At 34.4% G+C, this 67850-nt stretch overlaps 11 protein-coding genes across 11 annotated transcripts; 5 read left to right on the forward strand and 6 right to left on the reverse strand.

Moving 5' to 3' along the window:
• Nucleotides 1–3837: 3837 nt before the first annotated feature.
• On the forward strand, nucleotides 3838–7998 carry LOC127285555 (protein PFC0760c-like). Its single transcript, XM_051311647.1, has 4 exons — nucleotides 3838–3909; nucleotides 5361–5471; nucleotides 5535–5945; nucleotides 7903–7998. The coding sequence occupies exons 1-4, from the start codon at nucleotides 3838–3840 to the stop codon at nucleotides 7996–7998; spliced, it is 690 nt and encodes a 229-aa protein (XP_051167604.1).
• Nucleotides 7324–8466, reverse strand: LOC127285549 (histone H2A). Its single transcript, XM_051311641.1, has one exon. It carries the CDS (start codon nucleotides 8375–8377, stop codon nucleotides 8003–8005), a length of 375 nt encoding a protein of 124 aa, XP_051167598.1. The 5' UTR covers nucleotides 8378–8466; the 3' UTR covers nucleotides 7324–8002.
• A 135-nt stretch (nucleotides 8467–8601) lies between these two features.
• Nucleotides 8602–9085, forward strand: LOC127285552 (histone H2B). Its single transcript, XM_051311643.1, has one exon. The coding sequence runs from the start codon at nucleotides 8665–8667 to the stop codon at nucleotides 9034–9036; it is 372 nt and encodes a 123-aa protein (XP_051167600.1). The 5' UTR covers nucleotides 8602–8664; the 3' UTR covers nucleotides 9037–9085.
• Nucleotides 9086–10057: 972 nt separating this feature from the next.
• LOC127285553 (histone H3-like) lies at nucleotides 10058–27124 on the reverse strand. The gene is made up of 2 exons (XM_051311644.1): nucleotides 26784–27124; nucleotides 10058–10446 (listed from the first exon to the last, which is right to left on the reverse strand). Exons 1-2 carry the CDS (start codon nucleotides 27110–27112, stop codon nucleotides 10119–10121), a joined length of 657 nt encoding a protein of 218 aa, XP_051167601.1. The 5' UTR covers nucleotides 27113–27124; the 3' UTR covers nucleotides 10058–10118.
• Nucleotides 10638–27696, forward strand: LOC127285554 (histone H3-like). Its single transcript, XM_051311645.1, has 2 exons — nucleotides 10638–11012; nucleotides 27350–27696. Exons 1-2 carry the CDS (start codon nucleotides 10684–10686, stop codon nucleotides 27675–27677), a joined length of 657 nt encoding a protein of 218 aa, XP_051167602.1. The 5' UTR covers nucleotides 10638–10683; the 3' UTR covers nucleotides 27678–27696.
• LOC127285547 (late histone H1-like) lies at nucleotides 11915–12655 on the reverse strand. The gene has a single exon (XM_051311639.1). The coding sequence runs from the start codon at nucleotides 12583–12585 to the stop codon at nucleotides 11971–11973; it is 615 nt and encodes a 204-aa protein (XP_051167596.1). The 5' UTR covers nucleotides 12586–12655; the 3' UTR covers nucleotides 11915–11970.
• Nucleotides 23557–24298, reverse strand: LOC127285546 (histone H1C-like). Its single transcript, XM_051311638.1, has one exon. The coding sequence runs from the start codon at nucleotides 24236–24238 to the stop codon at nucleotides 23621–23623; it is 618 nt and encodes a 205-aa protein (XP_051167595.1). The 5' UTR covers nucleotides 24239–24298; the 3' UTR covers nucleotides 23557–23620.
• Nucleotides 27697–29232: 1536 nt separating the features above from the next.
• LOC127285550 (histone H2B) lies at nucleotides 29233–29689 on the reverse strand. The gene has a single exon (XM_051311642.1). The coding sequence runs from the start codon at nucleotides 29652–29654 to the stop codon at nucleotides 29283–29285; it is 372 nt and encodes a 123-aa protein (XP_051167599.1). The 5' UTR covers nucleotides 29655–29689; the 3' UTR covers nucleotides 29233–29282.
• A 178-nt stretch (nucleotides 29690–29867) lies between these two features.
• On the forward strand, nucleotides 29868–30368 carry LOC127285548 (histone H2A). The gene has a single exon (XM_051311640.1). The coding sequence runs from the start codon at nucleotides 29942–29944 to the stop codon at nucleotides 30314–30316; it is 375 nt and encodes a 124-aa protein (XP_051167597.1). The 5' UTR covers nucleotides 29868–29941; the 3' UTR covers nucleotides 30317–30368.
• A 5142-nt stretch (nucleotides 30369–35510) lies between these two features.
• Nucleotides 35511–39809, reverse strand: LOC127285556 (prostatic spermine-binding protein-like). Its single transcript, XM_051311648.1, has 5 exons — nucleotides 39789–39809; nucleotides 39415–39744; nucleotides 39166–39274; nucleotides 36651–36931; nucleotides 35511–35567 (listed from the first exon to the last, which is right to left on the reverse strand). Exons 1-5 carry the CDS (start codon nucleotides 39807–39809, stop codon nucleotides 35511–35513), a joined length of 798 nt encoding a protein of 265 aa, XP_051167605.1.
• A 16422-nt stretch (nucleotides 39810–56231) lies between these two features.
• Nucleotides 56232–66134, forward strand: LOC127285557 (uncharacterized). Its single transcript, XM_051311649.1, has 3 exons — nucleotides 56232–57755; nucleotides 57891–58814; nucleotides 66054–66134. Exons 1-3 carry the CDS (start codon nucleotides 56232–56234, stop codon nucleotides 66132–66134), a joined length of 2529 nt encoding a protein of 842 aa, XP_051167606.1.
• Nucleotides 66135–67850: the final 1716 nt, after the last annotated feature.

Genomic DNA, 67850 nt, shown 5'->3' on the forward strand with positions numbered 1-67850 from the left:
AAGTACACAGAAAATTAAAAGGCATTAAAATAAGCTGCAACGGTTATTTTAATGCCTTTTAATTTTCTGTGTATTCAAATCAAATAAATGAAATATTCAAAGCTAATAAATAATTATTTGAATCAATTATGAAAATTATTTGTTTTTTGATTCAAATAAATATTTATTTCCGTTAATAAAATATTTTTCTTGAAACAATTAAAAATTTTCTTAAATCAAATATTCGATTATTTATCATAAGTAATGGTCTTACATAATTGAAACTAAAACCTCTTTAATTGTGGCTATTATTATTTTATTTGAACCTAATACATAATTCATTTGAAAAAAATGTAATAATTTTTTGATTCAAATAAATCAAAATTTGAATTTAATAAATAACATATTTATTAATTACACAGCCCCACAAACAAAAAAAGTGTCGTGCGCGGCAGACCAGACTAGTCATTTCCTATGTATTTTGACGCGCTGAACACGAATCCGAAGTCCGTTTTGCTCCATCACGTCAGGATTTTTTTCTAACCTCCAAAAACCTGTCGGATTTTGAGAAATAGGCTATTTTTTTAAAAAATTGATGGATTTACTTCAAACTTGGTATCTAGGGGTTTTTTGGGTCGCTGATGACGAATTTGAAGTTAGATTTTCAAAATTCAAAATGGCGGCTCCAATATGGCGGATGAATTTTGTAAAAATTGATGGATTTACTTCAAACTTGGTATCTAGGGGTTTTTTGGGTCGCTGATTACGAATCTAAAGTTAGATTTTCAAAATTTAAAATGGCGGCTCCAATATGGCGGACGATATCGACCCTTCAAAGGTGATAATTCCGCCCTTATACACGAAACTAGAAGCAATTAAACAGTTTGTCAAAGCCTTAGATAAAAAAGGAAACTGTTTCAAATACCTGGAACGAAAGTTTCCAGAAATCTCTGATGCGAAACTAAAAGAAGGGGTTTTCGACGGACCACGTATTCGCAAATTGTTAAAAAATGAGCAATTTATCACCAAGATGAATAAAAAGGAGAAAGACGCATGGCTTAGTTTTAAAGCAGTTGTCGAAAATTGTCTGGGTAATCACAAGAGTGAAAATTGGGAGCAAATAGTTAGTGATATGATTAAAAACTTTGGTAAGTTAGGATGCTTAATGAGCATAAAGTTGCATTACTTAGACTCGCATCGGGATCAATTCCCTGAAAATTTGGGAGATTACAGTGAAGAACAAGGAGAACGATTCCATCAAGATCTGAAAGAATTTGAGCGTCGTTATCAAGGAAGATGGGATGTAAATATGATGGCCGACTACTGTTGGATGCTGAAAAGGGATATTGTACCTGGAGGCACCAATTTGAAAAGAAAACCATTACACAGATCCTTTGAGGACAAAAGAGTGCGCTACCATAAAAAGACGTGAATACCTTACTTATGTATATAAGAATTTCCATTTCTAGTTTTGAAAATCTAACTTCAGATTCGTAATCAGCGACCCAAAAAACCCCTAGATACCAAGTTTGAAGTAAATCCATCAATTTTTACAAAATTCATCCGCCATATTGGAGCCGCCACTTTGAATTTTGAAAATCTAACTTCAAATTCGTCATCAGCGACCCAAAAAACCCCTAGATACCAAGTTTGAAGTAAATCCATCAATTTTTTAAAAAAATAGCCTATTTCTCAAAATCCGACAGGTTTTTGGAGGTTAGAAAAAAATCCTGACGTGATGGAGCAAAACGGACTTCGGATTCGTGTTCAGCGCGTCAAAATACATAGGATATGACTAGTCTGGTCTGCCGCGCACGACACTTTTTTTGTTTGTGGGGCTGTGTAAACTGGCGCATATAGATTAAAAGTAATAGTAAATAAATAAATTAACAAATTAAAAAATATGTAATTTTTTCCGATGATGTAGTCGCCCTTTTCACAGGATTTAACTGCTTGCTCGACACACACAAATTTATCAACGCCAAGGCTCTCGCGTCTTTCTTGACCCAATCAGCCGCATCCCCCTTCGGTCTCGCATCTGTGCCATCAACGTATGACCACAATTCATTATACACCAATACACTTTTCATTTCTATCTATATTTGTATCTATATATGACTTCCCAGAGGTAACGTTTATCCATATTGAAAGTTTAAAAATCTGAAAAGGTAACAAAAAATTAAGATATTGATAAGAAAGGAGACAAGGGCAAGCATGGAAATGTTGCATATGTTATAAATGATAATAAAATCAACATTGACAAAAATAATAATACTGACAATGGTCATGATGATGATGATGATGATCATGATATTGATGGTCATGATGATGATCATAATGATGATGATCATAACCTATCTGTTGCGAATGATAGATGATTATCTTAGCGATAGATGGGTTGTGTACGAAAGCGATGCATGTCATATCAAAGAAGAGATGACATGCGGAGCTCCCCAAGGATCGAAGGTAGGTCCAACCATATGGAACGTCATGTATGACGGTTTCCTGAGGTTGGACTTACTGGAAGATACGTTTCTAACCGGGTTCGCGGATGACGTGATTTGGTGTGCTGTGCGGACGAGATAAATCTTTTACAGATAAAACTCGATGATAGTCTGCGACGAATAGTGTTTTGGTTGGACCGACATGCCCTGAAAATGGCTGTCGAAAAAACCGAGGCTCTGCTCGTCACAGACCGGAGAGACTTCCGATTCCCGCGGTTGGAAATTGGAGGATGTGTAGTTTCATGGGGGACAAAACTGAAGTACCTGGGAGTGACGTTGGACAAACGTTTGAGTTTCGGCAAACATATTAACATCTCGTCACTCCAAGCCACCGAATGCATGGGAAACCTTTCGAGGATGATGCCCAATATCGCTGGCCCCAGGGAAAAGAAACGTAGACTAGTGGCGACTGTGGGTTAATCAAAGCAGCTTTATGCTGCCGCTGTTTGGGCTTCGGCCCTAAAGTTTCACAGCATCTCTAACCGGCTCCTGGCGGTCCAGAAGGACCCGGCACGGTGAATTGTGTCAGCCTTCAGAACGGTGTCTACTTGCGCTGTTCTGGTACTCGCTGGACTACCGCCAATGGATTTATTGGCGACGGAAAGGAAGGAGATCTTCCATCTTAACAAAGATCTGGCGGGTACTTTAGAGCATAACGATAGACTCAAAGCGATAATACGCAGAGAGTCCAGAAGTAGACTCGTTCAGAAATGACAGGGGAGATGGGATGGGGAGTCTAAAGGTGGGTGGACCGACCGCCTGATTCCCCTCCTCGCCACATGGTTAAATAGGAAACACGGTGAAGTTGGCTACTACCTTACACAAGCGTTGTCAGGTCATGGTTGTTTCGGACAGTATTTTTATCGATCTAAAATAGAAGCAGAAGCGAGATGAGTGTATTGCAACGGTTCGGGTGTCGACAAAGCAATAAATACTGACGACGCGGAGCACACGATCTTTTTCTGCGGGCACTGGCGTGAACTCAGGCAAGCCATGTTCTCGGCTATGGGCACTAAAGTCACACCCGAGAACATGATTTCTATTATGTTGCAGAGCGCGGACTCTTAAAGGAGCGTCGAGTCCTTCATTACAACTTTAATGAGGACGAAGGAGGACTACAGGAGGAGGTTAAAGTCTCAAAAATGGTGTGGTTTTTAGTGGGTCGAACAGAACAAGAGCGGTCATCCCCACATAACCTGAAAGTACAGGCTCCATGATCATCATCAACATCTTGATCCCAATCATGATCACCATCAAGATCATCATTATGATCATGATGATTATGATCGTAATGATAAAAATACTTCTAATGATGATCATGATAATGATAATGATCATGATGATGATTATACTAATGATGATCGTAATTCATCATAATGATGATGATGATGATGATGATGATGATGATGATGATGGTCATGACCAAGTTGATAATTATCATGATGATAATAATGATGATGATCATGCTGATGATGATTATGATGATGATGATGATCATGCTGATAATAATCATGCTGATGATGATCATGATGATGATCATAATGCTAATAATTATAATGATAACGATCATAAATACAATCATCATGAGGATGATAATTAGGTTGGTGATGATCGTAATGATGATGATCATAATAATGATTATGATAATAATTATAATAATGATCATCTTGATGATGATCATACTGATGATCAAGATGATGATGATCATACTGATGATCAAGATGATGATGATCATCATGACGATGATCATACTGTTGATAATCATACTGATGAACATGATGTTGATAATGATCGTAATTATGATAATCCTACTAATGATGATCATGATAATGATCATACTACAGATGATCATACTAAAGATGATTATACTAATGATGATGGTTATAATCATCATTCTGATCATCAGTATGATCATCATCATGATCATCATTAGTATGATTAACAACATTATGATCATCGTCATGTTCATCATCAAGATCATCATTATCATCAAGATCATTATCATGATCATCATCAGTATGATCATCATCATCTTAATCACCATCATGATCACCAATCATACACCAATATACAATAAGCATGATCAATGCGATAATTATCATTATAATTATTGTCATGATGATGATCAGAATGATGTTTATAATAATGATTGGCATATTGATTATACCAATAATCATCATTGATGATGGTGATCATAATAATGATGATCATGATGTTAAAGATTATAATAATAATGAGCATAAATATAATCATCATGAGGATGATGATTAGGTTGGTGATGATCGTAATGATAATCATGATGACGGTTATGATGATGATCATACTGATGATAATCATAATAATGATTATACTGATGATGATTATGATGATGATTATACTAATGATTATCGTGATGATGATGCTACTAATGATGATCATACTGATGATGATTATAATAATGATGATCATATTGATGATGATCATGATGATGATTATACTAAAGGTGATCATGATGATGATCATACTGATGATAATCATAATAATGATTATACTGATGATGATCATGATGATGATCATACTAATTATAATCATAATCGTGATGATTATAATGATTATAAATATGATGATGAGCATGATGATTATCATGATGATGATGATGATCATACTGATGATGATCATGATCATTATTATTATGATCATCAAGAAAATCTTGATCACCATCATGATAACCATCCTGATCAACATCATTATCATGAATATGATCATGATGATGATGATGATCGTAATGATGATGATCATGATAATGATCATGATGATGATTATACTAATGATTATCGTGATGATAATGCTACTAATGATGATCATACTGATGATGATTATACTAATGATGATCATATTGATGATGATCATACTAATGATAATGATCATACTAATGATAATGATCATACTAATGATAATGATCATGATGATGATAATCGTTCTCAAAGTGATAATTATCTAGACAATTATTGTCATGATGATGATCATAATGATAATGATCGGAATTATGATGATCATAATGATGGTAATCAGAAGGATGATCGTACTAATTGTGATTATAATGATGATGATCATAATGATGCTGATTATAAGGATGATCATACTAATTGTGATTATAATGCTGATGATCATAAATATGATGATTATGATGTGGATGATGATTATGTTTATGTTGATAATGATCATAATGAAAATGATCTTAATGATGATGATTATGTTCCGGGTGATAATTGTCATGATGATGCTCATAATGCTAATGGTTATAATGATTATGATCATAATGTTGATCATAATGATAATGATCATAATGATGATCATGATGATTATGGTCAAGGTTATGATTATCATGATGATGATCATGATGATGAAGATCATAATCAAGATGATGGTGAACATAATGATTATGATAATGATGATGATCATCAAAATGATAATGAACATGATGTTCGTGATCCCGATAATGATCATGATCAAGATGATGATTATCAATATGATGATTAACCTTACTTTTCACACAAAATACTTTCTACTACGCTAGTGTAATGAGCTCAATATGGAATGCGACAACTTCCGAACGTCACGCGCAGCGATATCACACGTTTCACAAGTAAATAAAATACAAAAAAGAAAAGAGACATTGTTTCAAAAATTGTGTTAAAGCTTGAAAAATAAGAAAAAATTTTATCTTTAAGCCAATTCAACATATCCAATCCCAAAAATCTATTTTATCTTCTTCATTTTATCATCTTTTCAGTTTCGCGGAACTACAGAAGGAATGATATTGTTATGTCACATTTTAAATAAATATTAATTTTAACTAATCTTAACTTATAATTGTTCCCTATTCTAATTTCCTCAATTTAACTTAGTTAAATTAACTAAGTTGGGAAGAGGTTTATTAAACGAATGAATACACGGAAAAAATTTTGGTGCAGCAGATGCGCAATCTACGGTAGAACTGTTGTACTATGGGTTGCGGGCAACTGTTATCCTGATTTGGCGCGTCAGAAGCGCTGTAAGGGACATCAGACGCACTGTACGGGACATAGGTTGCACCAAACCGGGATAACTGATGTCCGTTTTTAAAGTACAAAAATATTTTAACTAACCAGTACAACTGGTGCACCAAAATTTTTTCAGTGTAGAAATATAATATAAAAATTATTTATTTAAAAAAAATTTTAAATGTTCTATACAATCAAATAAATCTTTGTTTTAATATTTGGTATGGTTACCTTTAAATAATCTGTGAAGATTCTTCTATAAGTTTTTCCCTTTTTCGAACACCGGGTCTCCTAAGATTATATCTTCTAAGTTGTAAAATTTTTATTACCGCATTGACTCTGGTATATTTTAGGCAGGACCGTAACTAACGAAAACTTCTGAATATGTAATATTTTAACTTGTTAACTATGATGACACTTCGATGTATATATTTTGGAACTGTATTTGACACTCGATACGATGAATTTGTGCGTATAATTCACTGACATGAAAAGTGTTTAATGCTTTTCTTCTATGTGTTGGTGACTCCGTATGTTGATTTCCTTATTTTAATAACACAAAATGTCAAGAACACTACATCTTAAAGAAATATTATAATTTTTATATATTGATCATTTTTAATATATTTTAACATTAATTATGATTATTAACATTATTATTTTATTATACATTTAATATTTATAAATAATTGTTTATTTACAAATATTTGATTACAAATATTTGTTTATTTAAAAACAATAATTTATTTACAAATGTATTTAAAAAAAATTAATTTTACATAAATAAATATAAAAAAATGTTATGGTGACGAGACAATATTAAGAAAATTAGAGTGGGATTCATTTAATTATTGCCGATTCAGTTAACTCCTATCGAAACGCTTTGGTTTGCTTCAAAGTACAAAAAGAATTTTAATTCTCACAAAAGTATAAGTTTAATTTCATTTATTTATAATTCAGGCCTATTTCACAGCGTGTCACTTTTAAAAACTAACTTTATGTTTGTAATCAGCGACCAAAAAAATACATACCAAGTTTCAAAAAAAAAGAAACTGCAATATTAGCTTGTTCACCTTGTTTTTTGAAGCCTATACTGTGGGGCGGAAATTTGAGTCCACTATAAGATTGCTACAGGCTTATACGATGTAATCTTACAATCATACTAATAATACGATAATGCTAGCGAAATATTCCAAAAAATTATAAATCACAAATGAGCGAAGAGCTTAAAAGTACGGCATTCAAAAGTTCGTTAAAAATTTTACATAGCTTCAGTTAATTTTCATTTTTCTTATTTTAAGATAATCTAATTTGAGTGATATTGAGCTTGGAAAACAAAAACTTTCAACATATTCCAAATGTAATAAATCTTTTGCCACCGTCTAATACGTATGTATTATAATGAAAAAAATAATGCAAAGAACTCAAGATTCACACGTAAAAAAGATTTGATGGCCCTGAAAAGGGCCGATTGTTTTAGAGGATGTTGGTAGAAATTTAAGCTTTCTTTTCGGTCTTTTTGGGCAAAAGCACAGCCTGGATGTTGGGAAGAACACCACCCTGAGCGATGGTAACTCCGGAAAGAAGTTTGTTCAATTCCTCGTCATTCCTGATGGCAAGTTGGAGATGACGGGGGATGATTCTGGTCTTCTTGTTGTCGCGAGCGGCATTTCCTGCCAACTCCAAAACTTCAGCAGCCAAGTATTCCATTACTGCTGCGAGGTAGACTGGAGCTCCAGCACCAACTCGCTCAGCGTAGTTTCCCTTGCGCAAGAGACGATGGATACGACCAACTGGGAATTGAAGTCCAGCTCTGTTGGAACGAGTCTTTGACTTTCCCTTGACTTTGCCTCCTTTTCCACGTCCGGACATTTTTTCGATTTAGTTTAGTAGCAACGAAACGAACAACTCAAAGGTTGGATGACTAATACAAAAATTTCAGTAAAATCGACTATTTATGCACTTCCATTAGGGTCCCCCACCACTATTCTTCTACCACAATACTGTGACTGGTAGACGTTTACAGCGAGTGCACGAACCAATCACAATGTAGCATAGCCACTGCGACAGAACATAAAAGGAACCCGGTTTGTGGTCGGAGTATCAATTCACTCCGTATTCTCATTGAGTTTACACGTGTTTGTCTCTGAATATCCAAAATGCCTCCTAAAGCAAGTGGAAAAGCTGTGAAAAAAGCCGGCAAGGCTCAAAAAAATATCACCAAGACTGATAAGAAAAAGAAGCGCAAGAGGAAGGAAAGCTATGCCATCTACATCTACAAAGTGTTGAAACAAGTCCATCCCGACACTGGAGTCTCCAGCAAGGCCATGAGCATCATGAACAGCTTCGTCAACGACATCTTTGAACGTATCGCTGCCGAATCTTCCCGCTTGGCCCACTACAACAAGAGGTCCACCATCACCTCCCGGGAAATTCAAACTGCTGTCAGGCTTCTCCTTCCTGGTGAACTCGCCAAGCACGCCGTGTCTGAAGGCACCAAGGCTGTCACCAAGTACACCAGCTCCAAGTAAATCAATCTTGATCTCTCCGAAAACAATCGGCCCTTTTCAGGGCCAACAAATTTTTTTACGAAGGAATTAATATTTTCTTTAACATTTTTAAGCCAATATAAGCAGTTTATTTATTTTTTCCATCATTATGTTTTAAAATATAATACATTTTGTGCTAAATTGCTAACTATAAATTACTTTAATAATTATCTCGCGGTGTTAAGCTATTTTTTTGTAAAGAATTTCAGGTATTATGTAGGTATATTAATGTAATGTAATATATTATGCTCTTTTTCAGAGAGGTAAGTAAAAGTACTGAGAAAGAGAACCTTTTTTATATTGCAGGTTAAATAGTCTTTCGTGTTTTATGACAACCATATTGCGGTGTATGCTTCAGTATCCTTCTTTGGGAAAAACCAAAAACGGATTAAAAAAATGTAATGTAAACTTCTATAGCGTTTCAAGTGGTATTATTTTCTGTCCTTTGAATGATTTATATTTTAGAGGGACAGAAAATTTGGGATTAAATTTTCCTTCTGCTGTTTTACTTGATTTACGACAATTCTGACTAGTGTTTATATTAATGAGATACTCGAACGAGAATTTGAGATGTATTACAGCGTGAAGGAATTATTTTACATTACTCATGCTTTTTACGAGTATCTGGATATTTTCATTTAGAAGAAAAAAACAATAAAAGATATCTGCCTGCAGGCAGGCAGCCAAGCTGTGACCGTACCATAACATACCCGAAATGTGTGCTGCCTCTACATATTTAATGCTTTAGTAGCTTAGTAAAAGCATAAACATGATATGTAATTAAAAAGAGGAAAAACAAAAAACTTTTCAACGTAGACTCAAAAAAATCAATGTTTTCAGGTACAATAAAAACGAGCTAACTACATTTGCTTTCCAATTTTATTTACTTTCCTACCTTCAAAGATCAAATTCAGCCTTAGCTCACCTAACAAATTTCAAGTAATCAAACAATTATCAACAGAAAACTACCCTTTTGTCTTTAAAAAAAAGAATTCCAACGTAAAAAAATTTAGTGGCCCTGAAAAGGGCCGATTGTATGCAGATGATGATGATGACGTGTATATTTAACCGCCGAAACCATAAAGGGTGCGGCCTTGACGTTTCAAAGCATAGACGACGTCCATGGCAGTAACGGTCTTCCTCTTGGCGTGCTCGGTGTAAGTGACGGCGTCACGGATCACGTTCTCAAGGAACACTTTGAGAACACCACGAGTTTCCTCGTAGATCAATCCGGAGATACGTTTCACTCCACCACGACGAGCCAAACGACGGATGGCTGGCTTGGTGATACCTTGGATGTTATCACGCAAAACTTTGCGATGCCGCTTTGCTCCTCCTTTTCCCAAACCTTTACCTCCCTTTCCGCGACCAGTCATTTTTGCAGATAATAAAGTTCGTACGTCAAACTCGAACGAAGAACAAACTGAGAATGCTTTTCGAGGGAAGTGAGCATTATTTTATAACATCGTGTGGCACACTTCTCCCACCACAATTTCAATCTACCAATCGTGTTGCTAGTTTCCCCTCCCTTTAGCTGCTTATTGAACAGAAGGGTCGAAAGTCCATAAATACAGCATTTTTCCCGCAAAATTTCATTGTTTTGTTAGTCTCCGAACTTACAGCATCGTCATGGCACGTACCAAGCAAACCGCTCGTAAATCCACCGGTGGTAAGGCACCAAGGAAACAACTCGCCACCAAGGCCGCCAGAAAGAGCGCGCCTGCAACTGGTGGAGTGAAAAAACCCCATCGTTACAGGCCAGGAACCGTCGCTCTCCGTGAGATCCGTCGTTATCAAAAGAGCACTGAACTCCTCATCCGCAAGCTTCCTTTCCAACGTTTGGTCCGTGAGATCGCTCAAGATTTCAAGACCGACTTGCGTTTCCAGAGCTCTGCTGTGATGGCTCTCCAGGAGGCTAGCGAGGCTTACCTCGTCGGTCTCTTCGAAGACACCAACTTGTGTGCCATCCACGCCAAGAGAGTCACCATCATGCCAAAAGACATCCAATTGGCTCGTCGTATCCGAGGAGAACGTGCTTAATTTTTTTCCAACACCTTCCAAACACAATCGGCCCTTTTCAGGGCCAACACATTTTTTTACGTTGAAATTATTTTGGTTTAACATTATAAAAAATAATTTATTAAGATAAATTTGAAGCATTTTACTTCTAGTTTACAAATATTTTGATATGTTTATGAACTATTAGATAAATTATAACTAAATTATCATTTGTATTTTGTAGAAGTTGTTCACTGGTAAATGAAGTTTATTAAAATTTCTTTAAATTAATGGACGTGTTAGGAAAATATAAAATATGGAGGCGTAACCTTTTTTAAAATGTTGTAATTGGATATTTGATGTCTAAATATATTTTATGGAGTTAATGATTAGCTGATCAATTTACTAAAAATTGTAGTTGGATCAACTACAAAAATACTAAAACAACTGCAAAACATCATTCTATCAACTAAATTCTTATAGTGAATTCTACTTTTTAAATTGAGTTGAGGACCTATTGTACTAGGCAGAGTACTTAATTGTAGTCAAATCTATTATAATTTTTTGAGTGCAGTTACATTAATTTAATATGTACTTGTAAATTACAGCATTTATCTGATATATTGCCTCGAAAGAATAAATAAATTTACTACAAAAAATATTAACAAAAAAATGTTTCATCGAAGATAATTGGAGAAAAATTAATGCTGTCCCTAAAGTTCTGAAGAATTTTTTATTTTGATTTAATTGTATGATAAAATAATACTTAGTTTAATTTAGCAATTTATTTGTATTTTAATAAAATATTTGTTGAAGGAACAAAACAAACCATTACGTAAAAAATAATTTGTGGCCCTGAAAAGGGCCGTTTGTTATCGATGAGTTGTGAAAATGTTACTGTAATATAAAATTCCCTCCTTATTTTTTTGCAACCTTCTTTGCCATTGTCTTTTTGGGTTTTGGTGCAGCTTTCTTGGCGGCAACAGGTGCCTTTGCTTTCTTGGGAGAAGCCTTGGTCACCTTAGGCTTGGCAGTGGTAGACTTGGCCTTTGGTGGTTTGGCTGCAACCTTAGGAGTCTTTTTCTTCTCGGCAACAGCTTTCTTGGCCTTGACAGCTACAGCCTTCTTCGGAGATGCTACTTTCTTAGCCTTGGATGCAGCAGCTTTAGGTTTAGCTGTAGCAGTCTTGGTTTTTGCCTTGGCCTCAGCTTTGGCGACATTCAATTTGAAGGATCCTGCAGCACCTTTTCCCTTGGTTTGAATAAGCGTCTTGTTGGCAACAGCAGCTTTAAGATACTTCCTGATAAAAGTCGCTTGCTTCTCAACATCAACTGCATAAGTACCAGCAATATATTTCTTGATGGCTTGGAGAGAAGAACCGCCTTTTTCCTTCAAAGCTGTGATAGCTGCAACTACCATTTCGGATGCTGGTGGGTGAGCTGCTTTTGTGCGAGGTTGCTTCGCTTTAGGAGTTGCCGCCTTCTTAGGAGTTGTAACTGCGGGTGCAGCTGGAGATTCTACTTTATCTGCCATTTCGAATAAACAAAATATATTTGTTAAAAATTTCAAGAAAAGTTGAATAACTATTCCAATCCTCTCAGCTCAACTGGCAACAGAGAAATGAAAATTTCCACAGGCGATCGATAACTTAGTGAACTACACGGACGGTGAAGAAAGACAACTCCGCTTGTGCGTCACATACCGATCAGAATTTGGGTAACATGTGTACTGTTTTAAAATACTTCTTTTTAATTTAATTATTAACATTTTTAATTGTGATTATAAATCACTTTGATTTCAATTGAAGACTAATTGTAATTTTAAAGTAAAAGAATAAAAGTTTGATAAATACATTATGTGTCGGTAAAATTGTACATATACCAAGACTATATTTTCTATGCTGTCTCAAATTATTTTCCAAAAATGTTATAAAAAAATATTCTAATTACTTTTTTTTTAAATAGAGTTTTCTGATCTACACTCCATACTGTTAGCTATACTATCAATATATTGTTTGCAATTTTTAAAATTAATTTAGATGGTAAAAAAATACCCAAATAAAAAACCAGTTCAAACTCTATCAATAGAACACTCCCATTACTACTTTGAATTTTATGTACCAGTAATGCAAAAATTTTAAACAAAGTTTTTAAACATCTATAATTATAAAGCCACAAAAAAAACTTATGTCTCTGACCCGGAGTTCTCACTATGGTTACTATATATATATGTAACAAATAATATAATGATTAAACTAGAAAATAAAGCATACAGCAAAAAAATCAATGATACACAAGAAATTAATAAATAGATTACAATAAAAAAAATTAATCCAAATCAATAAAGGGAAAACACAAATGAAATCAAAATATATTCGGTCCACAGAACATAATTATCATATACTAAAATGCTTTTGCGATCACCGGGGTGAAGTACAGCTGAGAACGGTTAATAATTGGATGGGTGACCGCCTCGGTGCTCGCTATAGCCCTGGTGTTTTCAGTGTGTTCGAGATATATCAAGTGGGAAGTTTGACGTCGAGGAAGTGTTTGTACTTTTGTAATGATTATCCAAATATACATTCACAACTCGATTATCAATAAACCGGCTGTAGTCGAGAGACGTTTTCTGTAGTTTTCTTCCCCCCTGGCCAAAAGTCCAGAAAAATGCGACTGTTTCTAATAAAAGTCGGTCTACAGCCGCAATTTTAAAGAGTTTGTGAGTTCAAAGATTTAAATAGACTTGTGACGACTTGTGAGAAAATTGTAAAGACCCCTAAGGGGTATACAATTTTATAAATAGTTAATGTGTCACAATGTTTCCATTTCACTAATTTGTAGTATTCACAAAAACATCCGTTTCCTTTTGATATAAATGATTTTTTATCTCTCAGGCACAAACATGATGCTTTTAGATACCTGTCGTCCTGGTGTAAAGCCTATAATTTATTCTCCCGTCTGAAAATGGCGTCCATGTTTGTCCTAGGATAAAAAAAACAGAAATGCGCTTATCGTCGTGCTCGAGGCCGACTGGGATGCCTGGGTCCTTAAGGACTATAAAGGCCGATGTTAAAATAAGCATATCAACCCCTTTAACGAAAGAATTACGGACATGTTGAAAATGCAACGATTTGAAAAGCCGCCTCGCTACCGATCCACCTTGGGGAAAAAGGAGAGCAAAATTGCCGTTGTAAGGTCCTTAAGAACCAAAACGGCGAAGAAGACCGGGTGCCCTTCCAGGAGGAGATGGTTGGCATTGATTCCATTCGCCCGTACAAGAGAATCTTGAGCGGAAGACGAAATCAAAGTACTCATCGGGGACCTCGTGGAGGTTCCATCTCCGAGCTAAGCTCCACCCACCGATGGTCTGGTAGGTCACACACACTATAGGGTGCCCAATGAAATGGCGGCACGGTTAGAAACATTCATCTTGGACCAAAAAACACCCCAACAGGAGTGGGCGTGAGTTAGCGAGGACAAGAATCCTGCACTTACAACGGGGACCACGTGGAACATCCGCTCCCAGACCGAAGTGTCAGACCGCAGTCTGAAACCACAACGGTTTCACCCTGCCTGTGGACGATGAGGCGTAATGCGTTCAAATTCCCTCTAGTCGCCAAGTACGACTCTCGATGGGTTACGGGAAGACAAGTTCTCCGGCCGGACTTCCACGGACACAATGCACGGGGAAGGCCTTATTTCACATGGTGAACACCTGGCAAGCATAGTGCGTTTGTACATCATCGGTAATGTTCCATCTCAGCATCTACGTCGAAGCGGTACTTAGCTAGATGTGTACAACCCTCCGCACCCCTTTTAGTCGTCTTTTACAACATGCAGTTGGATACAGGCGCCCTAGTCTGAAGCCGAGACCGCCACGACGAGTTAAAAATGAACAGCTGGCCCATGTGTTATTTTTGCCCTAGGATAAAAATGGATGCCATTTCCAAACGGTAGAACAATTTAATGGCTTTTTCACCCGGTCGTCAGATAACAAAAGCGCGAAGTTTGTTCCTTTTTGGAATAAAAAGTATCGTAAGTAACATGGGTCTAAGGCAGTCAATTGCTTACATTGCCGTTTTCTAGGACTCGTTCACGTCTCGGGATGCTTGTTGCTTAATATATAATTAGTAAACTATTTATAACATAGATACTGCAAAAAGGGTCTTCTTCTTTACCAAGATGCCAAAATTGGTAAAAGAGAGGATAAGGACAAGTTTGGCATGAAAAATTTCAATAACAATGTTATTATCAAAAAAGATCTTGTTATTCACTAACGAGCCACAGTAAAGGATCCACAGTGTGGGATCTACATCTTGGATCCACAGTGTAGGATCCACATCTTGGATCCACAGTGTTTCATCCACATCTTGGTTCCCACATTTTGTATCCTACATCTTGGATCCCACATCTTGGATCCCAATTCTTGGATCCCACATCTTGGATCCCACATCTTGGATCCCACATCTTGGATCCCACATCTTGGATCCCACACCTTGGATCCCACATCTTTGATCCCACATCTTAAATCCCACATCTTGGTTCCCACATCTTCGATCCCACATTTTGTATCCCACATCTTGGTTCCCACATCTTCGATCCCACATCTTGGATCCCACATTTTGTATCCCACATCTTGGATCCCACATCTTGGATCCCACATCTTGGATCCCATATCTTGGATCCCACATTTTGGATCCCACATTTTGCATCCCACATCTTGTATCCCAAATTTTGGATCCCACATTTTGGATCCCACATCTTGGTTCCTACATTTTGTATTCCACATCTTGGATCACACATCTTAAATCCCACATCTTGTATCCTACATCTTGGATCCCACATCTTGGATCCCACATTTTGGATCCCACATCTTGGATCCCACATCTTGGATCCCACATCTTGGATCCCACATCTTGGATCCCACATCTTGGATCCCACATCTTGGATCCCACATCTTGGATCCCACATCTTGGATCCCACATCTTGGATCCCACATCTTGGATCCCACATCTTGGATCCCACATCTTGGATCCCACATCTTGGATCCCACATCTTGGATCCCACATCTTGGATCCCACATCTTGGATCCCACATCTTGGATCCCACATCTTGGATCCCACATCTTGGATCCCACATCTTGGATCCCACATCTTGGATCCCACATCTTGGATCCCACATCTTGGATCCCACATCTTGGATCCCAAATCTTGGATCCCAATTCTTGGATCCCACATCTTGGATCCCACATATTGGATCCCACACCTTGGATCCCATATCTTGAATCCCACATCTTGGATCCCAAATCTTGGATCCCAATTCTTGGATCCCACATCTTGGATCCCACATATTGGATCCCACACCTTGGATCCCATATCTTGGATCCCAGATCTTGGTTCCTACATTTTGTATTCCACATCTTTGATCCCACATCTTGGTTCCCACATCTTCGATCCCACATTTTGTATCCCACATCTTGGTTCCCACATCTTCGATCCCACATTTTGCATCCCACATCTTGTATCCCAAATTTTGGATCCCACATTTTGGATCCCACATCTTGGATCCCACATCTTGGATCCCACATCTTGGATCCCACATCTTGGATCCCAAATCTTGGATCCCAATTCTTGGATCCCACATCTTGGATCCCACATATTGGATCCCACACCTTGGATCCCATATCTTGAATCCCACATCTTGGATCCCAAATCTTGGATCCCAATTCTTGGATCCCACATCTTGGATCCCACATCTTGGATCCCACATCTTGGATCCCACATCTTGGATCCCACATCTTGGTTCCCACATCTTCGATCCCACATTTTGTATCCCACATCTTGGTTCCCACATCTTCGATCCCACATTTTGCATCCCACATCTTGTATCCCAAATTTTGGATCCCACATTTTGGATCCCACATCTTGGATCCCACATCTTGGATCCCACATCTTGGATCCCACATCTTGGATCCCAAATCTTGGATCCCAATTCTTGGATCCCACACCTTGGATCCCATATCTTGAATCCCACATCTTGGATCCCAAATCTTGGATCCCAATTCTTGGATCCCACATCTTGGATCCCACATCTTGGATCCCACATCTTGGATCCCACATCTTGGATCCCACATCTTGGATCCCACATCTTGGATCCCACATCTTGGATCCCACATCTTGGATCCCACATCTTGGATCCCACATCTTGGATCCCACATCTTGGATCCCACATCTTGGATCCCACATCTTGGATCCCACATCTTGGATCCCACATCTTGGATCCCACATCTTGGATCCCAAATCTTGGATCCCAATTCTTGGATCCCACATCTTGGATCCCACATATTGGATCCCACACCTTGGATCCCATATCTTGAATCCCACATCTTGGATCCCACATTTTGGATCCCACATTTTGCATCCCACATCTTGTATTTCAAATTTTGGATCCCACATTTTGGATCCCACATCTTGGATCCCACATCTTGGTTCCTACATTTTGTATTCCACATCTTTGATCCCACATCTTGGATCCCACATCTTGGATCCCACACCTTGGATCTCACACCTTGGATCCCACACCTTGGATCCCACATCTTGGTTCCTACATTTTGTATTCCACATCTTTGATCCCACATCTTAAATCCCACATCTTGGTTCCCACATCTTCGATCCCACATCTTGGATCCCACATTTTGTATCCCACATCTTGGATCCCAATTCTTGGATCCCACATCTTGGATCCCACATCTTGGATCCCAAATCTTGGATCCCAATTCTTGGATCCCACATCTTGGATCCCACATATTGGATCCCACACCTTGGATCCCATATCTTGAATCCCACATCTTGGATCCCAAATCTTGGATCCCAATTCTTGGATCCCACATCTTGGATTCCACATATTGGATCCCACACCTTGGATCCCATATCTTGGATCCCACATCTTGGTTCCTACATTTTGTATTCCACATCTTTGATCCCACATCTTGGTTCCCACATCTTCGATCCCACATTTTGTATCCCACATCTTGGTTCCCACATCTTCGATCCCACATCTTGGATCCCACATTTTGTATCCCACATCTTAAATCCCACATCTTGTATCCTACATCTTGGATCCCACATCTTGGATCCCACATTTTGGATCCCACATCTTGGATCCCACATATTGGATCCCACATCTTGGATCCCACATCTTGGATCCCACATCTTGGATCCCACATCTTGGATCCCACATCTTGGATCCCACATCTTGGATCCCACATCTTGGATCCCACATCTTGGATCCCACATCTTGGATCCCACATCTTGGATCCCACATCTTGGATCCCACATCTTGGATCCCACATCTTGGATCCCACATCTTGGATCCCACATCTTGGATCCCACATCTTGGATCCCACATCTTGGATCCCACATCTTGGATCCCACATCTTGGATCCCACATCTTGGATCCCACATCTTGGATCCCACATCTTGGATCCCACATCTTGGATCCCACATTTTGTATCCAACATCTTGGATCCCAATTCTTGGATCCCACATCTTGGATCCCACATCTTGGATCCCACATCTTGGATCCCACATATTGGATCCCACACCTTGGATCCCATATCTTGAATCCCACATTTTGGATCCCACATTTTGCATCCCACATCTTGTATCCCAAATTTTGGATCCCACATTTTGGATCCCACATCTTGGATCCCACATCTTGGATCCCACATCTTGGATCCCACATCTTGGATCCCACATCTTGGATCCCAAATCTTGGATCCCAATTCTTGGATCCCACATCTTGGATCCCACATATTGGATCCCACACCTTGGATCCCATATCTTGAATCCCACATCTTGGATCCCAAATCTTGGATCCCAATTCTTGGATCCCACATCTTGGATTCCACATATTGGATCCCACACCTTGGATCCCATATCTTGGATCCCACATCTTGGTTCCTACATTTTGTATTCCACATCTTTGATCCCACATCTTGGTTCCCACATCTTCGATCCCACATTTTGTATCCCACATCTTGGTTCCCACATCTTCGATCCCACATCTTGGATCCTACATTTTGTATTCCACATCTTTGATCCCACATCTTAAATCCCACATCTTGGTTCCCACATCTTCGATCCCACATCTTGGATCCCACATTTTGTATCCCACATCTTGGATCCCAATTCTTGGATCCCACATCTTGGATCCCACATATTGGATCCCACACCTTGGATCCCATATCTTCAATCCCATATCTTGAATCCCACATCTTGGATCCCACATTTTGGATCCCACATCTTGGTTCCTACATTTTGTATTCCACATCTTTGATCCCACATCTTGGATCCCACATTTTGTATCCAACATCTTGGATCCCAATTCTTGGATCCCACATCTTGGATCCCACATCTTGGATCCCACATCTTGGATCCCACATATTGGATCCCACACCTTGGATCCCATATCTTGAATCCCACATTTTGGATCCCACATTTTGCATCCCACATCTTGTATCCCAAATTTTGGATCCCACATTTTGGATCCCACATCTTGGATCCCACATCTTGGATCCCACATCTTGGATCCCACATCTTGGATCCCACATCTTGGATCCCACATTTTGTATCCAACATCTTGGATCCCAATTCTTGGATCCCACATCTTGGATCCCACATCTTGGATCCCACATATTGGATCCCACACCTTGGATCCCATATCTTGAATCCCACATCTTGTATCCCAAATTTTGGATCCCACATTTTAAATCCCACATCTTGGTTCCTACATTTTGTATTCCACATCTTGGATCATACATCTTAAATCCCACATCTTGTATCCTACATCTTGGATCCCACACCTTGGATCCCACATTTTGGATCCCACATCTTGGATCCCACATCTTGGATCCCACATCTTGGATCCCACATCTTGGATCCCACATCTTGGATCCCACATCTTGGATCCCACATCTTGGATCCCACATCTTGGATCCCACATCTTGGATCCCACATCTTGGATCCCACATCTTGGATCCCACATCTTGGATCCCACATCTTGGATCCCACATCTTGGATCCCAAATCTTGGATCCCACTTCTTGGATCCCACATCTTGGATCCCACATATTGGATCCCACACCTTGGATCCCATATCTTGAATCCCACATCTTGGATCCCACATTTTGGATCCCACATTTTGCATCCCACATCTTGTATTTCAAATTTTGGATCCCACATTTTGGATCCCACATCTTGGATCCCACATCTTGGTTCCTACATTTTGTATTCCACATCTTTGATCCCACATCTTGGATCCCACATCTTGGATCCCACACCTTGGATCTCACACCTTGGATCCCACACCTTGGATCCCACATCTTGGTTCCTACATTTTGTATTCCACATCTTTGATCCCACATCTTAAATCCCACATCTTGGTTCCCACATCTTCGATCCCACATCTTGGATCCCACATTTTGTATCCCACATCTTGGATCCCACATCTTGGATCCCACATCTTGGATCCCACATCTTGGATCCCACATCTTGGATCCCACATCTTGGATCCCACATCTTGGATCCCACATCTTGGATCCCACATCTTGGATCCCACATCTTGGATCCCACATCTTGGATCCCACATCTTGGATCCCACATCTTGGATCCCACATCTTGGATCCCACATCTTGGATCCCACATCTTGGATCCCACATCTTGGATCCCATATCTTGGATCCCACATCTTGGATCCCACATCTTGGATCCCACATCTTGGATCCCACATCTTGGATCCCACATCTTGGATCCCACATCTTGGATCCCACATCTTGGATCCCACATCTTGGATCCCACATCTTGGATCCCACATCTTGGATCCCACATCTTGGATCCCACATCTTGGATCCCACATCTTGGATCCCACATCTTGGATCCCACATCTTGGATCCCACATCTTGGATCCCACATCTTGGATCCCACATCTTGGATCCCACATCTTGGATCCCACATCTTGGATCCCACATCTTGGATCCCACATCTTGGATCCCACATCTTGGATCCCACATCTTGGATCCCACATCTTGGATCCCACATCTTGGATCCCACATCTTGGATCCCACATCTTGGATCCCACATCTTGGATCCCACATCTTGGATCCCACATCTTGGATCCCACATCTTGGATCCCACATCTTGGATCCCACATCTTGGATCCCACATCTTGGATCCCACATCTTGGATCCCACATCTTGGATCCCACATCTTGGATCCTACATCTTGGATCCTACATCTTTGATCATTTTAAACGTTATATATTTTGTGACATTAATCCTAGACCATTTGGTGGACCCAATACGCTCTCTACTCTATTTGGAAAATTTATATTGTTGACCTTTCGATCCCTCTCAAATTCACAGTTCAGTGCTATACACTATTTTGACCATTTTTTCTACTATTTCATTCTATTGACAAGGGTCTTTGGAGTTTTATAGCTTTTTAGCAGAAAAAAATGATTAAAATTTATAAATGTGCACCGTACTCGAATTTTAATGTTCTTTCAAAAAATTAGTGTAACAACAATTTACAATAAATAATAAAAATGATTTAACAATAAATTTAATAAGAGATTACAACTGTTTCAACTATGTAATTAATAATTGTTGCAACAAATGAAATATTTGGATTATTGTTGTTAAACAATTTAAATTTAAAACATGTAGCAAAAAATTCAAAAGCTGTACTTACATTTTAAAATACCTGTGCATGAATATAATACTGAAAACGACACTTTTGGCGAATCCTTATATCCAAGTTTGATATTAAATTAATACTATACTTATTTATTTTATTTAAATAGCACTATTTTAATTCACTTTTCTTTGTATTTTCAAATATTTAAATAAATGGATTCATGTACCTATCACAATATTTTTAAAAGTAAAATGAAAAAATGTATAGTTCTGCTCATGACAAAAGCCAAAAGGCAACTGACAAAAATATGGCACTTATGGGAAAGCGTTTTCTGAGTAGAAAATGAAGTAAAATATATGCTTTAAAAGAGGTACAATACATTTCAAAAATTTTAAAGTGAAGGAAAGTATTCATTCTCTTGCAGAAATCATGTTTATGATAGGGTTTCGATGTTACCAATTCGGGCGCCCACCGATTCCGCATGTATACTTGATAGGTAGGTAGGAAGGATAGTCTACAAATGTCCAGATGTTTTTCAAACTGGGAAATACAAAAAAAGGCAAAAAGACTTCAAAGAAATATAGAAATAGTGAAGACATTTCAAGTTTAATGTAATTTTAAAATTTACATTAGTTGAGAACACAAATCATGTGGTAAACTCTTCTATCAGTATAAGAATATTAATATACTCATATACGCCATACATCTTCAAACTAGTCTACAAAAAAATAAATTCCTAGAGGCAAAAGATTTTGTTTTAAAGTATATGTTCTAATTTCAAATGTCATATAAAATGTATTTTATTTATTTGTTTTAGACTTAAGACATAAACCGTTACATTGATTGAATTTTAATTTTAATATTATATTAATATATTATATTATATTATATTATAATATATTATATTATATATTATATTAATTTTTTCAGCATATGATTTCGTACCATTCGATGGGTAATTTGTCATTAATGAATTGTGTCACTTAGTGCAGGATTTTTTTGGTTAAAGAATTATCTTACACTTTAAATTATTTCGTTTAATAAAAAACTTTAAATATTACATTAAAATAATAATTAATAAATAAATTCTCAATAAATTCTTCACTTTAACTCACTAACTACCGACTGTAGGTTCCCCTTCGTTCCCAAATTTTGTGTTTAAGAGATTTTTAGATGATGATCATGGTAATCCAAATGCAGTCCTTCAATTCTTCCATTAAAATGTTTGTCAAAACACGTTTACGAACACTTGGACTGCTCTTCGTATTTTGCAGACTATACCTATGAGAGTGGCCAAAGAAGAACGTAGCTTTAGTAAATTAAAGTTAATTAAGACATACCTTACATCGACAATGCTACATGAAGACTTATCTAATCTTGCAAAAATATCCATTGAAAATGAGATGACATAAATATTAAACTACACTGGAAACACCCAAGAGCGTACGGCATTAGTCTTAGTCCGCCCTACGGAAAAATGTCCTTGTAGAGTAATACTATAAACACTCAGGGCCGTACAATGAATTACTAGTGCTTTTAGCAGAATACATTGTGTATATTATTATAAATATTAATGAATTTTGTTTTTAAAATAAAGTATTGTAAGCTGTCGTTTTATAATTAATATTTTTTCAAAATTTTGTTCTAATATTACTTATTTCATATGCCTTGATTTCTATATTCAGTTTTTATTATAAAGCATTGTGAACTTTATTATCGTAAAACGAACAGAAACTGTTGTAACATAATTAAATAGGAATAAATTGTTTTACAGATCAAAAGAAATTCCTTCGTATAAAACGAGTGGTGGCCCTGAAAAGGGCCGTTTGTTTACAATCATGCTTTGAAAATGTCACAAGAATAACATTTTCACCATCTTACTTCTTGGCAACCTTCTTTGCCGCGGGCTTTTTTGCTTTTGGTGCTGCAGCTTTCTTCGGGGAAGCTTTTGCCTTTTTTGGAGCAGCTTTAGTGGTTTTAGGTTTGGCAGCGGTGGATTTTGCCTTTGGTGGTTTTGCCGCAACTTTCGGGGTCTTCTTCTTTTCGGCAACAGCTTTCTTGGTCTTGGCTGCCACAGCCTTTTTCGGAGAAGCTGCTTTCTTAGCCTTAGGAGCAGCAGCTTTGGGTTTAGCAGCAGGAGTCTTAGCCTTGGGCTTAGTTTTACCTTCAGCCTTGGTGACGTTCAATTTGAAGGATCCTGCAGCTCCTTTTCCTTTAGTTTGGATCAGGGCCTTATTGGCAACTGCAGCTTTCAAATACTTTCTGATGAAAGGGGCTTGCTTCTCGACATCGACTTTGTAGGTGGCAGCGATGTATTTCTTGATGGCTTGGAGGGAAGAGCCACCTCTCTCCTTCAAAGATGCGATGGCTGCATTAACCATCTCTGATGCTGGTGGATGACTGGCTTTAGCACGGGGCTTTTTTGCCTTCGCAGCTGCAGCCTTTTTAGGAGTTGCAACTGCAGGCGCTGCTGGTGATTCTACTTTATCGGTCATTTTGATAATGAAACTATTCGAAAAAAAAGTTTAATAACTCTTGAGATACTCTCAACGCAACTGGTGAAACAGAAATAAAAATTTTCCCTGACGATCCGTGACTTAGGGGATTGCACGGACGGTGAAGAAAGACCCTTACGCTCGTGCGCCGCTTGCCATTCGAATTCTCGATAACTTGGGAACGTCATTCAAAAAATTTGTTAACTTTTAAGTGTTAACGCTTTAATAAATCGTTCTAAATATCTTTAATTTCAATTTTACGAATATTTTACTTTTTGACTAATAAAAAATAATTTTTATTTTTACATCATTCTTGGGTAGAATTAAACATTTTTCGAAGCTCTGCTTACATTGATCGAGCGTACCAAGTTTCAAAAATTGTTAAAAATATGTTAACAAATTCCATTGTCAAAAATTTGAGTTTGCAAATTAATTCTCTATTTGTTCCCCTTTATGAATATTTAATTTGTTTATATTTTAACAATATATTGAAAGTGTTACGAGTAGTTTACTTTCAGCATCAGTTCAAATTTTTGATATGGGGAGTGCAAACGTGTAGAATGATTGTCTTGATCAATAATGAAAAAAATTTAAACATTTTTTGTCATTGATATATGTATAAATTTTAAACTTAATTTATCGTTTGAGGAATTTTTATTTTTAACTATGGACTTGCAAAATAAAGGAAAATTTATACATGCTCCAATAAAGAGTTTATGTACATACATATATGTATATATGAACTGAACAATAAAAAAGGGATTTTATTGATTAGTGATTACGATAGAGAAAACTTTTTTGTATCAAAATCACCAATCAATAAAAAATTATTTTTTCGGACGTAAGGTACCTTTTAATTGTCCAGGTCACATATATTTATTACTTTCAGTACATATACTAATCTATAATTAATATTAAAATGGCATTTTTTTAATCTTTGAGAAAAAGGTAACAAATGAATTATTTACGGAAAATCTCCTTTCACTTGTAAAAAGCTTGTATAATATTAAAAAAAAATTTAATAAAAATTTGTTTCTAAATAAACATAAAGGGCAACCTGCTTTGAAGGTTAAAAAATTTATTTTATAGCCGTAGGAGATTCCGTTCACAACTGCGCATCGTGTTAAGTTATGCAAACTTGTGCCAAATTTGCTATATGTTAGAACTGCAATCTTGCACGGCAAGCTTTTTGTAAGTTTGTTGCAAGTTTGTGCAAAATAATTCGTTTGTATATCTATTTAAATTTTTATTAATCTTAATTTTTCATCAACGATTGAAGCATTAATAGTTTAAAATGTTGGCAAATTGAAACTTCAGTCAATTAAAATTTAGATAAATTGAAATTCAATTAATTATTTAAAATTAAATCCTCTCAATACGTGACATCATTTGTGGCCGGTGCCTAAGTTATAAATTTTAAAAAATTACAGATCTTTTACATCAATTTAAAATTTTGTAAAAATGAAGAAAAATATTTTAGTTTACAAGAATTTACGCATAAAAATGTTTTTATAAAAATAAATAAAATATTTTTAAACTAGACTAGATGTTTTTTGGGTTGTTGATTATGAATTTGTGGTTCAAATGAATGATTTAAAAGTTATTAAGATTGAGAATGGTACATCTGTTTGCTTCTATTTAATTATCTGATTCCGTCACTGAGTGTCTTTTCTTAAGGTTAACTTAAGATTTGACAAAGAAAAGAATATTTTAAAGTCTATATTATTATTGAACTAGAGCCTCCGACGGCATTTGTCCGTCTCAGTTGCTTCTATTCTTTTACATTCAATTTAATTTTCAATTTATGTTTCATAATTTATTACAATTATTTCATTAAATATTTAATAATATTGTTAACAAATTGCAAAAAGGCATGTAATTATAGAGAAAGTTTCAAACAGAAAAATAATAATCTATTATATTTGTAAAATTTGTCTAAAAATAATAATTGTTGAATAATTTTTATTTAAAACAAATATTTACAACATATAAATACTTTGCAAGTGTATATTTATTGGAATTAAGTAAGTTATGCAAAATATATATGTGGAACAATAATTTAAGCTGATTTTTATAAAATGAATATTAATTTAGATGCTCTGGAAAGCAAAAGTTCATTTTTTCGATCATCGAGATATTTCGATACATTTTCATGCGCTTTGCATACACTTACTTTTTTAAGAAAGGATACGTAATGAAGTGTTACTAATCAAAGTTAGTTTGGAATATATTCTAGTAATTCACGAATAACTGACCTTCGGTTGAATAAGCCCTATAAATCTGAAATCAATTTGTTATGTGGTTTCGAAAAAACTTGTTACCAAAAATCATTACATAACGATTTCTTTATTTCTTATTTTTAAGATCAATCAATGAAGCAGTTAGAAACAAAATAATTTCAACGTAAAAAAATGTGTTGGCCCTGAAAAGGGCCGATTGTGTTTGGAAGGTGTTGGAAAAAAATTAAGCACGTTCTCCTCGGATACGACGAGCCAATTGGATGTCTTTTGGCATGATGGTGACTCTCTTGGCGTGGATGGCGCACAAGTTGGTGTCTTCGAAGAGACCGACGAGGTAAGCCTCACTAGCCTCCTGGAGAGCCATCACAGCAGAGCTCTGGAAACGCAAGTCGGTCTTGAAATCTTGAGCGATCTCACGGACCAAACGTTGGAAAGGAAGCTTGCGGATGAGGAGTTCAGTGCTCTTTTGATAACGACGGATCTCACGGAGAGCGACGGTTCCTGGCCTGTAACGATGGGGTTTTTTCACTCCACCAGTTGCAGGCGCGCTCTTTCTGGCGGCCTTGGTGGCGAGTTGTTTCCTTGGTGCCTTACCACCGGTGGATTTACGAGCGGTTTGCTTGGTACGTGCCATGACGATGCTGCAAGTTCGTAGACTAACAAAACAATGATGTACGGCGGGGAAAATGCTGTATTTATGGACTTTCGACCCTTCTGTTCAATAAGCAGCTAAAGGGAGGGGAAACTAGCAACACGATTGGTAGACTGAAATTGTGGTGGGAGATGTGTGCCACACGATGTTATAAAATAATGCTCACTTCCCTCGAAAAGCATTCTCAGTTTGTTCTTCGTTCGAGTTTGACGTACGAACTTTATTATCTGCAAAAATGACTGGTCGCGGAAAGGGAGGTAAAGGTTTGGGAAAAGGAGGAGCAAAGCGGCATCGCAAAGTTTTGCGTGATAACATCCAAGGTATCACCAAGCCAGCCATCCGTCGTTTGGCTCGTCGTGGTGGAGTGAAACGTATCTCCGGATTGATCTACGAGGAAACTCGTGGTGTTCTCAAAGTGTTCCTTGAGAACGTGATCCGTGACGCCGTCACTTACACCGAGCACGCCAAGAGGAAGACCGTCACCGCCATGGACGTCGTCTATGCTTTGAAACGTCAAGGCCGCACCCTTTATGGTTTCGGCGGTTAAATTTTTCTGTCATCTTACAAAACAATCGGCCCTTTTCAGGGCCACCAAATTTTTCAACTTTGGAATTCTTTTTTTTAAACATTGTTGTCAGATGCCTATGGCGCTTTCCCCCTAGATGGCTAGATATTTTCCATTAAAAATAAATTTTTTCCACAAAAAATTTTTTTCCCTAATTTTCACTAGAAAAATAAAAATAAATAAATAGAAAACGTAAAAATTCTTAACTCAACGCAAAATTTAAAATTTTTGACACTAATTATGCAAAAGTTATTTAGACTTAAGGAATAGTTTAATAAAATTTAATATAGTTCAAGGTAATAAATATATAACAATAATGATAGACATTTTTTTGGAATTTCATTTATTTAACTATTAATTCCAGTTACAATTTATTTATAAAATTTATGAACTTAAGAACATGGAATAGACATTGCATTAATAAAATAAACTTCACGAATGAACTGTACTTAACAGCAGTGCAGGGCTTGGCACGTAGAAGAGCATCCTTTCTTATAGAACTGTGTGACTAATTTTGATTGGCCCCGTCTGAACATTTGCTCAATCGCCATTAATGTAACCAATCAAATTCACTTAAATAGTTTAAACTTAGTGACCACACTTTTAATACTTCAGATACAATTTACGTAGAAAAAATTACTATTAGGTAAAAACATTAAAAAAAACCAGTAAAGAAAAAAAAAGATACTAAATTTCCTACTAAAAATGTTACTGAAGGACCAAAATCTTACTAAATTTAGTGGGAAAACCACTAACTTGGCAACACTGTTGAAGGAAGGATACTCAAGAATAAACGAAGTGCCTATTTCTACGCTAACGTAAGCTGATATTTCAAAACTGAACCTACGCGAAGTGACAGTGAAATGAAAAATTAACGTAAACCGATCTCCCAAAACTAAACCTACGCGAAATGAAAAAAGTTTCGAAAAAGTTATCGTAAAAAAATAAAATTCACATTATTCAGGATCCAACGAATTTTGCAAAATACTTTCGGCCATATCCACCCCCTCTCGCCAAGATGTTTTTAAAAAGAAAAGCGAGCAGTACCTTACGCGGCCGAAGGCCGTGTTTACTATTTTGCGTTCACCGCTGCTGTAGACTCCACCCCACAATTTCTGCTAAATACTTTCGGCCATATCCACCCCCTCTCGCCAAGGTTACACTTCGCGTAACTATAGTTTTGGAAATCAGTTTACGTTAGCGTAGGTATAGAGCCAGCGAAGAATAAACCGCAATATGGTTGTCATAAAACACCAAAAACTATTTTTGACCTGCAACATAAAAAAGGCTCCCTTTCTCGGTACTTTTACCTACCTCTCTGAAAGAGAGCATAATCTGAATATGTTATCCTTACCTTACAATTTACTTCGCAATGATTGGGGATTGAGTTTATTATATGAATATTCCTGTAACACCTAAAAATCTTGACGAGAAAAATAGCTATTTACGAGAAATTTAAAATATAATGGTGTTAAAAAAAATGAACTAATACTGACTTAAAAATGTTAAAGAAAAAATTGATTCCTTCGTAAAAAAATTTGTTGGCCCTGAAAAGGGCCGATTGTTTTCGGAGAGATCAAGATTGATTTACTTGGAGCTGGTGTACTTGGTGACAGCCTTGGTGCCTTCAGAGACGGCGTGCTTGGCGAGTTCACCAGGAAGGAGAAGCCTGACAGCAGTTTGAATTTCCCGGGAGGTGATGGTGGACCTCTTGTTGTAGTGGGCCAAGCGGGAAGATTCGGCAGCGATACGTTCAAAGATGTCGTTGACGAAGCTGTTCATGATGCTCATGGCCTTGCTGGAGACTCCAGTGTCGGGATGGACTTGTTTCAACACTTTGTAGATGTAGATGGCATAGCTTTCCTTCCTCTTGCGCTTCTTTTTCTTATCAGTCTTGGTGATATTTTTTTGAGCCTTGCCGGCTTTTTTAACAGCTTTTCCACTTGCTTTAGGAGGCATTTTGGATATTCAGAGATAAACACGTGTAAACTCAATGAGAATACGGAGTGAATTGATGCTCGGCCCACAAACCGGGTTCCTTTTATGTTCTGTCGCAGTGGCTATGCTACATTGTGATTGGTTCGTGCACTCGCTGTAAATGCCCACCTGTCACAGTATTGTGGTAGAAGAATAGTGGTGGGGGATCCTAATGGAAGTGCATAAATAGTCGATTTTACTGAAATTTTTGTATTAGTCATCCAACCTTTGAGTTGTTCGTTACGTTGCTACTAAACTAAATCGAAAAAATGTCCGGACGTGGAAAAGGAGGCAAAGTCAAGGGAAAGTCAAAGACTCGTTCCAACAGAGCTGGACTTCAATTCCCAGTTGGTCGTATCCATCGTCTCTTGCGCAAGGGAAACTACGCTGAGCGAGTTGGTGCTGGAGCTCCAGTCTACCTCGCAGCAGTAATGGAATACTTGGCTGCCGAAGTTTTGGAGTTGGCAGGAAATGCCGCTCGCGACAACAAGAAGACCAGAATCATCCCCCGTCATCTCCAACTTGCCATCAGGAATGACGAGGAATTGAACAAACTTCTTTCTGGAGTCACCATCGCTCAGGGTGGTGTTCTTCCCAACATCCAGGCTGTTCTTTTGCCCAAGAAGACCGAAAAGAAAGCTTAAATTTCTACCCACATCCTCTCTAAAACAATCGGCCCTTTTCAGGGCCATCAAATCTTTTTTACGTGTGAATCTTGAGTTCTTTGCATTATTTTTTTCATTATAATACATACGTATTAGACGGTGGCAATATTTTTATTACATTTGGAATATGTTGGATTTTTTTTTCCAAGCTCAATGTCACTCTAATTACATTATCTTAACATGAGAATTAACTGAAGCTATATAAAATTTTTAACGAACTTTTGAATGACGTACTTTTAAGCTCTTCGCTCATTTGTGATTTATAATTTTTTGGAATATTTCGCTAGCATTATCGTATTATTAGTATGATTGTAAGATTACATCGTATAAGCCTGTAGCAATCTTATAGTGGACTCAAATTTCCGCCCCACAGTATAGGCTTCAAAAAGCAAGGTGAACAAAGCTAATATTTCAGTTTCTTTTTTTTGAAACTTGGTATGTAAGCGAGGGGGAATTTACTAGTTAAAAACGTGTACACTTGACTACCGGTATTACACCTCATATTACCCTTATTACTAAGTTATTACACGTTATTACAGAGTATTACACATTATTATAGAGATATTACAGATTTTTTTGCATTATTACAGCACCGTAATAACGCATTATTACACAAGTATTACAGGAAGAGTGTACACTTGACTACCTGAGTAAATTCCCCCTCGTATGTAAGTATTTTTTTGGTCGCTGATTACGAACATAAAGTTAATTTTTAAAAGTGACACGCTGTGAAATAGGCCTGAATTATAAATAAATGAAATTAAACTTATACTTTTGTGAGAATTAAAATTCTTTTTGTACTTCGAAGCAAACCAAAGCACTTCGATAGCAGTTAACTGAATCGTCAATAATTAAATGATTCCTACTCTAATTTTGTTAATATCATTCCTTCTGTAGTTCCGCGAAACTGAAAAGATGATAATGATCATGATGGTGATGATCATGGTCAACGTGATAATTATCATGATAATTATTGTCAAGATGATTATCATAATTATAATGATCAGAATTATGATAATGATGATGATTATGGTCAAGGTGATGATTATCATGACGATAATGATCATGATGATTATCATAAATATGATAATCATGATGAGGATCATGATGATGATCTTGATGATGATCATGATGACGATTATACTGATGATGATAATGATGATGATCATGATAATGATTATACTAATGATGATCATGATGATGATCATGGTGACGATCTAACTAATAATGATTATGGTCATGATCTTACTGATAATGATCATGGTCATGATCTTACTAATAATGATCATGGTGATGATCATGTTGATTATCATAATAATGATGATCATAATAATTATCATGATGATGATTATAATAATATTGATCGTGATGATGATGATGATAATGATCTTACTAATGATGATCATAATAATGATAATCATAATAATGATCATGATGATGATTATAATAATGATGATCATAATAATGATCATAATGATGAATATAATAATGATGATCATGATGATGATCATAATGATGATGATGATGATGAACATGACGATGATCATACTGTTGATAATCATACTAATGATGACCATGACGATGATCATACTGATGATCATAATAATGATGATCATAATGATGATGATCATTATCATCATCAGTATAATCATCTTTAGTATGATCATCATCATGATCATCTTTAGTATGATCATCATCAGTATGATCATCATCATGATCATCATTAGTATAATCATCATCATTAGTAGGATTATCATAATTACGATCATCATCATGATTATCATCATGATCATCATTAGTATGAGCATCAGCATGATCATCATTAGTATGGGCATCCTCATGATGATCACATTGATGATCATCATCATTATAATCATTAGCATTATGATCATCATCATGACAATCATCATGATAATCATCACCTTGACAATGATCAACATTAGGGGCCGTGTACAAATTACGTAAGGGCCACAGGGGGGGGGAGGGGGTGTATGAAATCCTTACGGACTCTTACGTGGGGGGAGGGTAGGTGCGAAGATTTTCTTACGTAAGGCCATATATTAAAAAATTTCTTGAAACTTGCGGGCAGTTCTGCCGGTAAACTTCTACAATAATATATGATCTAATAATGTTGAAAAATGTATTTTGTTCTCTACAGTAATGACTGTTTAACTATGTTAACTTTGTTTTAAATATAATTAAAAAAATTTATTAACATTAAGAATAAAACGTGTAATACATAACTTTAATTTTTGACCTATATTTTCTTTAAACCTTACGTAAGAAAGGGGGGGGGAGGCTAACAAAATCTTACTTAACCTTACATGGGGGGAGGGGGGGTTTAAAATGTTTAAAATTGACCTTACGTAATTTGTACACGGCCCCTTATTATGATCATCATAAACATCTTGTCACGATCATCATTATCATCATTATGATCATCATCATGACAATAATTATCATGATAATTATCAAGTTGATCATGACCATCATCATCATTAACATGATTATGAATTACGATCATCATTAGTATAATCATCATCATGATAATTTTCATGATCATCATTAGTAGTATTTTTATCATTACGATCATAATCATCATGTTCATAATGATGATCTTGATGGTGATCATGATTGGGATCAAGATGTTGATGATGATCATGGAGCCCGTACTCTCAGGTTATGTAGGGATGACCGCTCTTGTTCTGGTGGACCCACTAAAAACCACACCCTTTTTGAGACTTTAACCTCCTTCTGTCGTCCTCCTTCGTCCTCATTACAGTTGTAATGAAGGACTCGACGCTCCTACAACAGTCCGATCTCTGCAACATAATAGAAACCATGTTCTCGGGTGTGACTTCAGTGCCCACAGCCGAGAACATGGCTTGCCTGAGTTCACGCCAGTGCCCGCAGAAAAAGAGCGTTTGCTCCGCGTCGTCAGTGTTTATTGCTTCGTCGACACCCGAACCGTTGCAATACACACATCTCGCTTCTGCTTCTATTTTAAATCGATAAAAATACTGTCCGAAACAACCATGACCTGACAACGCTTGTGTAAGGTAGTAGCCAACTTCACCGTGTTTCCTATCTAACCATGTGGCGAGGAGGGGAATCAAGCGGTAGGTCAACCTACCTTTAGACTCCCCATCCCATCCCGTCTATCGCTATGCTCTGAAGTACCCGCCAGATCTTTGTTAAGATGGAAGATTTCCTTCCTTTCCATCGCCAATAAATCCATTGGCGGTAATCCAGCGAGTACCAGAACAGCGCAAGTAGACACCGTTCTGAAGGCTGACACAATTCTCCGTGCCGGGTCTCTCTGGACCGCGAGGAGCCTGTCAGAGATGCTGTGGAACTTTAGGGCCGAAGCCCAAACAGGGGCAGCATAAAGCTGCTTTGATTGAACCACAGTCGCCACTAGTCTACGTTTCTTTTCCCTGGGGCCACCGATATTGGGCATCATCCTCGAAAGGTTTCCCATGCATTCGGTGGCTTGGAGTGACGAGATGTTAATATGTTTGCCGAAACTCAAACGTTTGTCCAACGTCACTCCCAGGTACTTCAGTTTTGTCCCCCATGAAACTACAGATCCTCCAATTTCCAACCGCGGGAATCGGAAGTCTCTCCGGTCTGTGACGAGCAGAGCCTCGGTTTTTTCGACAGCCATTTTCAGGGCATGTCGGTCCAACAAAAACACTATTCGTCGCAGACTATCATCGAGTTTTATCTGTAAAAGATTTATCTTGTCCGCACAGCACACTAAAAGCACGTCATCCGCGAACCCGGTCAGAAACGTATCTTCCAGTAAGTCCAACCTCAGGAAACTGTCATACATGACGTTCTTTATGGTTGGACCTACTTTCGATCCTTGGGGAGCTCCGCATGTCATCTCTTCTTTGATATGACATGCATCGCTCTCGTACACAACCCATCTATCGCTAAGATAGTCATCTATCATTCGCAACAGATAGGTTGGCACCCCTTTACGTTTCATCGCCTCGATACTAATTTCCCATCTCGCGGAATTGAACGTGTTTCGTATGTCTATGGCTACGAGTGCGCAAAATCCCTTCTTCTTCCCTGATTTGACTTTATTTGCCGCTAACAACCGCAAAAATCGCGTCTACTGTGGACCGGCCCTTTCTAAAGCCAAACTGGTTTTCGGATAAGCTACTTTTGCCTACCAGGATTCTCTGTAGTCTCTCCAGAATCATTCCCTCTAGAAGTTTACCCATCGTATCCAATAAACAACTTGGTCTAAACGATGAGACTTTATCTAGAGGTTTATCCCCCTTCCTAAAAAGGATCAACTTCTGTGCTTTCCAGTCACTGAAAAACCTTCTACACTCCAGACATGTATTAAAGACGTCGAGAAGTAGCTCCGGATACAGAGCGATAACTTCTTTAAGAATCTCGTTGGGTATTCCATCATTACCTGGCGCTTTGCCATTTTTCAACATCTTTGCCGCACCTTTTTAAGCTCTTCAAGTGTGAAGAGTTCTTCCCACTGTACTACACAGTGAGTATAGTCCTCTCGGGGGCCAGATTCCACATGGGAGAACAAAGCACGTATGATTTTTCAGATCCGAATCGGATTGTCCAGACCGGGGGTTTTTTGCCGCGAAACTAGTTTCTTAGATACTACTCTAAAAGCCAACCCCCATGGGTCATTTTCCGCGTCTCCGATAAGCATTGATTCATATTCATATACGCGCGACTATATCTATATATATGCATATCTCTGCCTGCATGTTATGATTCGTCGCAAGCCAGCGATATATATAGATATAGTGCGTATAGACATGGATATGTGAATATAGATATAGCGAGTAGATGCATCACCGAAGGTGACCTCTCGCTACAGAAGGGCTATGCTGAGGAAACGCGTGTGGTTGTTAAACAAGAGCGAAAACTATCTACACTAGTTTTCGCCCCAATTCTTCAAAATTAATTAATTCTTTTTGCTATTGTATTTAAAATTCAGTTATCTATTACTTTAAAATAATAAATCTTACACATTTTTACACTTAAAGCATTTAAAATGCCATTATTCAAAAATATGAATAATGTTCAAAATACAAAATTTTTCTAATTTGAATCCCACGCAATGCTTCAGCTAATTCTTAGGAATTGTTTTTGCAGCTGCACAAAGTATAAAGTCTTATGCGATGTTCTACTTCTCACTTGTATCGAATCGCATAGGCTGACCTTTGACTTGAATATCGAAAGCCTGGTAGGCAATTTCTAGAAATTAAACCTAAGGCATTTGACACTACTACGCACATTACTCAGTATCAGCGAGTGGATTTATGACTCATGTAAGCGTCAGCGAGGCGCAAGCACAGTATTCTAGCGTGGCAATATTGTGAGATGCTTGTAGACAATGTAATAGCGATACAGGATGCAGGTGTTCATCTAAGCTCTAAGAATTGTTACAGTTCTATGAAAATCTAAAAGTCAAGATGGAGATGGGGTGATCTTTGAATTTATTTACTCCCACTGAGGGTGATTTTCTAGTATAAAAACCCATGCAAATCCATTGTCAATCGTCAGTTGCTCTGGCATCATTCTATAATTTATTTCTTAAAGTAAAATCACCATCGTGAAGCTTGACCCTTCGGTTATTTTGAAAATTTTACGACTGTAACTCTTGCATCTCAAACAGTATATGTTTACTCGTTGTTCGGTTTTTGAGCAAGTAATCATCATCGCCAGATTTGTGAGCTTGTCATTTATTGAATTTTAAAATAAATCGTCGTATTAGTGTATTATCAATTTATCGATTATGCAAACGTGACGTGTGTGCATTTCGTAGTTTACGAACTAAAAAACTGTGACGAAGTCCCAACTGTTCCTTTTAAGGAGCTGTAAAAACTCATAGCGTCGCTGACAAGTGCCAACTTGTTTTATATTCATTTCTGCCCTCTGAACAGAGGTTATTGTAAGTACTATATTTTTAAAAAAACAATTTTCTTTATAACAACATTTTTACACTAAAACACCATTGTAATATGTTGAGTTCAATTCATTTATATTAATAAATTATACAAAGTTTAAATTAATAAAATTCTTTTTTAATTTCTCATTTACCTAAATTTACCTTTATTTATCTATTCATATTTAAATTAACAATTATAAGTGGAAAGGCAATTATTATAAAGTAAATTATTTAAAGACGACCCCCATAGGATCGATAGGAACAAACGTTCTCACATAAAAATAAATGGTCAAGCCTTACCAACTTGACTGTAATCAGCCTACCATTCCTCCAAATTTTAAAAAATATATTTAATAATAAAAAATTTAATTTAACCTCGCCTTTTGCTCGGGATGTAACATCATCATGATTATCATTATCATAACCATCATCATCATGATCACCATAAACATGATGATTATATTTATGATCATGATCATCACCATTATGATCATTACCATTATGATCATTATCATCATGATCTTTATCATGATCATCATCATGATCACCATAAACATGATCAATATCATCATAACCATTATCTTCATAATTATCATTTTCATGACCATTATTATCATGATCATCATGATCATCATCATATTTATGATCATCATCATCTTTATGATCATTAGCATTAAGATGATCATCATGATCATCATCATTATAATCATCATCATCAGTATGATCATCATCATATTTATGATAACTTAATAAAAGCATAACAGAACAAAGCGGGCGTGTGTTTAAAGGGTCTTGAAAATTTGCTTTTACACTACCGTCCGAAATTGTGCGAACTCTGCTTTTTCAACAACAATAAAACTGTTCAAATCTTCAAAAATATTAAAACTAAAATTTTTTCCTCTTTATTTTATTAAAGCTAATAAAAGTCTGAAAGAAATGACACCTTGACAAAGAGAATATGTTAATTTTTCAATTAGATATCTAAGAAAAACCCAATTTTCAATGTTTTTACTATTTTTTTTATTTCTCTGGCAAAAATTAATATTTTTAAACGTTCTTAGGCTCATTGAAATCGTATTTTGTTATGCAATTCAAATTATATAAAACAATTCATGTACACATTCTTCCCTAGCGTATGCAAACCGTGAAAGTTGGCTCATAAAATGTCAAAAAATTTAAATTTAATTCTACAATAAAATATAATGTTTAAAAATCAAGTAAATATATCATTCTAAACTTCTCTGATTTATGTAAGTAAATTTAAGATTTATACATTTTACTGATCATTTTTTGTCATATAAATATTAATCACAATTTTTTGACATTTTATGAGCCAACTTTCACGGTTTGCATACGCTAGGGAAGAATGTGTACATGAATTGTTTTATATAATTTGAATTGCATAACAAAATACGATTTCAATGAGCCTAAGAACGTTTAAAAATATTAATTTTTGCCAGAGAAATAAAAAAAATAGTAAAAACATTGAAAATTGAGTTTTTCTTAGATATCTAATTGAAAAATTAACATATTCTCTTTGTCAAGGTGTCATTTCTTTCAGACTTTTATTAGCTTTAATAAAATAAAGAGGAAAAAATTTTAGTTGTAATATTTTTGAAGATTTGAACAGTTTTATAGTTGTTGAAAAAGCAGAGTTCGCACAATTTCGGACGGTAGTGTATATTTAAAATATTGCTCTTTTGTGGTGTGTTATGTGCTGAATATGGACTTTGTTGTCACTTTTGTTTTTAATTAAATATTTCAATAATCGTTACAATGTTCTTTAGCATACTAAGCATATGTATTATGCTGATGATTTGCAAATTTTCGTACACTCTAGTCTTGATGAATTGGATAAAAATTTAGCACTCATTAATGAGGATGTTAAAGCTGTTTTTAATTGGGCGGAGTCAAATAAGCTTAAAATAAATCTTAATAAAAGTTATTTAATGATTATTATTGGTTCATCTTGGAACATAAATAACTTGGATCTAAAGAAGACTCCTTCTATTAAGATAAACAACATAGTTATTCTTTATGTACAATCAGTTAAAAACCTCAGAGTTACTATTAATTCAACTCTTTCTTGAAAGAAATATGTTGGTCTAATTTGTAGAAATGTTTATGCAACATTAAATCAATTTAAATTAAATAGAAGAGCTCTTACTATTAAATTGAAAATCCAACTTGTCTCTTCTATGACCTTACCTCATTTTGACTATTGTTGTGCTGTTTATTATGATCTAACGGAAGAACTTAATAATAAAAGCTGGAGAAACTTCTCAATTTTTGCGTAAGATTTATTTTTAATCTAAGGGAAGATGAGCATATTTCTCCTTATCGTGAAAGACTGCGATGGTTAAGTGTCAAAAGCAGACGTCTGATATTTATTGAATGTTTAACGTATATGTAACTTTAAATACAAAGAAGCCTCTTTATTTGTGTGAAAAATTTACCTTTAGAAGCAAAATTATTTCGAGAGAAATAAAGTGTCCTAATAAATTAAGGGCAACTTTCTGTCGAACTGAAAAATATAAGAATTCTTTTGTTGTTGCTGCTATAACTTTATGGAACTCTCTTCCTTGTCTAATACTAATGAAGAAACTATTGGTATTTTTAGGTCTATAGTTTTGAAACATTTTCTAGCTCTTAATAATTAAAATATATAATTTTTACTTTTATTTTACTTATTTAAATTTTATCAACTTTAATTATAACATTTTTATGTCAATTTTTTATTTTGTTTTATGTTTGTGAAAAAACAAATCTTATTCTAGTTAATACCACTCTGCAATTGTTAGACTTTTGTTTTTTTTCGTGTAGTCTATTTTTAATTGAATGATTTATGATTTCTACTGTTATAATCATCAAAGATTGTTATCACCTTAACCATGATCATCATCATGATAATCATCATGCTGATCATCATATTTATAATCATTATAATCATGATCATCATCCTTGTGATCACAATTAGTATGATCACCAACCCAATCATCCTCATGATGATCATATTTATGATCATCATCATTATAATCATTAGAATTTTGATCATCATCATCATGATCTATATCATGATCATCATCCTGATCATCATTATAATCATCATTATAATAACAATTAGTATGATCATTCTTACGATCATCATCATGATAATCATCACCTTGACCATAATGATATATCCTTGACCATGATCATCATTATGATCAGGATCATTATGATCATCATTAGGATCATCATCATTATGATCATAATCATTATAACCATTAGCATTATGAACATCATCATGACCATTATTATCAAGATAATTATCACCCTGAACATGATCATCATCATTATGATCATTTTCATTATGATCATCATCAACATAAACATAATCATAATCATTACCAAATTTATGATCATCAGCATTATAATCACAATTAGTACGATCATCCTTCTGATTAGCATCCTTATGATCATCAAAATTCTGATCATTATCATTAGCAATATGATCATCATGATAATTATCACCTTGACCATGATCATCACCATGATCATTATCATTAGTATGATCATCATCATGATCATCTTTAGTATGTTCATCACCATGTTCATCATTAGTATGATCATCATCATGATCATAATTATGATGATCATGACGATGATAATACTGTTCATCATTAGTATGATCATCATCATGATCATAATTATGATGATCATGACGATGATAAAACTGTTCATCATTAGTATGATCATCATCATGATCATAATTATGATGATCATGACGATGATAATACTGATGATCATGATGATGATAATCATGATGATGATCATGATGATGATCATACTGAAGATGATCATACTGATGATCATAATTATGATGATCATACTAATGATGAACTTGATGATGAAAATACTAATGATGAACAAGATGATGATCATACTGATGATGATGATGATGATGATCATAATGATGATCATACTGAGGATGATCATACTGATGATCATAATTATGATGATCATGTTGAAGATAATACTGTTGATCATGATGATGATGATAATCATGATGATGATCATACTGAGGATGATCATACTGATGATCATAATTATGATGATGATGATGATCATGATGATGATCATGATGATGATCATACTGAGGATGATCATACTGATGATCATAATGTTAAAGATCATATTAATGATGAACTTGATGATGAACATACTAATGATGAACAAGATGATGATCATACTGATGATCATGATGATGATCGTACTGAGGATTATCATACTGATGATCATAATTGTGATGAACATGACTATGATTATAATGTTGATGATTATACTAATGATGAACTTGATGATGAACATACTAATGATGAACAGATGACGATCATACTAATGATCATGATGATGATGATCATGATGATGATCATACTGACGATGATCATACTGATGATTTTAAGTATGATGATGATGACGATCTTCATACTGTTGATGATCATGACGATGATAATACTGTTGATCATGATGATGATGATCATGATGATGCTCATACTGAGGATGATCATACTGAGGATGTTCATACTGATGATCATAATTATAATGAACATGACGATGATCATAATGTTGATAATCATACTAATGATGAACTTGATGATGAACATACTAATGATGAACAAGATGATGATCATACTAATGATCATGATGATGATGATCATACTGACGATGATCATACTGATGATTTTAAATATGATGATGATGATGATGTTCATACTGTTCATGATCATGATGATGATCATACTGTTGATGATCATACTAATGATGATCATACTGAGGATCATGATGATGATGATCATACTAATGATCATGATGATGATGATCATGATGATGATCATACTGAGGATGATCATACTGATGATCATAATTATAATGAACATGACGATGATTATAATGTTGATGATCATACTAATGATGAACTTGATGATGAACATTTTAATGATGAACAGATTATGATCATACTAATGATCATGATGATGATGATCATACTGACGATGATCATACTAATGATTTTAAATATGATGATGATGATGTTCATACTGTTCATGATCATGACCATGATCATACTGTTGATGATCATACTAATGATGATCATACTGAGGATCATGATGATGATGATCATACTAATGATCATGATGATGATGATCATGATGATGATCACACTGAGGATGATCATACTGATGATCATTATTATGATGATCATGACGATGATTATACTGAGGATGATCATACTAATGATGAACTTGACGATGAACATAGTAATTATGATCAAGATGATGATCATACTGCTGATAATGATGATGATGATCATGATGATGATCATCCTGAGGATGATCATACTGATGATCATAATTATGATGATCATGATGATGATTATCATAATGATGATCATGATGATAATGATCATGATAATGATCATACTGAGGATGATCATACTGATGATCATGATGATGATGATCATGATGATTTTCATACTGAGGATGCTCATACTGAGGATGATCATACTGATGCTCATAATTATAATGCACATGACGATGATCATAATGTTGATGATCATACTAATGATGAACTTGATGATGAACATACTAATGATGAACAAGATGATGATCATACTAATGATCATGTTGATAATGATCATAATGAGGATCATAATTATGATGATCATGACGATGAACATACTGTTGATGATCATACTAATGATGAACTTGATGATGAACATACTAATGATGAACAGATGATGATCATACTAATGATCATGATGATGATGATCATGATGATTTTCATACTGAGGATGATCATACTGAGGATGATCATACTAAGGATGATCATACTGATGATCATAATTATGATGATCATGACGATGATCATAAGGTTAATAATCATGCTAATGATCAACTTGATGATGAACATAGTAATGATGATCAAGATGATGATCATACTGATGATCATGATGATGATGATTATGATGATGATGATCATTTGTATGTTCATCATCAAGTTTATCATTAGTATGATCATCAACATTATGATCATCGTCATGATCATCATAATTATGATCATCGGTATGATCATCCTCAGTATGATCATCATCATAATCATCATCATAATCAAGAGAATTATCATCGTCATGATCATCATAATTATGATCATCAGTATGATCATCCTCAGTATGATCATCAGTATGATCATCATCATCATTATCATCAGTATGATCATCCTCAGTATGATCATCATCATGATCATTATCATCATGATCATCAGTATGATCATGATCTTGATCATCATTAGTATGTTCATCATCAAGTTCATCATTAGTATGATTATTAACATTATGATCATCGTCATGATCATCATAATTATGATCATCGGTATGATCATCCTCACTATGATCTTCATCATGATCATCCTCACTATGATCTTTTCATGATCATCATCATCATGATCAACAGTATGATCATCATCTTGTTCATCATTAGTGTGTTCATCATCAAGTTCATCATTAGTATGATCATCAACATTATGATCATCGTCATGATCATCAGTATGATCATCATCATGATCATTATCATCATGATCATCAGTATGATCATCCTCAGTATGATCATTATCATGATGATGATGATGACGATATTCATACTGTTGATGATCATGACGATGATCATACTGTTGATGATCATGACGATGATGATGATCATAATGATTTATCATACTAACGATGATCATCATAATTATGATCATCATCATGATCATCATCATCATCATCATCCTCAGTATGATCATCATTAGTATGATCATCAACAGTATGATGACCATGACGATGATAATTCTGTTGATCATGATGATGATGATCATGAAGATGATCATACTGAGGATGATCATACTGATGATCATAATTATGATGATCATGATGATGATGATCATGACGATGATAATACTGTTGATCATGATGGTGATGATCATGATGATTTTCATACTGAGGATGATCATACTGATGCTCATAATTATAATGAACATGACGATGATCATAATGTTGATGATCATACTAATGATGAACTTGATGATAAACATACTAATGATGAACAAGATGATGATCATGATGATGATCATGATGATGATCATGATGATGATGATCATGACGATGATAATACTGTTGATCATGATGATGATGATCATGATGATTTTCATACTGAGGATGATCATACTGAGGATGATCATACTGATGCTCATAATTATAATGAACATGACGATGATCATAATGTTGATGATCATACTAATGATGAACTTGTTGATGAACATACTAATGATGAACAAGATGATGATTATACTAATGATCATGATGATAATGATCATAATGAGGATCATAATTATGATGATCATGACGATGAACATACTGTTGATGATCATACTAATGATGAACTTGATGATGAACATACTAATGATGAACAGATGATGATCATACTAATGATCATGATGATGATAATCATGATGATGATCATACTGACGATGATCATACTGATGATTTGAAGTATGATGATGATGACGATGTTCATACTGTTGATGATCATACTAATGATGAACTTGACGATGAACATAGTAATTATGATCAAGATGATGATCATACTGATGATCATGATGATGATGATCATGATGATCATCATACTGAGGATGATCATACTGATGATCATAATTATGATGATCATGATGATGATTATCAAAATGATGATCATGATGATGATGATGATCATGATGATGATCGTACTGAGGATTATCATACTGATGATCATAATTGTGATGAACATGACTATGATTATAATGTTGATGATTATACTAATGATGAACTTGATGATGAACATACTAATGATGAACAGATGACGATCATACTAATGATCATGATGATGATGATCATGATGATGATCATACTGACGATGATCATACTGATGATTTTAAGTATGATGATGATGACGATCTTCATACTGTTGATGATCATGACGATGATAATACTGTTGATCATGATGATGATGATCATGATGATGCTCATACTGAGGATGATCATACTGAGGATGTTCATACTGATGATCATAATTATAATGAACATGACGATGATCATAATGTTGATAATCATACTAATGATGAACTTGATGATGAACATACTAATGATGAACAAGATGATGATCATACTAATGATCATGATGATGATGATCATACTGACGATGATCATACTGATGATTTTAAATATGATGATGATGATGATGTTCATACTGTTCATGATCATGATGATGATCATACTGTTGATGATCATACTAATGATGATCATACTGAGGATCATGATGATGATGATCATACTAATGATCATGATGATGATGATCATGATGATGATCATACTGAGGATGATCATACTGATGATCATAATTATAATGAACATGACGATGATTATAATGTTGATGATCATACTAATGATGAACTTGATGATGAACATTTTAATGATGGACAGATTATGATCATACTAATGATCATGATGATGATGATCATACTGACGATGATCATACTAATGATTTTAAATATGATGATGATGATGTTCATACTGTTCATGATCATGACCATGATCATACTGTTGATGATCATACTAATGATGATCATACTGAGGATCATGATGATGATGATCATACTAATGATCATGATGATGATGATCATGATGATGATCACACTGAGGATGATCATACTGATGATCATTATTATGATGATCATGACGATGATTATACTGAGGATGATCATACTAATGATGAACTTGACGATGAACATAGTAATTATGATCAAGATGATGATCATACTGCTGATAATGATGATGATGATCATGATGATGATCATCCTGAGGATGATCATACTGATGATCATAATTATGATGATCATGATGATGATTATCATAATGATGATCATGATGATAATGATCATGATAATGATCATACTGAGGATGATCATACTGATGATCATGATGATGATGATCATGATGATTTTCATACTGAGGATGCTCATACTGAGGATGATCATACTGATGCTCATAATTATAATGCACATGACGATGATCATAATGTTGATGATCATACTAATGATGAACTTGATGATGAACATACTAATGATGAACAAGATGATGATCATACTAATGATCATGTTGATAATGATCATAATGAGGATCATAATTATGATGATCATGACGATGAACATACTGTTGATGATCATACTAATGATGAACTTGATGATGAACATACTAATGATGAACAGATGATGATCATACTAATGATCATGATGATGATGATCATGATGATTTTCATACTGAGGATGATCATACTGAGGATGATCATACTAAGGATGATCATACTGATGATCATAATTATGATGATCATGACGATGATCATAATGTTAATAATCATGCTAATGATCAACTTGATGATGAACATAGTAATGATGATCAAGATGATGATCATACTGATGATCATGATGATGATGATTATGATGATGATGATCATTTGTATGTTCATCATCAAGTTTATCATTAGTATGATCATCAACATTATGATCATCGTCATGATCATCATAATTATGATCATCGGTATGATCATCCTCAGTATGATCATCATCATAATCATCATCATAATCAAGAGAATTATCATCGTCATGATCATCATAATTATGATCATCAGTATGATCATCCTCAGTATGATCATCAGTATGATCATCATCATCATTATCATCAGTATGATCATCCTCAGTATGATCATCATCATGATCATTATCATCATGATCATCAGTATGATCATGATCTTGATCATCATTAGTATGTTCATCATCAAGTTCATCATTAGTATGATTATTAACATTATGATCATCGTCATGATCATCATAATTATGATCATCGGTATGATCATCCTCACTATGATCTTCATCATGATCATCCTCACTATGATCTTTTCATGATCATCATCATCATGATCAACAGTATGATCATCATCTTGTTCATCATTAGTGTGTTCATCATCAAGTTCATCATTAGTATGATCATCAACATTATGATCATCGTCATGATCATCAGTATGATCATCATCATGATCATTATCATCATGATCATCAGTATGATCATCCTCAGTATGATCATTATCATGATGATGATGATGACGATATTCATACTGTTGATGATCATGACGATGATCATACTGTTGATGATCATGACGATGATGATGATCATAATGATTTATCATACTAACGATGATCATCATAATTATGATCATCATCATGATCATCATCATCATCATCATCCTCAGTATGATCATCATTAGTATGATCATCAACAGTATGATGACCATGACGATGATAATTCTGTTGATCATGATGATGATGATCATGAAGATGATCATACTGAGGATGATCATACTGATGATCATAATTATGATGATCATGATGATGATGATCATGACGATGATAATACTGTTGATCATGATGGTGATGATCATGATGATTTTCATACTGAGGATGATCATACTGATGCTCATAATTATAATGAACATGACGATGATCATAATGTTGATGATCATACTAATGATGAACTTGATGATAAACATACTAATGATGAACAAGATGATGATCATGATGATGATCATGATGATGATCATGATGATGATGATCATGACGATGATAATACTGTTGATCATGATGATGATGATCATGATGATTTTCATACTGAGGATGATCATACTGAGGATGATCATACTGATGCTCATAATTATAATGAACATGACGATGATCATAATGTTGATGATCATACTAATGATGAACTTGTTGATGAACATACTAATGATGAACAAGATGATGATTATACTAATGATCATGATGATAATGATCATAATGAGGATCATAATTATGATGATCATGACGATGAACATACTGTTGATGATCATACTAATGATGAACTTGATGATGAACATACTAATGATGAACAGATGATGATCATACTAATGATCATGATGATGATAATCATGATGATGATCATACTGACGATGATCATACTGATGATTTGAAGTATGATGATGATGACGATGTTCATACTGTTGATGATCATACTAATGATGAACTTGACGATGAACATAGTAATTATGATCAAGATGATGATCATACTGATGATCATGATGATGATGATCATGATGATCATCATACTGAGGATGATCATACTGATGATCATAATTATGATGATCATGATGATGATTATCAAAATGATGATCATGATGATGATGATGATCATGATGATGATCGTACTGAGGATTATCATACTGATGATCATGACGATGATCATACTGTTGTGATCATACTAATGGTGAACTTGATGATGATCATACTGAGGATGATCATACTGATGATCATAATTACGATGAACATGACTATGATTACAATGTTGATGATTATACTAATGATGAACTTGATGATGAACATACTAATGATGAACAGATGATGATCATACTAATGATCATGATGATGATGATAATAATGAGGATCATAATTATGATCATCAGTATGATCATCATCATCATAATCATCATCATCATGATCATCAGTATGATCATCATCTTGATCATCATTACTATGTTCATCATCAAGCTGATCATTAGCATGATTATTAACATTATGATCATCGTCATGATCATCATAATTATGATCATCAGTATGATCATCCTCAGAATGATCATCATCATGATCACCATCATCATGATCAACAGAATTATCATCGTCATAGTCATCATAATTATGATCATCAGAATGATCATCCTCAGTATGATCATCCTCAGTATGATCATCCTCAGTATGATCATCCTCAGTATGATCATCCTCAGTATGATCATCCTCAGTATGATCATCATCATGATCATCAGTATGATCATCATCTTGATCATAATTAGTATGTTCATCATCAAGTTCATCATTAGTATGATCTTCATCTTGTTCATCATTAGTATGTTCATCATCAACTTCATCATTAGTATGATCATCAACATTATGATCATCCTCATGATCATCATAATTATGGTCTTCAGTATGATTATCCTCAGTATGATCATCATCATGATTATCATCATCATGATCAACAGTATGATGATCATGACGATGATCATACTGTTGATGATCATACTAATGATGAACTTGACGATGAACATAGTAATTATTATCAAGATGATGATCATACTGATGATCATGATGATGATGATCATGATGATCATCATACTGAGGATGATCATACTGATGATCATAATTATGATGATCATGATGATGATTATCAAAATGATGATCATGATGATGATGATGATCATGATGATGATCATACTGAGGATGATCATACTGATGATCATGATGATGATCATGCTGATGATCATAATGATGATCATACTGAGGATGATCATACTGATGATCATAATGTTAAAGATCATATTAATGATGAACTTGATGATGAACATACTAATGATGAACAAGATGATGATCATACTGATGATGATCATACTGATGATCATAATTATGATGATCATGTTGAAGATAATACTGTTGATCATGATGATGATGATAATCATGATGATGATTATACTGAGGATGATCATACTGATGATCATGATGATGATCATGATGATGATCATAATGATGATCATACTAAGGATGATCATACTGACGATGATCATACTGATGATTTTAAGTATGATGATGATGACGATCTTCATACTGTTGATGATCATGACCATGATAATACTGTTGATCATGATGATGATGATCATGATGATGCTCATACTGAGGATGATCATACTGAGGATGTTCATACTGAGGATGATCATACTGATGATCATAATTATAATGAACATGACGATGATCATAATGTTGATAATCATACTAATGATGAACTTGATGATGAACATACTAATGATGAACAAGATGATGATCATACTAATGATCATGATGATGATGATCATACTGACGATGATCATACTGATGATTTTAAATACGATGATGATGATGTTCATACTGTTCATGATCATGACCATGATCATACTGTTGATGATCATACTAATGATGATCATACTGAGGATCATGATGATGATGATCATACTAATGATCATGATGATGATGATCATACTAATGATCATGACGATGATCACACTGAGGATGATCATACTGATGATCATTATTATGATGATCATGACGATGATCATACTGTTGATGATCATACTAATGATGAACTTGACGATGAACATAGTAATTATTATCAAGATGATGATCATACTGATGATCATGATGATGATGATCATGATGATCATCATACTGAGGATGATCATACTGATGATCATAATTATGATGATCATGATGATGATTATCAAAATGATGATCATGATGATGATGATGATCGTACTGAGGATTATCATACTGATGATCATGACGATGATCATACTGTTGTGATCATACTAATGGTGAACTTGATGATGATCATACTGACGATGATCATACTGATGATTTTAAGTATGATGATGATGACGATGTTCATACTGTTGATGATCATGAAGATGATCATAATTATGATGATCATGACGTTGATAATACGGTTGATCATGATGATGATGATCATGAAGATGATCATACTGACGATGATCATACTGATGATCATAATTATGATGATCATGACGATGATGATACTGTAAATCATGATGATGATGATCATGAAGATGATAATACTGTTGATCATGATGATGATGATCATGATGATGATCATACTGAGCATGATCATACTGAGGATGATCAAACTGTGGATGATCATACTGAGGATGATCATACAGAGGATGATCATACTGAGGATGATCATACTGAGGATGATCATACTGATGATCATAATTATAATGAACATGACGATGATCATAATGTTGATAATCATACTAATGATGAACTTGATGATGAACATACTAATGATGAACAAGATGATGATCATACTAATGATCATGATGATGATGATCATAATGAAGATCATAATTATGATCATCAGTATGATCATCATCATCATAATCATCATCATCATGATCATCAGTATGATCATCATTACTATGTTCATCATCAAGTTGATCATTAGCATGATCTTCATCTTGTTCATCATTAGTATGTTCATCATCAACTTCATCATTAGTATGATCATCAACATTATGATCATCCTCATGATCATCATAATTATGGTCTTCAGTATGATTATCCTCAGTATGATCATCATCATGATCATCATCATGATTATCATCATCATGATCAACAGTATGATGATCATGACGTTGATCATACTGTTGATGATCATACTAATGATGAACTTGACGATGAACATAGTAATTATGATCAAGATGATGATCATACTGATGATCATGATGATGATGATCATGATGATGATGATGATCATGATGATGATCATACTGAGGATGATCATACTGATGCTCATAATTATAATGAACATGACGATGATCATAATGTTGATGATCATACTAATGATGAACTTGATGATGAACATACTAATGATGAACAAGATGATGATCATGATGATGATCATGATGATGATGATCATGATGATTTTCATACTGAGGATGATCATACTGAGGATGATCATACTGAGGATGATCATACTGAGGATGATCATACTGATGATCATAATTATGATGATCATGACGATGATCATAATGTTAATAATCATGCTAATGATCAACTTGATGATGAACATAGTAATGATGATCAAGATGATGATCATACTGATGATCATGATGATGATGATTATGATGATGATGATCATACTGATGATCATAATTATGATCCTCATTATGATCATCATAATTATGATCATCGGTATGATCATCCTCAGTATGATCATCATCATAATCATCATCATAATCAAGAGAATTATCATCGTCATGATCATCATAATTATGATCATCAGTATGATCATCCTCAGTATGATCATCAGTATGATCATCATCATCATTATCATCAGTATGATCATCCTCAGTATGATCATCATCATGATCATTATCATCATGATCATCAGTATGATCATGATCTTGATCATCATTAGTATGTTCATCATCAAGTTCATCATTAGTATGATTATTAACATTATGATCATCGTCATGATCATCATAATTATGATCATCGGTATGATCATCCTCACTATGATCTTCATCATGATCATCCTCACTATGATCTTCATCATGATCATCATCATCATGATCAACAGTATGATCATCATCTTGATCATCATTAGTGTGTTCATCATCAAGTTCATCATTAGTATGATCATCAACATTATGATTATCGTCATGATCATCATAATTATGATCATCGGTATGATCATCCTCAGTATGATCATCATCATAATCATCATCATAATCAAGAGAATTATCATCGTCATGATCATCATAATTATGATCATCAGTATGATCATGCTCAGTATGATCATCATCATGATCACCAGTATGATCATCATCTTGATCATAATTAGTATGTTCATCATCAAGTTCATCATTAGTATGATTTTCATCTTGTTCATCATTAGTATGTTCATCATCAACTTCATCATTAGTATGATCATCAACATTATGATCATCCTCATGATCATCATAATTATGGTCTTCAGTATGATCATCATCATCATAATCATCATCATCATGATCATCAGTATGATCATCATCATCATGATCCTCAGTATGATCATCATTAGTATGATCATCAACAGTATGATGACCATGACGATGATAATTCTGTTGATCATGATGACGATGATCATGAAGATGATCATACTGAGGATGATCATACTGATGATCATAATTATGATGATCATGATGATGATGATACTGTTGATCATCATGATGATGATCATGACGATGATAATACTGTTGATCATGATGATGATCATGATGATTTTCATACTGAGGATGATCATACTGAGGATGATCATACTGATGCTCATAATTATAATGAACATGACGATGATCATAATGTTGATGATCATACTAATGATGAACTTGTTGATGAACATACTAATGATGAACTTGTTGATGAACATACTAATGATGAACAAGATGATGATCATACTAATGATCATGATGATAATGATCATAATGAGGATCATAATTATGATGATCATGACGATGAACATACTGTTGATGATCATACTAATGATGAACTTGATGATGAACATACTAATGATGAACAGATGATGATCATACTAATGATCATGATGATGATGATCATGATAATGATCATACTGACGATGATCATACTGATGATTTGAAGTATGATGATGATGACGATGTTCATACTGTTGATGATCATGACGATGATCATACTGTTGATGATCATACTAATGATGAACTTGACGATGAACATAGTAATTATGATCAAGATGATGATCATACTGATGATCATGATGATGATGATCATGATGATCATCATACTGAGGATGATCATACTGATGATCATAATTATGATGATCATGATGATGATTATCAAAATGATGATCATGATGATGATGATGATCATGATGATGATCGTACTGAGGATTATCATACTGATGATCATGACGATGATCATACTGTTGTGATCATACTAATGGTGAACTTGATGATGATCATACTGATGATCATAATTACGATGAACATGACTATGATTATAATGTTGATGATTATACTAATGATGAACTTGATGATGAACATACTAATGATGAACAAGATGATGATCATACTAATGATCATGATGATGATGATCATAATGAGGATCATAATTATGATCATCAGTATGATCATCATCATCATAATCATCATCATCATGATCATCAGTATGATCATCATCTTGATCATCATTACTATGTTCATCATCAAGTTGATCATCATCATAATCATCATCATCATGATCATCAGTATGATCATCATCTTGATCATCATTACTATGTTCATCATCAAGTTGGTCATTAGCATGATCATCAACAGTATGATCATAGTCATGATCATCATAATTATGATCATTAGTATGATCATCCTCACTATGATCTTCATCATGATCAACAGAATTATCATCGTCATGATCATCATAATTATGATCATCAGTATGATCATCCTCAGTATGATCATCAGTATGATCATCATCATCATAATCATCAGTATGATCATCCTCAGTATGATCATCATCATGATCATTATCATCATGATCATCAGTATGATCATGATCTTGATCATCATTAGTATGTTCATCATCAAGTTCATCATTAGTATGGTTATTAACATTATGATCATCGTCATGATCATCATAATTATGGTCTTTAGTATGATTATCCCCAGTATCATCATCATCATGATCATCATCATGATTATCATCATCATGATCAACAGTATGATGATCATGACGTTGATAATACTGTTGATCATGATGATGATGATCATGATGATGATCATACTGAGGATGATCATACTAATGATAAACTTGACGATGAACATAGTAATTATGATCAAGATGATGATCATACTGCTGATCATAATGATGATAATCATGATGATGATCATCCTGAGGATGATCATACTGATGATTATAATTATGATGATCATGATAATGATTATCATAATGATATTATATTATAATAATGATATTATCATAATCATGATGATGATCATGATGATGATCATGATGATGATCATACTGAGGATGATAATACTGATGATCATAATGTTAAAGATCATATTAATGATGAACTTGATGATGAACATACTAATGATGAACAAGATGATGATCATACTGATGATCATGATGATGATGATGATCATGATGATGATCGTACTGAGGATTATCATACTGATGATCATGACGATGATCATACTGTTGTTATCATACTAATGGTGAACTTGATGATGATCATACTGAGGATGATCATACTGATGATCATAATTATGATGAACATGACTATGATTATAATGTTGATGATTATACTAATGATGAACTTGATGATGAACATACTAATGATGAACAGATGATGATCATACTAATGATCATGCTGATGATGATCATGATGATGATCATACTGACGATAATCATACTGATGATTTTAAGTATGATGATGATGACGATGTTGATACTGTTGATGATCATGACGATAAGTATAAAGTATTGGAATGACGTATTTTTATTTGCTCCGCAATATTGTTTTTGTTTCAAGTTTATTATAATGTTTTTTTTATTGTATCTAGTGTCTTCTTAAAGATAAAATGTGACTCTATAATTGTGTAGTGATTTCTGGACTGATTTTATTTATTTATTGCTTCTTTTATTAATAATAATGTTTTTGTTAAAAAAAAGTGACTTCTTAAAGTGACATCTGGTTTCATTTAGAGTGATCTGAGGCAATAAGATTGTTTTTTTAAAATCTGTAAATTGGTGTCTTATTTCTTTTTTAACATTGTGATTTATATGCTGTGCTTTATTTATCTTTTTATTATATTATTTATACATTGTTTTTTGTGTTATTTTATTATATAAAGCTCTTTTTGTGACGTCATAGACTATTTTGGACAGAGTTCCATCTTTTGGAAATGAGTGTTGATCTCTTGCTGAAAGTTATAGCTTATCTGATATTCCCTAGATTGCCTACTTATCTGCTTATCATGAGTGTATTTAATCAGAGACTTGTACGCTTTTTGGGTTGCCTATAGTTAAGGGGCCTTAAGTGTGTTTTCGGTTGCATACGGACAGGGAGTGTTAGTACTTTATTCATTGACTGATCTCTTATATTTATTGGTTCACTGTTTCTTGTTTAAAATGCCTCAGGAGTGTAGATATTGTAAAAAGGACATCATTAATATGGCTGCATATTGTAAAAGGTGTGATAAATATTTTCATACAAACTCAACTTGCTACAGTCATAAAGTGTATAATACAAATAATGAACTTATTATCTGTAATGAACCTCCTGTTAAAATTAATCTCAAAGAAACTGTTCAAACTGGTCTGTCAAGTTCAAATTCACCTACTAATATGGAAATGGGGGAAGCTTGCAGAATGGAAACTCATGATATTTCAACCCCTCAGTTTGATCAATTAATGTCAGCTATTGTAACCTGTACTAATGCAGTAAAATCAATGCGTTCTGAACAAAGTGTTTTAAACTCTGAATTGGCTGACATTAAATCAAAGGTGGAGTGTCTTCCTAGTCTTCGGAAAATGATGAGTGAAAATACTGAGCAGTTGAATAACATTTCTCAACGCACTCATGATTTGGATATTAAAGTTTCCCAGATTTCAAAAGATAGTGTTGTTCTTCACGAGCAGATAAACTCCATTAGTGATGAACAAAGAAGGATGGACCAGCGCTTAACTAGAGCTGAAATTAGGCAGTGTGATAATTTGATGGTTGTTGCTGGTTTGCCGGAAATTGAAGGAGAAAATCTTAATCAGCTTGTCTGTGTGATAGCTTCTGTATTGAAGGTCAGCATTGATGCATCTGACATTGTGTCAAGCAATAGAATCCAATCTAGTGGCTCTATTGCTTCCAGTTCGGTGGATTCCATGAAGAGACATAGAAGCATTTTAGTTTGTTTTTCTTCGAGTAGATTTAAAGATGAATTTATTTCTTCTATGAAGTCTAAGAAATCTCTCTTCTCTTCGGAAATAAGTCCAAATTTGCAGAAATCACGAGTGTATATTAATGCATATCTCCCGTCTAATTTTTACTCTCTTCTTAAACAAACAAGAAGCAAAGCTAAGTTGTTCAATTATAAGTACGTGTGGCATAAGGAGGGAACTATATTCGTGAGACGACAGGATAAGGATGAAATAATCAGGATCAACTCTTTAAATGATCTGGAAATGTTAAAGGAATGACGGCCATTGTTATGTATGCAGCCATCTACATCTGTAAATGTACATGCGGCTGTTTCTGCTGATCCTGGTTGTATATCTTCCTCATTTTTAGAAATGTGTCATATTAATATTAATTCACTTAGGGCAAATATTGATCTTCTGCGTAGTCATCTTTCAATGCATACGTATGATGTGGTGGCATTAAGTGAAACATGGTTAACTGATAAAATTAGTAATGACATGGTTGATATTAATGACTTTAATTTAGTCAGAAGGGACAGATATGGTAAAAGGGGAGGAGGGGTTGCAATATATGTTAAGAGTCACCTTCATTTGAGAATTTTATTTTCATCCTCTGAACTTTTTGATAATAAACCAGAATTTATCATAGTTGAGATTTCTAGTCGTCATGTTAAGCCTTTACTTTTTGCTGTTGTTTACCGTAGACCTGGTGGAGAAAGTCTGGATGATTTTGAGTATCATTTTAAAAAATTTTTTAATCTGTATGATAATGTTGTAATATGTGGTGATTTTAACTATAATCTTAATGGGATATCAATTGAGTCAAATTATATCAGAGATTTTTTTGAGTCATTTAATTTATTTATTGTGCCTTACGATTCAACTCACCATACGACTAATTCTGAATCTTGGATTGATTTGTGTGTGGTAGATGATAAAGATAAATTGATTGCTGTATCTCAATCCCATGTACCTTTTGTAGCGGGACATGAGCTTATTTCAATATCTTATAAATGGACATTTAAACAAACAACATGTTCTGCTAAAACTTTTCGAAACATTTCTGGGATTGATGATACTTCTTTCTTGTCAACTCTTAATTCTGTAAACTGGTCCAATCTTTATCTTTCTCATTCTATTGATTTTAAGCAGTCTTTTATTTGTAATGCTATCATTAAGGCACTTGATGAACATGCTCCACTACGCACCTGTGTAATGCGACGGAATGTATGTCCTTGGATGAATGATGACATTCGAGATATGATACGGCAAAGAGATTCTGTTTTTAGAGCTTGGAAGAGAGTTGGTACTGATTCATTGCGAAATAAGTTTAAAACACTTAGAAATATTGTTAAATTTTCAATTAGAAAAGCGCGTGATGAGTACAATGCCGGTAGGCTGAGATTAATTACTGATTCGGGTAGACTTTGGAGTGAGCTTAGACGCATTGGCCTTGCAAAGAGAAAAATGGATGATTCTCCACTTAATTTTGATGTTAATTTAATTAATGATTACTTTATATCTGTTTGTGGAAATTCGTCTTTTAATATTAAGCCTTTGTTTCTTTCAAACTTTTTTTGTGATGATGAGTTTGATGACACTCTTTTTTTCTTTGAGGATATATGTCCATCTATGTTAATGAAAGCTCTAAGAAGTATTAAAACAGAGGCACAGGGATATGATGGTTTATCCATAAGTGCTGTTATGAAAGCCATGCCGGTGTTGTTTCCTTACGTGCTTGATCTTTTTAATTTATCTTTGCAAACATCAACCTTTCCTGATGAATGGAAGAGAGTTCTTATCAAGCCGGTTTCTAAAGTAAGTGTGCCGCAACAGCCTGCGGATTACCGTCCGATAGCTTTACTTAGTTGCTTGTCAAAGGTCCTTGAAAAAATTGTTTATTTTCAGTTTATTGAGTTTATTGAATTTAATAATATCCTGAGTCCTTATCAGTCTGGCTATAGAAAGGGCTTTAGTACTCAAACTCTTTTAATAAAAGTAAATGATGATATATGTAAAGCAATTGATGAGCGAAAAGTAACTATAATTGTTTTCTTTGATTTTAGTAAAGCTTTTGATATGGTTCCTCATACCATTTTGCTAACGAAACTTAAATCTATTGGATTATCGTGCTCTGTTTTAAAATGGTTTGCTTCATATCTCTCAGGTAGGATGCAGGCTGTTGTTGGAGCTAAAGGAGAAATTTCTGAGTGGGCTGATATTGGAACTGGAGTTCCTCAGGGATCAGTGCTAGGACCACTTTTATTTTTATTATTCACAAATGAATTAAGTAATGTCCTCAAATATTGTAAGCATATGTACTTTGTGGATGATTTGCAGATTTATATGCATTCTAGTCTGAAAGACTTAAAACATAATTTATCATTACTAAAGGAAGATGTTCAGTCTGTATTAAATTGGGCTGAGACCAATATTCTTAAAATAAATCTTAACAAGACCTATTCTATGATATTTGGATCTACTTGGTACATAAATAATGTCAATGAATGTAATTACCCCCCGATTGAGATTGATAACATTACTATTCCTTTTGTTGATTCTGTTAGAAACTTGGGTGTTATCTATAGACCAACTCTTTCTTGGGACAAGCAAGTTGGTAAAATTTGTAAAAACACTTATGCTAGTTTATCGCAATTTAAAGCAAATAGAAATGCCCTCACTACAGAAATAAAAATAAAGATTGTAACGTCCTTAATCTTTCCTCATTTCGATTACTGCTGTGCTGTCTACAATGATTTAACTGATGAATTAAATTATAAACTAGAAAAGCTACTCAATTCTTGTATTCGATTTATTTTCAACTTAAGAATGGATGTACATGTAACGCCATATCGTCGAAAACTTGGATGGCTGAGTGTTCGTAAAAGACGGCACTGGTTTATTGGATGTTTAACACATGTCATTTTAAATACTAAAAAACCTTTATATCTTTATGAAAAATTTACTTTCAGGGATGAAATTACTTCTCGAGCGTTGAGGTGTCCTAATATTCTTAGGGCTCCTCCTTGTAAAACTGAACAATATAAAAACTCTTTCATAATTACTGCGACATCTCTGTGGAACTCTCTTCCCAGCTTTATAATTTCAATTAAATGTACGTCGACTTTTAAAATCAAATTGCATAATTATTTGTTTGCGCGTGATGATTAGAAATTTTTTCAAATTTATATACATATTTTACAATTTGCTATTGCGATAAATTTATTCAAAGTATGTTGCGAATGATATTATCTTTTATTTATAATTGTTATTATTTTTGTTTTTCTTATTTTCTGTATATTTGATTGTTGTTCTCATGGTTTTCCTGGGACAAAATAAAGAAATTCTAATTCTAATTCTAATGATGATCATACTGAGGATCATGATGATGATGATCATGATGATGATCATAATTATGATGATCATGACGTTGATAATACTGTTGATCATGATGATGATGATCATGAAGATGATCATACTGACGATGATCATACTGATGATCATAATTATGATGATCATGACGATGATCATACCGTTGATCATGATGATGATGATCATGCAGATGATAATACTGTTGATCATGATGATGATGATCATGATGATGATCATACTGAGGATGATCATACTGAGGATGATCATACTGAGGATGATCATACTGATGATCATAATTATAATGAACATGACGATGATCATAATGTTGATAATCAGACTAATGATGAACTTGATGATGAACATACTAATGATGAACAAGATGATGATCATACTAATGATCATGATGATGATGATCATAATGAGGATCATAATTATGATCATCAGTATGATCATCATCATCATAATCATCATCATCATGATCATCAGTATGATCATCATCTTGATCATCATTACTATGTTCATCATCAAGTTGATCATTAGCATGATCATCAACAGTATGATCATCGTTATGATCATCATAATTATGATCATTAGTATGATCATCCTCACTATGATCTTCATCATGATCATCATCATCATGATCAACAGTGTGATCATCATCTTGTTCATCATTAGTATGTTCATCATCAAGTTCATCATTAGTATGATTATTAACATTATGATCATCGTCATGATCATCATAATTATGATCATCAGTATGATCATCCTCAGAATGATCATAATCATGATCACCATCATCATGATCAACAGAATTATCATCGTCATGGTCATCATAATTATGATCATCAGTATGATCATGCTCAGTATGATCATCATCATGATCATCAGTATGATCATCATCTTGATCATAATTAGTATGTTCATCATCAAGTTCATCATTAGTATGATCTTCATCTTGTTCATCATTAGTATGTTCATCATCAACTTCATCATTAGTATGATCATCAACATTATGATCATCCTCATGATCATCATAATTATGGTCTTCAGTATGATTATCCTCAGTATCATCATCATCATGATCATCATCATGATTATCATCATCATGATCAACAGTATGATGATCATGACGTTGATAATACTGTTGATCATGATGATGATGATCATGATGATGATCATACTGAGGATGATCATACTGATGATCAGAATTATGATGATCATGACGTTGATAATACAGTTGATCATGATGATGATGATCATGAAGATGATCATACTGAGGATGATCATACTCATGATCATGATGATAATGATCATAATGAGGATCATAATTATGATGATCATGACGATGAACATACTGTTGATGATCATACTAATGATGAACTTGATAATGAACATACTAAAGATGATCAAGATGATGATCATGATGATGATCATGATGATGATCATACTGAGGATGATAATACTGATGATCATAATGTTAAAGATCATATTAATGATGAACTTGATGATGAACATACTAATGATGAACAGATGATGATCATACTAATGATCATGCTGATGATGATCATGATGATGATCATACTGACGATAATCATACTGATGATTTTAAGTATGATGATGATGACGATGTTCATACTGTTGATGATCATGACGATGATCATACTGTTGATGATCATACTAATGATGATCATACTGAGGATCATGATGATGATGATCATGATGATGATCATAATTATGATGATCGAGACGTTGATAATACTGTTGATCATGATGATGATGATCATGAAGATGATCTTACTGACGATGATCATACTGATGATCATAATTATGATGATCATGACGATGATGATACTGTTGATCATGATGATGATGATCATGCAGATGATAATACTGTTGAACATGATGATGATGATCATGCAGATGATAATACTGTTGAACATGATGATGATGATGATGATGATCATACTGAGGATGATCATACTGAGGATGATCATACTGAGGATGATCATACTGATGATCATAATGTTAAAGATCATATTAATGATGAACTTGATGATGAACATACTAATGATGAACAAGATGATGATCATACTGACGATCATGATGATCATGATGATCATGATGATGATCGTACTGAGGATTATCATACTGATGATCATGACGATGATCATACTGTTGTGATCATACTAATGGTGAACTTGATGATGATCATACTGAGGATGATCATACTGATGATCATAATTATGATGAACATGACTATGATTATAATGTTGATGATCATACTAGTGATGAACTTGATGATGAACATACTAATGATGAACAGATGATGATCATACTAATGATCATGCTGATGATGATCATGATGATGATCATACTGACGATAATCATACTGATGATTTTAAGTATGATGATGATGACGATGTTCATACTGTTGATGATCATGACGATGATCATACTGTTGATGATCATACTGATGATTTTAAGTATGATGATGATGACGATGTTCATACTGTTGATGATCATGACGATGATCATACTGTTGATGATCATACTAATGATGATCATACTGATGATCATAATTATGATGATCATGACGATGATGATACTGTTGATCATGATGATGATGATCATGCAGATGATAATACTGTTGAACATGATGATGATGATGATGATGATCATACTGAGGATGATCATACTGAGGATGATCAAACTGAGGATGATCATACTGTTGATGATCATACTGATGATCATAATTATGATGATCATGATGATGATGATACTGATGATCATGATGATGATGATCATGATGATGATCATACTGAGGATGATCATACTGATGATCATAATTATGATGATCATGACGTTGATAATACTGTTGATCATGATGATGATGATCATGAAGATGATCATACTGAGGATGATCATACTGATGATCATAATTATGATGATCATTATGATGATGATATTGTCGATCATGATGATGATGATCATGACGATGATAATACTGTTGATCATGATGATGATGATCATGATGATTTTCATACTGAGGATGATCATACTGATGCTCATAATTATAATGAACATGACGATGATCATAATGTTGATAATCATACTAATGATGAACTTGATGATGAACATACTAATGATGATCATAACGATGAACATACTGTTGATGATCATACTAATGATGAACTTGATAATGAACATACTAATGATGATCAAGATGATGATCATGATGATGATCATGATGATGATCATACTGAGGATGATAATACTGATGATCATAATGTTAAAGATCATATTAATGATGAACTTGATGATGAACATACTAATGATGAACAAGATGATGATCATACTGATGATCATGATGATCATGATGATCATGATGATGATCGTACTGAGGATTATCATACTGATGATCATGACGATGATCATACTGTTGTGATCATACTAATGGTGAACTTGATGATGATCATACTGACGATAATCATACTGATGATTTTAATTATGATGATGATGACGATGTTCATACTGTTGATGATCATGACGATGATCATACTGTTGATGATCATACTAATGATGATCATACTGAGGATCATGATGATGATGATCATGATGATGATCATAATTATGATGATCATGATGATGATCGTACTGAGGATTATCATACTGATGATCATGACGATGATCATACTGTTGTGATCATACTAATGGTGAACTTGCTGATGATCATACTGACGATAATCATACTGATGATTTTAATTATGATGATGATGACGATGTTCATACTGTTGATGATCATGACGATGATCATACTGTTGATGATCATACTAATGATGATCATACTGAGGATCATGACGATGATGATACTGTTGATCATGATGATGATGATCATGCAGATGATAATACTGTTGATCATGATGATGATGATGATGATGATCATACTGAGGATGATCATACTGAGGATGATCATACTGATGATCATAATTATAATGAACATGACGATGATCATAATGTTGATAATCAGACTAATGATGAACTTGATGATGAACATACTAATGATGAACAAGATGATGATCATACTAATGATCATGATGATGATGATCATAATGAGGATCATAATTATGATGATCATGACGATGAACATACTGTTGATGATCATACTAATGATGAACTTGATAATGAACATACTAATGATGATCAAGATGATGATCATGATGATGATCATGATGATGATCATACTGAGGATGATAATACTGATGATCATACTGAGGATGATAATACTGATGATCATAATGTTAAAGATCATATTAATAATGAACTTGATGATGAACATACTAATGATGAACAAGATGATGATCATACTGATGATCATGATGATGATGATGATCATGATGATGATCATACTGACGATAATCATACTGATGATTTTAAGTATGATGATGATGACGATGTTCATACTGTTGATGATCATGACGATGATCATACTGTTGATGATCATACTAATGATGATCATACTGAGGATCATGATGATGATGATCATGATGATGATCATAATTATGATGACTATGACGTTGATAATACTGTTGATCATGATGATGATGATGATCATGAAGATGATCATACTGACGATGATCATACTGATGATCATAATTATGATGATCATGACGATGATGATACTGTTGATCATGATGATGATGATCATGCAGATGATAATACTGTTGATCATGATGATGATGATCATGATGATGATGATCATGATGATGATCATACTGAGGATGATCATACTGAGGATGATCATACTGATGATCATAATTATAATGAACATGACGATGATCATAATGTTGATAATCAGACTAATGATGAACTTGATGATGAACATACTAATGATGAACAAGATGATGATCATACTAATGATCATGATGATGATGATCATAATGAGGATCATAATTATGATCATCAGTATGATCATCATCATCATAATCATCATCATCATGATCATCAGTATGATCATCATCTTGATCATCATTAGTATGTTCATCATCAAGTTCATCATTAGTATGATTATTAACATTATGATCATCGTCATGATCATCATAATTATGATCATCAGTATGATCATCCTCAGAATGATCATCATCATGATCAACAGAATTATCATCGTCATGGTCATCATAATTATGATCATCAGTATGATCATCCTCAGTATGCTCATCCTCAGTATGATCATCATCATGATTATCATCATCATGATCATCAGTATGATCATCATCTTGATCATAATTAGTATGTTCATCATCAAGTTCATCCTCAGTATGATCATCATACTGTTGATCATGATGATGATTATCATGACGATGATAATACTGCTGATCATGATGATGATTATCATGATGATGATCATACTAATGATGAACTTGACGATGATCATACTGATGATCATGATGATGATGATCATGATGATGATCACACTGAGGATGATCATACTGATGATCATTATTATGATGATCATGACGATGATCATACTGTTGATGATCATACTAATGATGAACTTGACGATGAACATAGTAATTATGATCAAGATGATGATCATACTGATGATCATGATGATGATGATCATGATGATGATCATACTGATGATCATTATTATGATGATCATGACGATGATCATACTGTTGATGATCATACTAATGATGAACTTGACGATGAACATAGTAATTATGATCAAGATGATGATCATACTGATGATAATGATGATGATTATCATAATGATGATCATACTGAGGATGAGCATGATGATGATCATACTGAGGATGATAATACTGATGATCATAATGTTAAAGATCATATTAATGATGAACTTGATAATGAACATACTAATGATGAACAAGATGATGATCATACTGATGATCATGATGATCATACTGATGATCATGATGATCATGATGATCATGATGATGATCGTACTGAGGATTATCATACTGATGATCATGACGATGATCATACTGTTGTGATCATACTAATGGTGAACTTGATGATGATCATACTGACGATAATCATACTGATGATTTTAAGTATGATGATGATGACGATGTTCATACTGTTGATGATCATGACGATGATCATACTGTTGAGGATCATACTAATGATGATCATACTGAGGATCATGATGATGATGATCATGATGATGATCATAATTATGATGATCATGACGTTGATAATACTGTTGATCATGATGATGATGATCATGAAGATGATCATACTGACGATGATCATACTGATGATCATAATTATGATGATCATGACGATGATGATACTGTTGATCATGATGATGATGATCATGCAGATGATAATACTGTTGATCATGATGATGATGATGATGATGATGATGATGATGATCATACTGAGGATGATCATACTGAGGATGATCATACTGATGATCATAATTATAATGAACATGACGATGATCATAATGTTGATAATCAGACTAATGATGAACTTGATGATGAACATACTAATGATGAACAAGATGATGATCATACTAATGATCATGATGATGATGATCATAATGAGGATCATAATTATGATCATTAGTATGATCATCATCATCATAATCATCATCATCATGATCATCTGTATGATCATCATCTTGATCATCATTACTATGTTCATCATCAAGTTGATCATTAGCATGATCATCAACAGTATGATCATCGTTATGATCATCATAATTATGATCATTAGTATGATCATCCTCACTATGATCTTCATCATGATCATCATCATCAAGATCAACAGTGTGATCATCATCTTGTTCATCATTAGTATGTTCATCATCAAGTTCATCAATAGTATGATTATTAACATTATGATCATCGTCATGATCATCATAATCATGATCATCAGTATGATCATCATCTTGATCATAATTAGTATGTTCATCATCAAGTTCATCATTAGTATGATCATCATCTTGTTCATCATTAGTATGTTCATCATCAACTTCATCATTAGTTTGATCATCAACATTATGATCATCCTCATGATCATCATAATTATGGTCTTCAGTATGACTATCCTCAGTATCATCATCATCATGATCATCATCATGATTATCATCATCATGATCAACAGTATGATGATCATGACGTTGATAATACTGTTGATCATGATGATGATGATCATACTGATGATCATAATTATGATGATCATGACGTTGATAATACTGTTGATCATGATGATGATGATCATGAAGATGATCATACTGATGATCATCAACATTATGATAATCGTCATGATCATCATAATTATGATCATCAGTATGATCATCATCATTATAATCATCATTATCATGATCATCAGTATGATCATCATTGATCATCATTAGTATGTTCATCATCAAGTTCATCATTAGTATGATTATTAACATTATGATCATCGTCATGGTCATCATAATTATGATCATCAGTATGATCATCCTCAGTATGCTCATCCTCAGTATGATCATCATCATGATTATCATCATCATGATCATCAGTATGATCATCATCTTGATCATAATTAGTATGTTCATCATCAAGTTCATCATTAGTATGATCATCATCTTGTTCATCATTAGTATGTTCATCATCAACTTCATCATTAGTATGATCATCAACATTATGATCATCGTCATGATCATCAGTATGATCATCCTCAGTATGATCATCATACTGTTGATCATGATGATGATTATCATGACGATGATAATACTGCTGATCATGATGATGATTATCATGATGATGATCATACTAATGATGAACTTGACGATGAACATAGTAATTATGATCAAGATGATGATCATACTGATGATCATGATGATGATGATCATGATGATGATCATACTAAGGATGATCATGATGATGATCACACTGATGATCATGATGATGATGATCATGATGATGATGATCATGATGATGATCACACTGAGGATGATCATACTGATGATCATTATTATGATGATCATGACGATGATCATACTGTTGATGATCATACTAATGATGAACTTGACGATGAACATAGTAATTATGATCAAGATGATGATCATGATGATGATGATCATGATGATGATCATACTGATGATCATTATTATGATGATCATGACGATGATCATACTGTTGATGATCATACTAATGATGAACTTGACGATGAACATAGTAATTATGATCAAGATGATGATCATACTGATGATCATGATGATGATTATCATAATGATGATCATACTGAGGATGAGCATGATGATGATCATACTAAGGATGATCATGATGATGATCATACTGAGGATGATCATACTGATGATCATTATGAAGATGATCATGACGATGATCATTATTATGATGATCATGACGATGATCATACTTTTGATCATGATGATGATGAGCATGACGATGATAATACTGTTGATCATGATGATGATGATCATGATGATGATCATACTGACGATGATCATACTGATGATCATAATTATGATGATCATGACGATGATGATACTGTTGATCATGA

Source organism: Leptopilina boulardi, unplaced genomic scaffold (assembly GCF_019393585.1).
Source record: "Leptopilina boulardi isolate dan_hultmark-lab unplaced genomic scaffold, ZJU_Lbou_2.1 LbouV2_334, whole genome shotgun sequence".
Classification (NCBI taxonomy): domain Eukaryota; kingdom Metazoa; phylum Arthropoda; class Insecta; order Hymenoptera; family Figitidae; genus Leptopilina; species Leptopilina boulardi.

Bases quoted from the DNA above. Each gene is read 5' to 3' on its own strand.
- LOC127285555 (XM_051311647.1), top strand. From the start codon at position 3,838: ATGATGATCGTAATTCATCATAATGATGATGATGATGATGATGATGAT. The intron at 3,910-5,360 runs GTTGATAATTAT...GATGATCATATT, and splicing joins ATGATGATGGTCATGACCAA to GATGATGATCATACTAATGA. The intron at 5,946-7,902 runs GTTCGTGATCCC...ATACGTATGTAT, and splicing joins AAAATGATAATGAACATGAT to TATAATGAAAAAAATAATGC.
- LOC127285549 (XM_051311641.1), bottom strand. From the start codon at position 8,377: ATGTCCGGACGTGGAAAAGGAGGCAAAGTCAAGGGAAAGTCAAAGACT.
- LOC127285552 (XM_051311643.1), top strand. From the start codon at position 8,665: ATGCCTCCTAAAGCAAGTGGAAAAGCTGTGAAAAAAGCCGGCAAGGCT.
- LOC127285554 (XM_051311645.1), top strand. From the start codon at position 10,684: ATGGCACGTACCAAGCAAACCGCTCGTAAATCCACCGGTGGTAAGGCA. The intron at 11,013-27,349 runs GTGTGCCATCCA...TGACGTACGAAC, and splicing joins CTCTTCGAAGACACCAACTT to TTTATTATCTGCAAAAATGA.
- LOC127285547 (XM_051311639.1), bottom strand. From the start codon at position 12,585: ATGGCAGATAAAGTAGAATCTCCAGCTGCACCCGCAGTTACAACTCCT.
- LOC127285546 (XM_051311638.1), bottom strand. From the start codon at position 24,238: ATGACCGATAAAGTAGAATCACCAGCAGCGCCTGCAGTTGCAACTCCT.
- LOC127285553 (XM_051311644.1), bottom strand. From the start codon at position 27,112: ATGGCACGTACCAAGCAAACCGCTCGTAAATCCACCGGTGGTAAGGCA. The intron at 10,447-26,783 runs GTGCGCCATCCA...TGACGTACGAAC, and splicing joins CTCTTCGAAGACACCAACTT to TTTATTATCTGCAAAAATGA.
- LOC127285550 (XM_051311642.1), bottom strand. From the start codon at position 29,654: ATGCCTCCTAAAGCAAGTGGAAAAGCTGTTAAAAAAGCCGGCAAGGCT.
- LOC127285548 (XM_051311640.1), top strand. From the start codon at position 29,942: ATGTCCGGACGTGGAAAAGGAGGCAAAGTCAAGGGAAAGTCAAAGACT.
- LOC127285556 (XM_051311648.1), bottom strand. From the start codon at position 39,809: ATGGTGATGATCATGGTCAAG. The intron at 36,932-39,165 runs GTTAAGGTGATA...ATGATCATAAAG, and splicing joins TTATCATGATGATGATCATG to ATGATGATGATCATAAATAT. The intron at 35,568-36,650 runs GTTAAATTAAAT...ATTGCCTACCAG, and splicing joins CATCCCGAGCAAAAGGCGAG to GCTTTCGATATTCAAGTCAA.
- LOC127285557 (XM_051311649.1), top strand. From the start codon at position 56,232: ATGCAGCCATCTACATCTGTAAATGTACATGCGGCTGTTTCTGCTGAT. The intron at 57,756-57,890 runs GTAAGTGTGCCG...AGTCCTTATCAG, and splicing joins TTATCAAGCCGGTTTCTAAA to TCTGGCTATAGAAAGGGCTT. The intron at 58,815-66,053 runs GTTCGTAAAAGA...TATGATCATTAG, and splicing joins GAAAACTTGGATGGCTGAGT to TATGATCATCCTCACTATGA.